At 36.2% G+C, this 72,089-nt stretch overlaps 2 protein-coding genes and 2 pseudogenes across 2 annotated transcripts; 1 reads left to right on the top strand and 3 right to left on the bottom strand.

Moving 5' to 3' along the window:
• Positions 1-22,506: 22,506 nt before the first annotated feature.
• LOC132296166 (protein FEZ-like) lies at positions 22,507-44,852 on the top strand (annotated as a pseudogene).
• LOC132297990 (small nucleolar RNA R71) lies at positions 37,591-37,689 on the bottom strand (annotated as a pseudogene).
• A 1,018-nt stretch (positions 44,853-45,870) lies between the features above and the next one.
• Positions 45,871-51,149, bottom strand: LOC132294857 (large ribosomal subunit protein eL34-like). The gene is made up of 4 exons (XM_059792862.1): positions 50,994-51,149; positions 50,593-50,672; positions 46,333-46,442; positions 45,871-46,222 (listed from the first exon to the last, which is right to left on the bottom strand). The coding sequence occupies exons 1-4, from the start codon at positions 51,070-51,072 to the stop codon at positions 46,129-46,131; spliced, it is 363 nt and encodes a 120-aa protein (XP_059648845.1). The 5' UTR covers positions 51,073-51,149; the 3' UTR covers positions 45,871-46,128.
• An 8,818-nt stretch (positions 51,150-59,967) lies between these two features.
• Positions 59,968-63,963, bottom strand: LOC132294856 (uncharacterized). Its single transcript, XM_059792861.1, has 5 exons — positions 63,515-63,963; positions 62,006-63,429; positions 60,777-61,190; positions 60,455-60,684; positions 59,968-60,365 (listed from the first exon to the last, which is right to left on the bottom strand). The coding sequence occupies exons 1-5, from the start codon at positions 63,661-63,663 to the stop codon at positions 60,114-60,116; spliced, it is 2,469 nt and encodes an 822-aa protein (XP_059648844.1). The 5' UTR covers positions 63,664-63,963; the 3' UTR covers positions 59,968-60,113.
• Between the last annotated feature and the right edge of the window lie 8,126 nt (positions 63,964-72,089).

Below are 72,089 nucleotides of genomic sequence, written 5' to 3'. Positions count from 1 at the left end.
TATGTTAGTAGTGTGATCTTTATGGACCCTAATGCCAAGGATATACTTTGCATACCCCATGTCCTTCATATAAAAAACTTTACATGAATTCTCAATATCATATATCACATGAATGTCATTGCTACCTACTAAAATATTATCAACATATAGAACAAGGAAAGCAAAATGACTCCCACTGAACTTGAGGTATATGCATTTATCCATAACATTCTCTGTGAACCTATAATTAGTAATCACTGTATCAAAGTTCAACTACCACTGCTGTAAAACTTGCTTAAGCCACAAATGAGCGATAATAAAATAATAACTCTTAAAGATTCCTTTAATGAATCTTGAGAAAAAATCTCAAAGAAATTATTACCCAAGTATTGACTCTAGAGGGAGGGTGAATAGAGTTTATGGCAAACAATGGCCAATTTTCAGTTTTAATTGTTTATCAAATTCTAATAAACACCTTATAACAATTATGCAATAATCAAGATATAAACTTTAACAATTAATAGCACAATTGTAAAAGAGATAAGGGAAGAGAAATGCAAACACTTGACACAACGATTTAGCGAGGTTCGGTAACTCCTACTCCTCTGCTCAAGATCTCTCTTGAAACTTTCTTAATCCCACTATGGCACCTCCTTAGGTCATCTCTAATGCAAAATGTCATTTTTGCATGCCAAATCTATATTTTGACTAGAGTTACAGTGTTAAAATGTTATATTTTAGCAACTCTGCTCCAATGATGCATTTCATCCAAAATACTATTTTTTTACACAACAACCATTTTTTTCCAACTACCATTCCCAACTACCATTTTCAATAACCATTTTTTTTTTTTTTTTTTTTTGAGTGTTTGTATTTTATTTAGCTTATTTGCCTCATTAAAATTTTTTTAAAAAAATTAATTAATTTTCAAATTCAATGTAAAAGATAAGAACGTAAATTATATAAAAATAAATGGGTAAACTTGTCATTTACATAACAAGCAAACCCTGTCAAAAATCATTTCAACCTCCCCAATCACCTCCATCTCTATTCTCGTTCTTGACTCTGAACTTGCCTTCTCTCTCTCTCTCAGTGCAACTGCAAACTACAAAGTCTGTAAGAATCAGAAGCTCTTTCTGCAACTGCTAACTTGTATGTATGGGTTTTGTTTTAATTTTTTTTCTAAATCAACTAATCAAGGTCAGTAATTCTTGTTTTGCAAACTATATCCTATTTGGTGAAATTTTTTATGATTTTTTTAATATATATATATATATATATATATATATATATTTACAATATAAAGTATATATATATATATCTGAACCCCCCCTCTCTGAACTTGCCCTCTCTTTGCAACTGCAAACTACAAAATCTATAAGAATCAGAAGTTTAAACCCACATCGGTATATCATTTCAGATTGTTCAAAAAATCAAAACCCATATCTTTCAGTTTTCATCGCCCGCTATTCCAGTTCGGGTTCGCCGTTTGCAAGCTTCAGCCGTTATCTTTTATGATCTTTTTTAATATACAATATATATATATATATCTGAAACCCCCCCCCCCCCTCTCTGTCGTTCTCTTTCTGAAATAGCAGTAGCTATTTGTTGTGCCACATTTGGCAACAAATTTAGCAAAGTTAAAAATTGGTAGCCCATGTAGCACACCATTAGAGAGCCCATTTTGAGTTCACTTGCTATATTTTGAAAATGGCAGCCAATATAGCACACCATTGGAGAGGCCTTTACGGGTGGAAAGCAAACCGGTACAGGAAGCACACCGCTTCTAATTCTTCTTGCTAAGAGAATAATCCTTTCTTAGACTTCTGCTGGGTCACACCAACCGTTATAATTGATTGTAGATAGAAAGTTGTTGCACAATAATATATCTCTCAAAGATTGATATGCAAATCAAATCTCACAACTAGAGTATGGATGAATACAAATGAAGCTCAATACTCTATGAATGATATGTATGAGAGGATGAAGAAGATGAAGAACAAAAGTTCTTTGATACTCAAGAAGGTTTCTCTATTTCTCTCCAAAATTTACACATAATGTCTGAATATTATGTATTTATAACCCCTTTGAAAAATATAACCGTTAGGGTTGAAATCAGTTTCTAGATCTGAAATTTCAGTCCATTTGATCGGTCACATGAACCATCTGTGTAATCACTTAGAGTCATCTGATCGGTTATATTGGTGAAGTGGTCGGTAAGATAAGATCTAAATGCCATCTGATCGGTTACATGAAGCATCTAATCGGTTAGTTGGAGTCATCTGATCGGTCACATTGGTGAACTGATCGATTACATGATAAACCAGAAAAGGATGTTCGTTCACTATTTTGGCATCCTATCGATAGTATAACTAATCTGATCAGTTAGATGAAAATAAATAATTTTTTTTTCTGTTTTGGTCATTTGATAGACAACATGGTCTGTTACTTCTACGGTCACTTATTTTTATTGAAAACATTTAAGTAAATGTCTTAACAGTATTTATATGTCCATTTACTTTAAGTTTATAATATAAATAAGAAAGTACCCCCATTTGGATTCAATAAAAAATATAGGAAAATTGAAATCTAACTAATTCAAAATGTAGGAAATTAGTTTTAGTACAAATTGGGATTCTCGACAGTTTTTGTAAAACTTGATCCTCCGTGTAGGCCAATGTGGAAATGATGAAAAAATCCCATAAAATCAGTTTAAGCTATTTGAAGTATAAGAAGTGATTACGGAAAAAATTATTTTCAAAAAATCTTTATTTCAAAAATTCATTTTTCACACAGCCAAAAACACAGTTTTTCATAAGGTGCATTAACGGGTCCTAATGTCCGTTACCAAGTCATGATAATAAACGCTTCATATGCTTTAACCTTTACATTCTAATGACCGATATGAATCATGTGATTGATGTGTATGATCAAGTGATGAGTTCTTTCAAAGCTTATGCAAGCTTGAACTAACTCATTCTTTAGTAATGACTTCATATCACAAATATATATAATGAAGTTCATAGTCTATTGCTAATAGATATAGGAACATATGAATGATGATATGATATGCATGGTCCTATAAGAGATGAGCTTCAAATGGATTCATAAATACTTTGACATTGAATCCTAAACACTCACTAAGTTATCCACCCATTTCTTTAAGCTTTATCCATGATCGTTTAGGCTTGGAGGTATTCTTACTTTCTTCCTTTCTTTGAGTTACTTGTTTGTTCATTGTAGTCCAAGCTATCTTTGAATGGACTTGCATTTGGTTTATTGCAACTTTACGTTTCTTTCCATCCATTATTTTCCATTGATGTGATCTTTATTGCTTCATTGAGGTCATTCTTTGAATATGAATCATCTATAACACTCAATGTAAACATTAGCCCATAAACACCATTAATGGTTTGTAATCATCAAAATCACTAGATTATCCGTAGTTAAAGGCTTTGTGCCAACAGAAATCAATACTTAAGTTTTGCTTATGAACTTAGCCATCAATTTTGTCTTATATCCATCATACACCTCAAAATCACCAACTACAACACACTTCTAAGCTCTAGAAGATCTCCTAAGCTAAACAGACTTAGGAACTAGATTGGAAACTGAAGGAAAAGTCTGCAAAGGAGAAATAACTAATTGGGAATAACTGAAAGAGTGGGAATATGAGCTTTAACTGAAACCACTAAAGAAAGTGAAATAAAGCCAGAAATAAATAGAATAGTTACTGAAAATGGTTTTCTGCAAAAGAAACCACAATATCTTAAACTCCCACTAGATTCACCACTCTTATTAAAAATATGCATGACATATTCCAATAATCTCCATAGGTCTATAAGACAGTAAAATCTCGAATCCTTTAATCTTTTAAGATACCCAATAAAAAAATCATTGATAGTGTGAGTATCAAGCTCCTTGATACATACATTATATAACTTTGTCTCTATAAGACATCCCCACACTTTCTCTTTTCTGTAACTTTATTTTGCGCAGGAGAACTAAAAATGGTGTACTGTGGCACAATGCCCCACTCTTTAAGTATGTACTGAAATTATTATGATTTACACCCTCTTTACCATTCTCCCAATAAAACTCACCACCTTAGTTCGATCTTAAAACCATAATCACTATACCCAACTACTTTCAACTTTAGTCTGGTATATTTTACACACATCAAGTGTTTCGGACTTCTGGTGGATTAAGTATACAATCATACCTTGAGAACCCATCAATTAAGATATTGAAATACCTTTACCATAGTTGAACTATAATAGAAAATGGACCATAAATTTCGATATAAATATAGTCTAAAAGACCAAATGACCGATTAGCCTCAAAATTGTGTTTCTTCTATATCTTCTCATCAACACAGTCAACACATTAATCATAATCTGAAAAATTTAGTGGTCCAATAATATCATCCTTGACCAAGCATTCAAGTTTCTTTCGAGAAACATTCCCCAATATCCTATGCATAGCATAGATGAATCCTTTTTAAATCAAGCACGTTTTAATTCAGAAGGCATTAAGTCTATTAAAAAACAAGAAGCAGGTAGGATCACACCCGAATCCATCTACCATGTCTATTCTTATACTTTTACCAAGTTAGGTTTAAATATTAATATGGCAATTTTCTTTCATGCTTTGTTTTTCTTTCTCACCACAATAACCTTTTTTCTTTTATGCCCTTTTATTTCTACAGAACCAACATTTATCATTTTATGATCAATGTCTTTTCATGTATTGTTCTGTCTTTCTTTATTCTGTTTAGCCTTGTACACTTTCTTGCCACCTAGTTTCTTCTTGAAACTAGTCTTGCTGTCATGGCAAGATAAGCTGACTCAGTTTTAACACCCTGGAGTCGTTCCCCTTCAATAACACAAAATGTTAATAGCTGGTTAATGCCACATTTAACTTCTTGTGAATTATAATTCACCTTGAAAAGCTGAAAAAACCTAAGTAGAGTATAGAATAGATCACCATGTGGACTAATAACTTATCATCAACTATGATTCCCTACTACCTCAAATCATTAACCAGCTTGCACATCTTATAGATGTACTCTTTCACTGAACCATTGCCACATATTTGACTAACATAAACCATGTCAAATAATAGTATTGTAGTTGCTTCTTAATTCTCATTAACTCTTTCTTGATCAAATCAAGAAGCTCATTAGCAGTATCAAAAACTAGAATACCACCCTGAATAGTATCAGCAATAGAAGCTTAGATTAACTTAATGGCATGGTAATACCTTTAGTCCACCTAAAAAATGCAACAACTTTTCTACCTAAAAAGACTCTGCACTGGGCATATTGGTTTCTTCCTAAAATAAAAATACAGACTCATAGTCCAAGAAACCTAATTTAATATCAAAACATGTCTTCTTGGCAATATAATTTTAATCATCCAATGGTTCAATCCAGATGAGCTATCTTTAAATTGCGGAAACATCTGTAACCTAAATAGATGTTATATTGAATAACACCACATAAACAACATATAAAATAATATGTCACAGCTTTAGAGATTATTACTTTAATTTATGCTTGGGGTTTTAAGCCGAATTTCTTAGGGTGCTTTACTATGTGCAAAAAATCATCCACCCTGTGAGAATAAATAAAATGCCATCAAAAAATTACCTTTTGGCAGAAATTTAGATTTTACTTTACCCCCCAAACCTGCAATAAAATCGCACATAGACTTTTTAGATTATACTTGAATTATTGTTAAACACTTCCACTACCTTTTGGTAAGAAGTTAATTTAGTTATAATTCAAGCACTCTCAAATATTCTACTTACTTATCCCACACTAAGACATTAATCACCTTTTGGCAGAACAAATGCCCTCGTATAGATAAGTACATTGTAAGACCTCAATAAGACCAATGCCTTAAAATTTCAAAAAATAATAACTTCAGTGCGTGTCTCACCTTTTGGTAGGCATCACCCACTTTGGCTACCACCTTTGAAACGGTCACTTTACCGGTCTTCCTAAACCCCAAGGAAGAACTTATGTCGCAGAAGTCCATTTATTTAAGTTCAGCAATTTCTTTATAATGCACATAAACTAAACCCAAATATTATGGAACATTTGATTTCACTGTAATATAAATAACTTTAACACAAATAAATTTAAGCTTCCTCATACATATCAAGAAATTACAATGAACAATATAATAAATCAATTAAGATTTAAAAAATCTTAGTTTTATCTATACTTTAATTAAAAGAAAATAATAAAAACTTGATGCATGTATATTACATATCCGATAAACAATTTAAAGTATTTCAATCTTTAAATCAATCAGATCAATAATACTTACTTATAGCACGCAAGCCCCCATAAATTTTCCAACTTAAAATTGAACAAGTATCATGAATTAAAAGTTTTAACCTGGCATCAAATGGTTTATATATACATGATATATGAAAAACATTTTAATCATGCACCAAAATTTACCCTTAAATTCTGCATTTTAGTTTCAAGAGAAACAATATATATAATAGCAACATCCTTAAACCAAATAACAAGACAACGTAATAAGTAATATATACACTTGTTATATTAAATAAATATTTAATCCAAATCATGTGTACAAACACATATATATCTACGCTATACAAAACAGTCCATCACCCCCATTAGACCATTCAACTCAAGCTATGTCATACCAATTTGGTAAAAACATGTTTCTCGTGACTCGTGTGCAAGATTAGTTCACAGAATGATATATATCATAATATATATATTAGACCCAAAAGATGAAATCATTAAACTGGATAAATTTATTTTTCTGGGCACAACTCACGAAGTCAACTGATTGATTACAACCCATATATTAAAACAATGAATTAAATGTTATATTAATTAAATATTCAATTCCTTCATAAAATTATTCGGTCATACATTATATGTTTATGTACTAAAAGACCTAGAATATATATATATATATATATATATATATGAACTGACAATCAGTGAAGATCACCATGTGTGTGCAACAAGTCAATATATCTCTTAATGCACACAATAGATACTTACATACAAAATCAATAGACACAGCTAATATGAAAACTGTGTCTGTGAACCAAAAATAAATAAATAAATAATATCGAAATCCAGAACCTCACTCCACACAGTGCTATACACATACAAAGAATTCACAATCGGGTTATTATTCCATTAAATAATATCTAGTCAAATTATCTCTAATGTGTATTCAATTCCAGCATTTTGATTTCTACAAGAAAAACCCTAACATCTAACATTGCTCTGATATCAATTGTTGGGTTTTAATCAAATAATTTACGTGCAGAAATAAAAAATACTACAATTAGTTAAAGAGATAATTTAGTCTCGTATCTAATTGATGATCAACGCACATATACTTTTAGAATATCCATGTAATCCTCTGTGAGTTCCTGCAAAACATTAGAGTGTTTTACCCCCTTCTGAGAATTATTCTTCGATAGGGCTAAATAAGGGTTTAAAACCTTTATATATAACAACAACAGGGGGACAGCTTTTCTACAAATAAACATACCTAAGTCTCCCTTCCTATCATGGAAACTTAGATATAAATGGTTAGAATATAAATCATACCAAATAGGTTAGAAAACAACAATCCAACTATCAAAAATCATATTCACAATTAGACCACCAAATTAGAAAGTACAACCCAATCTTAAGTATCAATAGAAAATGTAGTGCATATGATCATAAATAATTTTTATTATTTATATATATAAAAATTTCCAACAAGTACTATTTGTAGGCCTAGTTGTTTTCCAGGCTAGGGTCTTGTGAATATAATGCTGTTTTGGGGTTGAGGCTTGGTTGATTTTTTTTTTTTTTTTTGACATCTTTTAGCACTGCTGCTCTTTTGGGGTTTAATCCCCTCTGATGTACATTTCTTACATTTATTTACAATTATTACCTAACCCAAAAAGAAATAGATAATAATAATAAATAAATAAAAGTAAATAAATAAATGAATAGGATCATTCTTTCCTTGCTTTATGGATTGTTTTCTAATCTCTCGTGGGTTATTGTGGAGGGAAAATCTCCCTCCAATGAGAACTGTACACGTCGTCACAACATAAATACCCATCACAAATGTCAGAGGCCCATCCTGCACAAAGCCTAGTCCAAGCTCGTCGGAAGCCCAGAATCATAAGACACTAGCCCAAGGTTACAGCTAATTGATCTTTGTAGCATTGCTCAAGCCCGAACAAGAGATCTAGCCCATTGGCAATGTCACATGGATCAGGTTACTTATAGCCCAACTCCATTGAAAGGAATTAGTCCTATTAGAAGAAGAATACAGCAAAGAAAGAAACTACTACACAAGGAGAATTATACAAAGGAATGAGCTCTATTTGTAAAGAATTTATGTAAGGAAAGAATTGGAGGACAAGCAATGCGGGTCTTACCATAATTCAACTAATCTTTTGTGTATAAATAGAGGCCCAAACCTCCAACAAAAGGATCAAGCAATTCTACGCTTCTCTATACACTGTTCTTATTTATTCTTACTGTTTTTGAGTGTGTTGTTTTATTTTTCTCAATTATTATTGGTTGAGCGAAATTTTGCACCTACACTTTGGCGCCGTCTTTGGGAAACGTGTGCAAATATATTCCCACTCTTGTTTCAAGTGAATTCTGTAATTACCATCAGGAATGTCGAACGGAGGATCTTCAATAGATCGATAGACGGAGTTGATGCAGAAGATGCGTGAAGAGTTTCTACACCAATTTGACGTACTTCGTCAAGCAAACGAAGCTAGCGTGGCTCAGATTGCCTTGCTTCAATAGCAGAATAACACTCTGCAAACGACGATGGCTCAGTTGGCACCACCACCACCACCACCAGGTGATACGGCGGCACCCCCTAATCAAAATATTCCTCCAGTTAACGGGCTTCCACCTAATGGGGCACGACATAATGAGGCTCAGCCAAACGAGGTTCAGCAATAGCAGAGGGCAAGGTCCGAGGCCGTCGCTTCAGACAAAATCCCTCATCGCACGCAGGACGAGCAAGCCGAGTCTAGCCAAAAGCTCACGGTGTGGTCCAATGGAATTCCAGATGGTACAGGTGTTCAGGATGCCTTTGATGAGAAAAGACTCCTGAAGATTCAGACACCCGCTGAGATGGCCAGAGAGCACAAAAACTCCCTGGTGAAAACTCCTTTCACTAACGATGTGTATATGGTTGAGAGGCCCAAGAAATTTACCATGCTTTCTTTTACTCAGTTTGAAGGTACGGGAGATCCTTCTCGGCACCTGGATCATTACGCCCAAAAGATGGCTTTGGACGACCGAAATGACCCTTGGATATGTAGAGTTTTTCCTACCAGTTTGACAGGAGCAGCACTAGAGTGGTTCAGGAATAGGCCACACAAGTCCATCCCGTATTACGTAACTCTGTGCACCATGTTCCTAGCACAATACTACAGAAATAAGAAGCAAAAAAAGAGTATTGTTAGCTTCTTCACCGTAAGGCAAAAGAAAGGAGAAACACTGTAGGATTTCTTATCTAGATTCAACATGGAAGCCTCGGAAATAGTAGACTGTCATCCCGCGACTGCTATAGAAACATTTAAACTTGCAATGATTCAGGGGATGAAGTTTCATACTTTCTTGGTCAAATATTCTCCTCCCGACATGCAGACTCTCAATGCAAGGCCCAGATCTATACCAGGCTCGAGGAAAATGTAGCCCACTGAGCACAGCACGCCACCCTCATGACAGTAGAGAACAAGCCTCGAGAGAGAATTCCAAATTCAAAAATTCAAAAAAGCCAACGCGCCTCAACGCTGATCACCCATGCACCCGAGAAGAGGCAAAGGATAGAGGAAGGGTTTACACCTCTCCAAACTACCTTGGCTCGGCTCTTCCAAAAGAATAAGATGAGGTTTACAGCCTCGCAGCCAATGAAGTAACCCTTGGAGCAGAGGGACAAAAGCAAGCATTGTATTTATCATCGAAATTATGGGTATTCAACAAATGATTGCAGATCCCTTAGGTGACAAGTGGAAAATATGATAGCTAGAGGTGAGTTGGCAGATTACCTCTTAACGAAAGAGTATGTGAAGCCCCGCGAGGTCTATCCTCGCAAGGTAGAAGGTACTTAAGTAAAGGTCATTCATGCAATACATGGTAGATCTGAAAGATATCCTCGGTCAATGCTATCACTTCAGGCAGCATCAAGTATTGGATTCGGCAACGGCGACCTATCTAGAGTTCAACTCCCCCACGAGGATCCATTAGTCATCAGTCTTTTAGTGGCAAATTGCATGATCAATAGGGTTTTGATAGACCGAGGGAGTAGCGCCAACATCATCACAAATGCGGTCTTTGAGCAGCTAGAGATCCTATCATCATCTATTTGACCTACCTCCAGCCCATTGATGGGGTTCGATGACACAAGAGTCGATCCCCTTGGGGTAATAGACTTATCCGTAACTGCGGCAAAAAGGACTCTGAAGGAGAACTTTGTCTTAACCGAGATCCACCCTTCCTATAATCTCATCATGGGAAGAGGCTGGATACACCGAATGAAAAGAGTTCCGTCCACCCTTCATCAAGTGATGCGGTGCTTTTCTCCGGACGGAAAAGAGGTTATTAACGTATGGGCGATCAAGTCGTTGCGAAGGAATACGATATGCTGACACAGGCTGAAGCAAAGAAGGTGTCTAGACAACCTCAACCAGGCGTGACTCCCATAAATATACCCAAATAGCAATTACAGAGCCCTCTGCCCAAGTATCTTAAGGTAGAGGAGGAAGAAGAAGCTGCGAAGCCTACCGAGCTTATCCTCGAAACCATAGAAGTTATCCTCGGTGACCCCCAGAAGGTCACTTATTTAGGCTCTTCTTCCACATCCGAAGAAAAAGAAGCATTAATTGTTGTCATTCGTAGTAATGCAGATGCTTTTGATCATTCGGACATGGTAGGGATTGACCCTTTAGTCTCCTGCCATAGCCTGAAGGTGGATCCGGAGTTTAAACTAATTAAGCAAAAACACCGAAGGTTCGCCCCTGAATGCACTCACATTATAGCTGAAGAAGTAAACAAGATGTTGCAAGCAGGTGTCATCTGAGATGTGCAATATCCACAATGGTTATCAAATGTGATGGTCGTACAAAAGAAGAATGGAAAGTGGAGGGTTTGTATAGACTATACCAACCTTAACAAAGCCTGCCCTAAAGATAACTTCCCTCTGCCAAAGATAGATCAGATGGTTGATGCTACTACTGGCTACGCGAGGTTGACATTCCTCGATGCGTACTCGGGATACAATCAGATTCCTATGAATCCAAAAGATGAAGAGAAAACTGCTTTCATTACAGAAAATGGGACTTATTGTTACAGGGTCATGCCCTTCGGGCTGAAGAACGTCAGGGCCACTTATTAACACCCTGTTAACAAGATCTTCGACAATTTGTTAGGGAAGACGGTTGAAGTATACATAGATGACATAGTGGTCAAAAGTGTGAAGAAGGAAGACCATTCGAAGTACCTCCAGGAAGTTTTTAATACTCTAAAGCAGTACAACATGAAGCTGAATCCTTCCAAGTGCTCCTTTTGTGATACCCCTGGATTCTAGAGCCACAGGTGATTAAGTCCAAGCACAGATCCGAGGGATACTAGACAATCAATATGTAAACGAGCAGAAATAAAAACTGAATTAAGAATAAAATAATAATACGCTAAAAGAAATCTAAAATAAAAATCCTCAAACTTTAAATAATAAATTAATATCATTTAAATCCTTCAAATCTGTATAACTCGGGAATCCATCTAGCAGACCCCTAATAATTCCAACTGGTAAAACGTTTACAAAATTAAAACCCAAAACTAAAGTAAGAAAGAAAATCCTATGTAGTCAGAAGAGTGAGTGTCTGTATCTGCATCAACACGATCAAGCTTTAAGCTTGGTACTGACGAACACCTGAAAAATAAGAGTGGGTCAGGCCCACATGCAAGTTCCAATCTACTACAATCCGTATATAAACCCGATACGTAGATACATCCTAGATAGCTCGGCAATATCTAAACATAGTCCATATATATATACACACACAATAGGATACTCACTAACCTATAGTCATCACACCTGAGTAGAAGGTAACACGCAAAAACGCCGTCGCGTCGTCATGCACACCCAGACCTACCAGGGAACGTCTCTAGGTCCAATTATCCCTCAATCCGATATACGCACCCTAACCGTGATCAGGTTAGTCAAGCTCGTACCACGGTACCATAAATATATATATAAATTCCTTCCTAGTGCAGAAAGATAAAATAAATATCCATTATGTCGTTCAACTATTTTAGTTGACAGGACATGCATCCATGTAGGATTTAACTATTTTAGTTAATCTATTCCTTATGTATGAAGGGGTAGGACTTAGCTTTTTGATCTAATCCATCCCTGATATGTCACTGTCCTATACCGGTACATATAATGCAAATTATCCTTGAATGATGCAACATTTAAAGCAGTTCATCAAATCATATCCACATAAACCAAATAGTTGATATATAGAATTTAAACAGTTCATCAACTAGCAATCCAGAATCCATCTACGTAACTAACGGGACAAGGTTTAATAGTTCACCTAGTTAAAATCCAGCATCCATCTATGTAATTGACAAAGAATATATATAGTTATTTCTTCAATTAATTCCAGGCCAACATCCAATTAAATTAACAGAACCTCAATATTAGTTCAGTAATTTAAGTCCAAACTATAACCCAAGTAATTGTAGAATAGTGTTTAATATCACAGCAATTACTATCCAAGCTTAAATCCATATATCGCAGAACAAAATTTGTCTTTCATCAATTAATATCCAAGGTATGCATAGATCAAACATGATATATAAATGATCATAGCATGCTACCATAATAAAATTTATAAAGATATATATACTCCGCTAAACTGCTAAAATTAAACTGGGAAATTAAACCTGCACCGTTGAACTTTCCTACGGTTAAATTCATCAATATAAAGACATTAATTTATCAAATGTGGCTCTAAATTAGCATAATATCATGTTTAAAGTCCATGCTACAATCCGTTAAATTTTTAAAACAAGATTTAGCAATTTAGTCCGTCCTATCCTTTAGTGGCATACAAAGTTGCTTATTCTTACCCTTTTTATTCCAATTTCCTTATGGACCAAATTATACAATTAGAGGGATTAAAATCCACTGTAATTAGTTTTAGAATTCTCATTCCAGTTCTTAAAACCATTTAAAATCTCAAATAGTGCCCAAACAGAGCCCAAACTGTGTCCAAACCACGTCCAAACATCACCCAACCAAGGGAGCCTGCTCTAAAATTAAAGAGCAGGCTCTTTGCCACTTAGAACTGGCTCCCTAACCCCTTGGAGCCCACTCTTTGAAGGGGGGAGCCGGCTCCCACATTCTGGAGCCGGCTCTCTCCTCTTTGAGCCCTCTCCTCTGCTCCTCTGTTCGTCTTCTACTTCCACGGCAAACTTCAACCTTCTGTCCCCAGTTTTTCTAAAGTTTTTAGAGTTCAAACAAGGTCTAAAAAGCCCTAGAAATTCTTTGAATTCCATTATAAATTGATTTACAGAGGTTTAAATCCGAATCGAAGCAGTTTATACAAGAAAGCAAACACAGTTATACCCAAAACGTAGAACAGATTTCAATTTGATTCATTATGCATAAACACTTGTTTTAAAGTTTTATTACATCCCTAGAGTCTATTTAGAATGCACAGAACACAAGTTTATAAGAAAGGAATAGACTGAAACTTGCCTTTAGGTTTTGGGCCGAAACCTTTCAATGTCGTTGCTAAATTCTCCAAGACTGTTCCCTCCTCTGATCACTGTTCTCTACCTCTGTTGCGTCTTGGTTCACTCCACAAGCAGTTCCCTTACTTAATCTCTTTTAGCCTCACAGATTATCACTCAAGACTCTCTATGTTTTCCTCTCACCTTTCTCTCTATTTTACCTCTCCAAACTAGTGTGTGAATGAGGTGTCTCCCAAAACCCTTGCAGACATAATGTCCTATATATATAGTCTCTTGCATAACCCTAATCCTAAATTAATACGTCGGCTACCCTATTTACATAACTTGAAACCCTAAATTTACAATTACGCAACTATTGTAGTACAAATAAGTGACAAAACAATTACGTTCATTCAAACTATATTTGTATTACAATTAACTAACTAATTAATTAATTACACTCAAACAAATTAAGGAAAACAAATAAATAAATATGACTAAATAAAACACTCAAAATACATAAACAATTTCAAGTTAGGTAAATAATAAAATACAATTAGACAATACTAATTTAAACACACAATTAATCAATTAAACAATTAGGCAAACAACAGAAATTTACCAAGTAAAACAATTAATTTCAACAAATAAATCATATAATTAAATTAAAAATCAAAATTAAAAATTAAATTCCTATTTTATACTTTTGAAAACTAGGGTTATTACACCTTTGCAGTATTATCAGGTCAATTCCTAGGCCATATAGTGAATAAAAGAGGGATAGAGGTAAGCCCAACTCAGGCTAAGGCCCTCATGCAGAACCAGGAACCAAAAAATCGTAGGGAGGTGCAAGTTCTTACCGGTCGGATCGCAGCTCTCAACCGGTTTATATCCCGATTATCAGATAAGTGCAAACCATTCTTCGATGCCATAAGATCTAAGAATAAGGATATATGGGGACCTCAGCAGCATGTGGCCCTCAATCAGTTGAAACGCTATATGGCCAAACCTCCAATTCTATCCGCTCCAAAACCCAGAGAAGTTTTTATCATGTACTTAGCAATTTCTAGCATAGCGACAAGTGCAGCGTTAATTAGAGAGGAAGGAAAGAATCAACACCCAGTCTTTTACACAAGTAAGACAATGACAGATGCGGAGACACGGTATAGCAAAGTGGAGAAAATCATCCTAGCCTTGGTTTATGCCAAGAGGAAGCTTCGGCATTATTTTAAATCTCACAGCATTGTAGTACTCACCAACTATCCTATACGGGGTATACTCTCTAAGCCAGATATATCTGGAAGAATTACCAAATGGGCCATCGAGCTCAGTTCCTTCGATATAACCTATGAGCTGAAGGTGTCGCACAAGGGACAAGCCTTAGCAGACTTTCCTAGAATACGAGGACACTCCCGAAGAACCAGAACTCTTTGAACCACAGTGGGAGCTTCGAGTCGATGGCTCCTCGAACCAAACAAGTGCAGGAGTTGGGGTTGTTATATCAACACCCGAAGGCACCATATTGCAGCAGTCCATTTACTTGAATTTCCCTGCTACTAACAATGAGGCTGAATATGAGGTGTTACTTGCTGGTCTTTGATTGGCCAGCAGCCTTCAGGTACGGTGTTTAAAAGTTTTTAGTGACTCACAGCTAGTTATAAATCAAGTGATAGGTCAGTATCATCCCAAAGAGGAAAGGATGAAAGCATACAAAGAAGCTATAGAGAATGTTACACGACGATTCGATCAAGTCGAATTCCACCAGGTACCTCGTGTTGAGAATGCTGAAGCAGATCAATTGGCTACAGCAGCGTCATCCTCAAATGAAGATTTGACTCGGATTGTACCAATTGACATCCTGGATTGATCCATTGGAAGCCTACCTCAAGCATGGGACTCTTCCAAACCAGAAAACTGAGGCGCGAAAGCTCAGACTCACCGCAGTTAAATATGCCATCATCAACAACCAGTTATACCGGAAGTCATTTTCAAGTCCTTACCTAAAATGTTTAAGCCAAACTGAGGCTCTTGTGGTATTAAAACAGATTTATGATGGAGAATGCGGCAACCACTCTAGGGGCAGATCCCTCGCACATAAGGTTCTAACTCAAGGCTACTTCTGGCCGTACTTGGCTTGGAATACTGAAGAGTACGCTCGGAGATGTGATAAGTGTCAGCGCCGCGGTCCAATAAAGCATCAACCTGCCAAAGATTTGCACGTAATGGAAAATCCATGGCCGTTCCCACAATGGGGGATTGATATGGTGGGCCCTTTACCCAAGACCGTGGAACAAAGGGAATACGTGCTGCTAGCTATAGACTACTTCACAAAATGGGTGGAAGCCGAAGCTTACTCAAGTGTGACCCATAAGAAGGTAAAAAGTTTCCTTTGGAACAACATCATTTGCCGGTTTGGGGTACCAAAAGTCATTATGATGGACAATGGTAAGAACCTCGACAATAAGAATACAAGAAAATTCTTCGCCGAACATGGAATTGTTCAAAAGCTAGCTGCAGTCAGTCATCCACAAGGGAATGGACAGGCCAAAATAACTAAATGAACCATTTTCAGTTATTTAAAGAAGAAGTTGGAGAAACTCAAAACAAAATGGTACGAGAATCTCCCTTAGGTGCTTTGGGCGTACCGAACCACTCCACGGCGGCCCATGGGGGAAAGTCCATTTACCATGGCTTATGAATCCGAAGCTGTGATCCCAACCGAGGCTGCAGTTCCAACCTTTCGGACATTCTTGTTACTTAACAGAAACAATGAGCAGCAGCTTGAACATAACCTCGATCTCCTGGACGAGAAGAGGGATGCTGCAGCAATTAGGCTTGTTTTATATCAGCAAAAGTTGTGCAGCAGTTATAACAAGCGGGTCAGATTCAGGAGCTTTGTGGTAGGTGATTGGGTTTTGAAGCAAGAGACAGCTCATGTAAAGAAACTGGAACCTAATTGGATCGGACCCTATAGGGTTACCGAAGTAGTGGGGAGGAGAGCATACCATTTAGCCGAAGCTGACGGGCATCCCATTGCGCGTCCTTGGAATGCAATACACCTTAAAAGGTACTACCATTAGATAAGTTTGTCAATTTTACAAGAATTTCTTCATAAATAAGGCCACTTCCGCCCACAATTAGACAATTTATTTCTCTATGTTGCTTCTGTCATATTCGATGTGGGAAGCCATTCTGCGTCATTTCTTTCTTTCCATAAAAATGGGGGCCATACTAGTACCCTACAATTATGCGATTTTTATGCGTACACATTATGAAATTTTTATATGCCAAGACGCATTTTGCAATTTTTATGCCAAGAAGCAATGCGTAAACCAAGGTGTCAAAAATCTTTTTATTTTAAAGCTTTCTATCCCACATCGGTAAGAAAGTACATTTTGCATTCTGTTATATATGGGAATATTCAAATAATTGACTGCAGTGTAAGGAGGGCCCACTGGTATTGAAGGCGGCCAAGCCCAATACCAGAGGCATTCCTTACACTGACCTTTTTGAAAATATGGAGTTGTTTACCTATATTTGACGAAATTTAATCTGTGTCCCACATCGGATAGAAGTAGAAAAGGGATACAGTTGATATATGCGCAATCCACTACATTTGGTTGCCAAGAAGGGAGTCTCAGTGGAAGAAAGTCTCCAAAATAAACGAATAGGAAACTTCCCAGTCACTGTTACTCGCTTTCTTGGCCTCCTATCATTTTTGAATCTTCGGCTTCCTACAAAAAAAAAAAAAAAAAAAAAAAAAAAAAAAAACAAAGTTGGGGGAAAAAAAAAACCACAACAGTTATACACATGAATAGCTCAGCAAGCCTCCCCTCAGGCTCAGCGCCGGGGAGTAAGTCATTTGCTTCGGACCCTAAGTGTCCGGCTCAATAAACCTCTCCTCAGGCTCAGCGCCGGGGAGTAAGTCATTCGCTTCGGACCTTAAGTATCTGGCTCAGTAAACCTCCCCTCAGGCTCAGCACCGGGGAGTAAGTCATTCGCTTCGGACCCTAAGTGTCCGGCTCAATAAACCTCCCCTCAGGCTCAGCGTCGGGGAGTAAGTCATTCGCTTGGGGAGTAAGTCATTCGCTTCGGACCCTAAGTGTCCAGCTCAGTAAACCACCAAGGCTCAGCACCGGGTAGTAAGTCATTCGCTTCAGACCCTAAGTGTCCAGCTCAGTAAACCTCTCCTTAAGCTCAGTGCTGGGGAGTAAGTCATTCGCTTCGGACCCTAAGTGTCCAGCTCAGTAAACCTCTCCTCAAGCTCAGTGCCGAGGAGTAAGTCATTCACTTCGGACCCTAAGTGTCCGGCTCAGTAAACCTCCCCTCAAGCTCAGCGCCGGGGAGTAAGTTATTTGCTTCGGACCCTAAGTGTCCGGCTCAGCATACCTCCCCTCAGGCTCAGTGTCGGGGAGTAATTCATTCGCTACGGACCCTAAGTGTCCAGTCCAGCAAACTACTTCTTAGGCTTATTGCCGAGGAGTCATTCGCTTCGGACCCTAAGTGTCCGACTCAGCACAATTCCCCTCAGGCTTAGCGCCGGGGAGTAATCCATTCGTTTCGGACCCTAAGTGTCTGGTTCAGCAAAACTTACTCTTAGGCTCAATGCCGAGGTCTTATGGAGGTCATACTCACTGACTCTAAGCTCAATAATATGAGCCACAAGACTGTCCCACATTGAAAAAATACAAGAAGAAATAAGTGTATACATATCTACTCCACACAAATCTATTTCAAGAAGGTTTCCCTTGACGGTTAAATCACCGAAGGGAAAAACAACCCTCCGATATCAGGTATACTGTCAAGGGAGATCCCTTCTTCACATCTTATTTATTTTTGATTCGGACTATACTATATCCAATGTGGAACCCTCAGGCATGGTACTTTCCTTAAAGTATTCACATTCAACAAAGTATGTGCAATATTAAAGGCATTCAAGAATATTCCATCGAAGCAAAATTAAGGCATCTCAACCTAAGAAACATAGTTATATCATTCATAATTATATCATTCCACAACTACCATTCCAAAATTCCAAAAATGTTTCATTACAAAAAAATGAGATTATATGATCCTACTTCCTCTTCGGATCAAACAGATCAGATTCAAAAGCGTCCACCACAGCTGGACTTGAAGTTGGAGGAATTGAAGGGCCAGGAGTAGCTGTAGGAGTTGATACACTTGGAGCTGGAGGGACTTCAGGATGAGCCTTCACCATCTCGGCAAAGAGCACTTCAGCTTCCTGAGCCTTCGGACCCTCATCATAAGGGAAAGACACCCCCATATGAGTATCAAAAGCCTCAGAATCTATTGTTTTCTCACCTGAACCTTGATTGAAGCCATACATGTAAGCCTTGGCGCTAGACAAGCGCACTAAACTAGAGTAACGCCCCTGCATCTGCCTCCTTGTAATGATGCAAATGTTCAAACGCTGGACCTCAGCCTCCAGCAACTCCACTTTCGCGTCAGAAGTAGCCAAACGCTTCTTATAAACATCCCTAGCTTTATATGCAATTTATGCATTCACAACGGCATGAGATGCCTTCTTCTCAGAATTGCTAAGGTCTTTCTCCAACTTTTGAATGGAGAGAGACTGAGCCGCAGCAGTGGCACAAAGAGCCATGGTGTGATACAGGCCCTGCATCATCAGATAGAAATAATAACGATATAAGAAAATTGACGAGATGATTACGAAAATGAAAGAAGAGGGGAGGAGCAAACCTCTATGGCTCGAACGAGGGCAGAAGGGAGTAGTTGCTCCAATCCCATACTACTAATAATCTCTTCATCTTTTGGGAGCCATATTCCCTAAGCAACAGCCAGTGCCGCAGATGGATCAGTGATCATAGAATCACTGGTATGGAGGACTGATTTGTCAGCCCTTGAGAAAGAAGGAGTCCAAGGTGCTCCAGCCTCAGCCAGGACATAAGCTCTGACCTCCTCTTCAGGATTAGTCTCCTCAGCCTTCTTTCCTTTACTTTTTGGGTTGGAAGCACTCTTGGATTTCATGGTTGAAGAAGAAGTCAACCTCGCCTTCTTGTGCAAAGGAATTTCATCAATCTCCTTCTCCTGTTCATTTGAGCGCAGTATAGTCAATGGGGCACTCTATGCAGCCTTTCTCTTTAAGGCTTTAGCCCTTTGTTTTTCTTCCTCAGTCATGGGGAAGCTATCAAAATATGGAAGTGAGAAGTCCATGAGATCTGCAGCTATGGCTCTGGAAGCAATTGCTTTAAGGTTTACGGAGGTAAGCAAGTCCTCAACAGAATGAGGCTCTTTCCAAACCTGCTTTTTAAGGAAGGAAAACCTCTTCTTGGCAGCAGAGGAGGGGAATGTCACTGAAAAAACACCAAGAAACTCATAAATATACCGAAAGAATAAGACTTGACATGGGAAATAGCCAGAATAATCTTCATGAAGAGAGGGGGGACGTTCTATACCTAACTTCCCGAACTTGTGTGGGATTGGGAGTTTGCTCGATTGAGGTATGGCCCATCTCCCTTTAATAATTATCATCCTTTCTTTCCACTTCTTTTCAGAAGTAGGAAGGTCTGTACATATCCTCTGGTGCAAGGGAGAGGTGAAATAGAAACAACCAGGTTCGGTTCTATGCTTAGAAATAGTCTAAGTGATCAGCAAGTCAACCAGAGTCAGGTCAAGACTCTCTAGCCATCGGCGAATGAAGAGTGCTGAGATTATTCGAAGGAAGTTAGGGTTTACTTGTAGGGGTGCAATCCCTAATTTGTTAAAGATAAATGGTAAAAAGGGTGAAGGGGGAATCTAAGAGCATTGAGATACCCAACAGAGAGGAGCAACTCATCTTCTCCGACGCCGTCGCCAGTACAAAAATCGACACCCTTGGGGTATTCTACAATTTCTACCCCCTCGGGAATCTCAAAATCTTCCATTACGGATTCAATGGAAAACTTAATACGACGAACAGATAAATTTGCGTTTCTTTCTTCCTTAGTAAAAATACTGTCCGACCTAGAGATGGATGTCTCAGCCTGGATTGGGGAAACATCCGGCTGATTAACCGAGTCATTTGCAGACTTAAAAAAGTTTGAAACCCTATGAGGAGGAACCCTAATGAGATTAGGGGAAGACGAGGGCGTGGACTCAGAATCCGTGATTTCTATATGTTCAGGAGTAGTCGAAGTACTCATAATGCAAGATTGAAAGAAGGAAAAGAAGAACTTACCTGGAGATATGAGAATGTGAAGAACGCGAGGGACAGAACGAGCACATTGAGAACAAAAACAAGTCTTGAAGAAGTCCTTGAGTCAGAATAACAATAGACACAAATGGAAACGCCTCGTGCGTAAGTGGCAACTGCACAACTTCAATTCCACTTTAATTAGGAGCCGTAATCCAATTAAAGAGGAATTGGGGGCAAAGTGTGGAGGGAAAAATCTCCCTCCAATAAGAACTGTACACGTCATCGCAACATAAATACCCATCACAAATGTTAGAGGCCCATCCTGCACAAAGCCCAGTCCAAGCTCGTCGGCAGCCCAGAATCATAAGACACTAGCCCAAGGTTACAACTAATTGATCTTTGTAGCACTTCTCAAGCCCGAAACAAGAGATCCAGCCCATTGGCAATGTCACATGGATCAGGTTACTTATGGCCCAACTCCATTGAAAGGAAATTAGTCCTATTAGAAGAAGAATACAACAAAGAAAGAAGCTACTACACAAGGAGAATTATACAAAGGAATGAGCTCTATTTATAAAGAATTTATGTAAGGAAAGAATTGGAGGACAAGCATTGCGAGTCTTACCATAATTCAAATCTTTTGTGTATAAATAGAGCCCCAGACCTCCAATAAAAGGATCAAGCAATTCTACGCTTCTCTATACACTGTTCTTATTTATTCTTACTGTTTTTTAGTGTGTTTTTTTATTTTTCTCAATCATTATTGGTTGAGTGAAATTTTGCACCTACAGTTATGTTTTGGTCCTTTCTATACTTCAGTTTTATATTTTGAAAATTGTATTATTGTCGTAATCTTATGATTGATCGAAGTTAATTCTGTTTTCACTTTTGCTGCTGGAGTAGGAAACTAATTGATTCTTATATATTATGTTGTTCTTGAGCATAATTCATAAATTAGTGGGACGAATTAGAGCAGTTGCCAATTTCACATAGAGGCATCTCGATAATATATAAGATATGTGTATGTGTGTGTATATATATATATATATATATATATATATATATATATATATATTACTCCTCTTTCCTTCAATTTTATATACTACTTTTTGTCTAAGCCCAACCTATTTGCCTCATTTCCTTTCAGACTCTTGAGTTTGCTATGTTACCACTTACCACTGCAAACTCAGAAATTGGATTGCGCAGGAGATACGAATTAACTTTCTTAATAACCCTCATTTTAAAAGAATGCAAGGTAAGGGTCAAGGTCTAAGATGTCAAAACGTTTCCAATTGAGTTACAATTTTTTATTTATTTTTGAGTCTCGACATCAGAAGCGGACCAACACGTTCAATTTTAATTCTATTAAGAATATAATTTTAGAGAAGGTATGTTGATAAGTACATGCTATTTTTACTATTAGTGAGTTTTGACGTGTAAGCACTTAGGAAATATTAGGGGGAACCTAAGTTTTAGTCCATATATATTGTTTCTCTAATATCTTTTTTCATTGATTCTTAATTAGTGAGAGAAGATGTGAGGTTATATATATATGTAGAGAGAGAGAGAGAAAGAAAGGAAAGAAAGGTATATGGATGAGAAAAGTGATACATATTAAATGGATGAGGTCCTGCTACCTGGGTTTAGGATAGGTTTCTTCCCACTGATGAAGAACTAGGTGGTTTTTATCTGAAGAGGAAGATTCAGTAGAGGCCTCTTTCCTTATAGAACTTATCAAACAACTTGACATCTATAAATTCGATCCATGGGACCTTCCAAGTAAGAGAAAGTTCATGTTTTTTCCCTTTATATACATCAACTTCTTAGTCCCATGTTTTACTGTAATAGAAATATCATCTTTCTTTTGCTAAAACTCATGCATAGTCAACATTTTAAAAATGTTTAGCCTATATTAGAATTTCTCCTGCCACCTATGTATATATATATAATATAGTTTTCAGTAATTTTTATTATAAAAGAGAGGGTGGGTATTGGCACAATGGTAAGGTTGTTTCATTTTAACCAGAAAGTTACGGGTTCAACACCGAAAACAACTTCTTTATACAGAGTTAAGGCTGCATACATCTGCTCCTTCCCATCATGCACTAGACTAGCCCTAATTTTCATTATAGAAGAAGTGCAACTGAGCGAATCCTTTAAGAATACGAAAAGTCTATTCCGAGGGCAATATCTTATAGTGAGAGTGCTGTCATAATATGTAATGTTTCCAATTTTTCCTATTTTTCATGATATGATGACGTCATTGGGGTCTTTGTTTCTAGAGTCATAGGACGATGAGTTAGGATTGACTCGAGTCCTTCCCTGGGGAGTTGGGAGGTTGCTTTGTGAACCTCAACGACAAGGTTCTCATGACCTGTCTCCTTAGAGTTATGATTTTAGGATTTAATAAGTGTGTTGACCTAGGATCCTTCTTGTGTTGCCTTAGACAGCTCTTACGAGCTACGGTTGGAATGTGAGTAGTTTCACGTGATTAATTGCATTGGTGCAGTTAATTACTCTCCCTTGTCTTTAGAGACTTGGGACATTGTGTTAGGGTTCCGGTAGAATCCTGTCGAGTTCCCATCGGACTCACTGGCACCTTGAGGGGTATCATTCTTGTTGATGTCTCGTAACGGTTAGTATTGGGGCTATCCATTATATTTTTGTCTTGTTTCGTGTCGTGTTGGGATTCCATCTTGGGTATGAGCTAGTCTTGGGAGGGACTTACTGGCTCTATGTTTCGGATACCTTAATGGTCACTTGGGAGATGATTTTTTTCCTCGTAGTGAGAGATTAGACTCATCCGGGTTTTGTGGTACGCTTTCTGTGAGGTTGTCCTTTTGAAAGGCATTCCATTCTTTTCTTTTGATTTTGTGAAATTGCCCATTTGTATAATCATTTTTACATGTTTATGTGCCATGTCATTTTAAGCTTGCCTTAGAAACATGTTTAGAATTTGTGGACTATGTGTTGAATGAGCTACGTGATAAACTTGCGTTTTGTTTCCTGTGTGTAGCCTTAAAATAGGTCTGCTTCAAGACAGTGTCTTCTGATTTTATGGGATTCGATCTATTGGCTTGAGGGCACAGACTTGTCAGGCTTTGGATTCAGTATCGGAGTTATTAGTTTTCTCGTATGGGGGATTTATGGCCTTAAACATGATGGTGCCTATAACATTATTGTTAGAGTTTTAGGATTAGCCAAATAGTTCTGCAGAAAGACCTTGGACCATATCCCAACTCTCACAAATGTCTGATTTCCACTATGTTTTTGGCAGTGTCTGTTGTGACATTGATGCCATTGGTATTGAGAGGTTTCACGAGTAGACCTATTGGGGACGTGTTATGAACTAGTGTCTTATACGGTCATGCTACTGTACAAGTTGTGTGTTATGGGCGAGTACTAGTTGTCGTTGACGCTACCTTACTGACGAGTAAGTGTGGGCAGGCACTAGACGCTGTCATTGCTACCACACATTTGAGTGCGTTATAAGCGGGTTTTGGTCACTATTCGTACTGCCATGTCATTCTTAGTCAATTGTCTTGATTCGACGTGTCATTGTCTTGGGATTCTTTCGGTATTGTCATTAGGTTAATATGTCGATTCGTTCAGGGAGTTGTCTCTCGGTTCATGATTTCACGATCCTTCATTTGATCTTGAGGCTTTTGGAGTTGTCCTTTAGCACTTTAGAATCTATTCTTTGGTGTGACCTTAAGTTCAGTCCTAGTTCGGTTCTTCTCGGTATGTTCCTGATTTCAGGGAAAAAATCTCTTTAAGAAGGGTAGGTTATAATGACCCTATCATTTTCCTTCCTTTCTTTTTTCCCCTTTTTTTACGGATTTTCTTTTTGCGTTGATGTTTTCTTTTTTGAGTTCAAGCTTTGTCCCTTTGTGTTGTCTTGAGTGCTCAGAAATAGCCTCCGATACTCTTCTCTTTTAAGATTTTGCTTTGTTTTGTGAGGACCGTATCATTTCCTCACTTTTTTGACATTTTTCTTTTTTGTCTTTTTCCCGTTTATCTTTTCCTTTCACGTAACCTCATTTTTTGTGCTCGGATTTGATTTCCAACTTCGCGTACCTTCATTCTATTTGGTTTCCATGAAATGTGTGTCTTTACTTTTGTGGAAAAACACACTGGTTGTTCACTATGTCCATAAGGATATGGATGCAGAGTTTCTTCGGAAATATTTTCTTTTCTTGGGGTGTTTTTCATAAATATATTTTGAATATATTTTAATTTGGGAGTTTTTAAGAAAGTATCTTTTAGAAGATATTTTCATTTTGGGTCATTTGTGCAGTTCCTTTTGTGGAGAGGCCTTTGTGCAATTAACGAAAGTTAATGCCAAGTGTCCTGTTTTGGGCTTAGATCCTCGTACGGGATTCATTTTTACTTTTCGTCAAGTCGTGTACTCTTAGAATTACCTTCCGGTCATTTTTCCCAGTTTTAGGGTTTTTGACCCCAATTACTACCGAACTTGCTCGGGACATATCTTTTTGCTCAGGATTCAGTTTTCGACACTATTTCTTCCGTTGTTTATTTTTTCTCATATTAGGTCTTTTTTGTTCACAGTTTTTTCCCATTTGAGCGCGTAGCGCAGTTTTCACTTTTCGGGGCCGCGCAAGGCCCGTTCGGGGGACTTTTTTGAAAATTTTATAAATAGGGAGAGGAGAGAGAAAATTTCAAACATTTTTTCACTCTCCCCCACTGCTAGCGGCCACCCCTCTCTTTCTTCTTCTTCCTTTCACATTCTCTCCTCCATTTAACCTCTTTAGCCTTTGATTCTTCCCTCGCTGATGAAGGCTTTATCGTCGGCCTTGACAAGGCCTTCATTTCCATCCAACTAGAATCTGGTTTTGACCATTTTTTAGTTCGGTTTAGATTTTGGTGTTGTTGTAAGAGGGCTTGTTGTTCCCCCCCCCCCCCCCCCCCCCCCCCCCGTTGTCCCCGTCGTAACCCCGAAGTATCGTCGCATTCGGAAGGGTTTCGTTTTGATGTCATTTAAGATTTTATCTCAAATTGGGGTAGGGGGTGTTTATATGTTTATAATCTTAATGTATTAATTGTTTTGGGGTTTATATAAGTTGTATGCATGTTCTATATAAATTTTAGAAATTGTATATAGTTGTATCTTGCATAAAGTTCACTTTAGACTTGATATATGTAATAATCATGACTTGATCTTTGACATATATTAATTTGGAATCATTTAGATGAGTTTTGAAATATAGAGATTTTAATTAAATGAAGTAAGTAATTTTTATTTACTGGTTCAATTGATTTAATTAGGTATTTGACTTGATATATGTAATGACCAAGATATGATTTTTGACATATATTAAATTGAGAATATTTAGATGAGTTTTGAAATCTAGATAAATTAATTATTTTATTTAATTAATTTTTATTTAAGTGTCCCAATGATTTAATCATGTATTTAATGTAGGTTGTATGCTTAAATAACGAATTTGGACTTATAATATATTCATGTGAATATGTTTTTAATCTCGAGAATTTAATTATTTTTATTTAATTAAATTCTATTTAATTGTCCTATTGATTTAATCATGTATTTAGAGTTGTTTATATGCTTAAATCATAAAATTGGACTCGTTGTATATTCATAAGAATATGTTTTCAATATTAGATAATATTGTTGTTAAGTGTAACGAATCGTACATTGAAAATTCGACATTCAAATGTTTTGTGTGTGTAACGAATCGCATATTGAAGATTCGACATTTATATGCTTTGTACGTGTAACGAATCGCACATTGAAGATTCGACATTTCATATGCCATTATAGCTTGAGGACTTAAGGCATATATTGTGTGTTTCCAAATTTTGTTTGTGCATGATAAGTGGCTAAGTACTTTCGATATATATATGTATATACACATGTTGCATAATTTGTCGATTTTGAAAACTTGGGATGTCATTTCTATGACTACGGCTAGTTAGCTCTAGTACGGGGGATAAGAGTTCCCCCTATAGTCACGTGCGCACTTGGTTAGTAATCGGCAGGATAGCAACCCGAAAATCACTGCGTGTCGGTTTGATCCGATTTGATGTCCAAGTATTTTCACCCTTAGTTGATTTCGCATTTTAAATTTCAAGTTAATAACTTTGAGAATTTATAACTTGTTGCAATGTTTTGGATGTTCCAATTTTATTAAATTGCATCACCTAGTTGATTTCGCATTTTTAAATTTCAAGTTGATAACTTAGAGAATTTATAACTTGTTACGATGTCTTGGAAGTTCCAATTTTGTTAAATTGCATCACCTAGTTGATTTCGCATTTTTAAATTTCAAGTTGATAACTTAGAGAATTTATAACGTGTTGCAATGTCTTGGACATACCAATTTTGTTAAATTGCATCACCTAGTTGATTTCGCATTTTTAAATTTCATTTTGATAACTTAGAGAATTTATAACTTGTTGCAATGTCTTGGAAGTTCCAATTTTGTTAAATTGCATCACTTAGTTGATTTCTCATTTTAAGTTTCAAGTTGATAAGTTTGAGAACTTATAACTTGTTGTGATGTATTAGATGTTCCTATGTTGTTAAATTGTATAATATTGTGGTTTATGCTGGAAATTCTCTAAGGTAGCTTAGGATGCTCTATTAGTCTCACCTTGGATATAGGCGTTAGGTACCATGAACCACATGAATAGACTTATACTAAACTTGCAAAACTATTAAAACTTTAGGTTATACGAATGTTCATTTCCTAAGAATAACTTGTTTACTCACCCTAATTGTTTGGGATATTTTTCAGGTGTGGAGATATCCCTAGAATGGCTTAGTTCCATTAATATGTTTTTGTGTAATTTTAAGTACATGTAAGTGTTAACATGTTTACTTTTTGCCTTTGAAGTTGTAATGCTTGTTTTGGTTTCATATGTCGTTTTTACTTTGAAACATGTAAAGTGCACTTAGATACACTCTTTGGAACTTTTTTAATATGTATAAGGTGTGGCCAAGGGCCAAACACCATTTTATTCACATTTATATACCTTGGTATTGTAATTTGTTTTTTGAGGCAATATTACGAAATTCGAGATTTTAGCATGTCATTTTAAATTCGGAATATGTAAAGTGTGCATAAGTATACTCTTTATGACTCTTTATATATGTATGACGTGTGGCCAAAGGCCAAAACGTCTTTTGCTTATACTTATATTCTTTTGGTTTCATGTTTAACTTATTAAACAATCTTATGCAAATTTGAGGTTTGATAGGTCGTATTTTGCATTGAGTATATTTTAGGGCCATAGGCTATTGTTGCACGCTTAAAAATACCTTTTACGTTTGCGTGCATTTTCATTTTGCACAAACTCACAATTTCATGAAATGAGTACCCTTTGGACTCAACTTTGGCACTCTTTTGTAAAATCTAGTTTAAGGGTATTTTGGGAATTTCTTTTGAAAAATAAGCTTCAGCCTTGACATGGTCACTTAGAAAACATGATTTTACGAAAGGTTTCTTCACAACATATTTCCAAAAAAATGTTGTCTCGGTCTCGAAAACCCCGCGTCAAATCTGATTTTCTAGTGCGTGCATTTTTTCAAAAAAAAAAGAGTCTGATCTAAGGGGCATTTTGGGTATTTATCTTGAAAATTAAAAACTTTTTTTGACATGGTCGTATAAAAAACATAATTTTGGGAGGGGTCGCTTCACAACTTTTTTTTTCCAAAAAAAGGTCATTTAAGCCTTCAAAACAGCCTTTCAAGTTGGAAAATTGGTGCAGGCCCTTGGTTGCTGTCAATGGTGCTTTGGCCATCACTCCTTCGTCCGGACTCCGAATAAAGTGATTCTTGAGTCTAAATTCATTAATTTTTTGTTGTCTATCCAATGGTGTACTCGGTAGCACCCATATCTTTTTTTAGAAATGAACTTTTTGCCCCTAGGGTTAAACATTGTCGTTTTCAACCCTAGTTTTTCGTATCTTGTCTCTTTGAGTTCCATGACTTCATAGGGATTCATGTCTGTGTTTTAAGGATGACGCACATCTCTAGAGACTTTGTTTTATGTGTGACAGGACCATTTTGCTCTTGGGGCCATACTTGGTCTATTTTTAACCATTGCTTCAGTTTACGTTCTTGTTAAGTTCTGTGGCCTCATGAAAGGTCGCCTAGGTGTCTTAGGGACGATGTACATCGCTAGAGACCTTGCTTATGTTTTTTCTTTGTCATTTCGGATCCGTTTCGGGTCATTACAGGACACACTGGTTTGTAAAACTAGGCCATCACAGGGGTTGTATTTCACATTGCTTCTGGAGTATCGGGAGGTGGTACTTGTTGTTTGAGGATCCAAAGAGATAGACTGATGATTAGAATATTTGGGATAAGGGTGACTTAATAGGTTTAGCTAGTAGCCCCATTTGACTTTTGTCGGGGCCAAGGGTGTTCTGAGGAACGGTGAAGAGAAGATATATTGATGTTGAACCTAGAGTGTGAAGTTATTTTAACTGGGCGCGTAGATTGCCTTGGGAGGAGTAGTTCGAGTAACAGGTTAAGTGTTAGTGACCAATTGTGTTGTAGATAATTTTAAGGAGACAGTTGGGTGTTGAGCATTCTGGTTTTAATGCTCATTTTTTCTTTTCGGATTTGTCGGCATGGTATTGCCGTATAAAGATTATTTTTTAGTGGCAAGTAGTGGTTGTTATGGGGAGTATCGAGAATAAGGCATACTCTCTTATTGTGATGGTGTTATCCTGGGGATGCTTGAGGGGGATCGATTGGCGGTAGTCTATTGAGTCAGTGGGACGTGAGTTCAAGTTGTTATTCAAGGACAATGGTAGTAGAGGCGTTATGGCGTGATGTTTAGTACTGATCAGTAAAACGGTTTAAGGTGTGATCTGAATGTGGTTTAGAGCATATGAGTTGTTTATCGAATGTTTTCAAGTAGGTGATAGGGTTATGCATCAGTCGAGGCGGTTGTGGACGGCTTAGTTTTTAGAGCCAGTGCACATTTTTTTTTTAACGAGTAGTGGGTTGTTGTGACTGAGGTCATGAGTCTTGCACATGGTGTTCGAGGGAGTATCACCTCGAAAAGTAGAGATAGAATGGGTGATCAAATGTCATCGTATAACATAGAGGTTGTCATTTAGGAATAAATGGTTCCAGATGGAACCGGACACAGTGTCCGAAGGGCTGTAATTGTTTCTAGTGTTAGTATGCTGTAAGCATTGATGCTTTTGTCTGATGGTCGTATTATGGGATATACCCTAATACTCGATGAATGGGTAGTATAGATCTGACTTATTTTGGTTAGCATGGGTATCGCGGTGTAGCTTATGCGAGGTTCCAGTGTTCATGGTGTATGACGGTCCTTTAGTGGCAAGATTGCCTAGGTTCAAGTTCATAGTTCTGTACAGGTATCTGGTTGGTTCTCCTCCTTATGTGTAATGAGTTCATTTCATCTCAAGTGAGAATGGGTGTCCACGGTTGGACGATTGGAGAGTAGCATAACAGGGTGTCGGGTGCATTTGGGCACGAGTTGTTAGTCTCTGGTGAGTACAGGGTTCATTACCCTTCCATTTGTTCTGGTACTGACAAGGACTTTGTCATATGTCTTATCCTCCATTTAGGAATTGTGCGCGTCCGCGGATGGGCTGACCCGTGTGTAGTTTGTTATACTATTAGAGTTCACCGGTAAATGTTTGGTTGTATGGCTTGGTTGTTATGCTGTTAGAGTTCACCGGTAAAGGTTTGGTTATGTGAGGCATGAGTTGCCGAATAGGGATTGTGTATTTCAAGTGTCTGGTACTGGCGGTGATGGCTAGGGGATGTGTCATCAACTGGAAGTTCGAGGATGATTAGGTGATGTGATGTGAGTCAAATACTTGGATTTTTTTATAGACGTTTGATTCGAGCAGTGTCTTAAGGATAAATGTTGGTGTTATTTGAGTGCTAAGCAACTAGAGATGTGAATATGGGATTCTGTGAGGATTAAGGGGAATGATTGATTTTGGTTTTGAGATTTTCGGTATGAGATAGCTGTATTGTGTATTTTGATGAGGTAAGAATTGAATCGAATGATGTTTTGGAGTTGTCCACCTGGTATAGGTGTTGTAAGGAAATCGGAGAGCTTTTATGCTGGTCAATGATTGTGGTATTTGGTACCGTGTTGCTTTTACCTTGTTATAGTTGTTTAACTGAGGCATGATTAGGATTTTTAGCACAGGTTTATAACTGTATAGTTGTTTAGGTTACGTAGAGTGATGAATTAATAGTGAGTGGATCTCATTGTTGTTTTGTGAACTGTGTGAAATTGTGTTTGAGGTTTGGACTTGAGGACATGAACGAAGTTTGCGTTGAGACCGAATTGATGATGAGAATGGCCTGGCCAACCATTTCTCCTGAATCAGTTCCTCTTTAGCATGATGTCGAGTCAAAGGTCAATGATTGTTTCGATTTATCAGAGACAGCGAGAGCATGGAATTGTACGGTGTGACAGTGTGGATCTAGTCTGGGAAGGACTTTCGTTGGAATGATAGTGTTTTATGGATTCAGATGATTTATCTCGGTGATGAGGTATGTCAGGTACGACCAAGTGTCCGATAAAGGTTTGTGGTACGACCATTGATGATTGAAGATCTTGTTTTAAGGATTTGGGTCCGGAATATTTGATAGTACTATTTGTGATCGAGTAACTTATGATTATGTAGTCATTGAAAGAATCATTATTTAGTCATCTTAAAGTTGTTAAGTATAATGATTGCTGAATAGTGCGGTTGGTAGTCATTTGTACCGATATATGATGGTGTAGCTATGCCTTAGATAGCAAATGCTTAGTCAATGTGTAGATTAGAGTTTGAGCTTAATTATGAGATGGACAGGGTTCCTTGTCTGGGGTTTTGTGTATCCCTTAAAGGATAAGTCGTGATTGGATGTCGTCATGTTCGGTGGTCTAGTAACCGTTCTTCTTTTAAGCTTTGAAGCCTTGTGTAGCGATATAGAGTGGACCGATGTCCTTTTTGAGTCAAGTATATAATCCAGCTGGTTTTGTGTTATGATCTGATGAGTAATGAGTACCTTCATAGGGTGGTGAGCATTGTGTTTCAGTGGTAGTGGTGTGTGATTGCCTGTTGATTTCCCATGTCAAATGCAATATGGTTGGTGAGTTCTTAGTCTTGCAATTTTGAGAGATGCCTCTTGGAAAGGTCTATAACCGTGGGACTCTTTCTTTAAGGAAGGTAGATTTCGAGGATTAAATCTCTTTAAGAAGGGTAGAATGTAAAGTTTTCGATTTTTCCTATTTTCCATTTTCAAGGATTTTTTAATTTTTTGGGGTTATTTTTTATTTCATCTCGTTTTACGTGCCGAACACCTTGGGGTGTGCCAGGTATGTTCTGAGAGTTTGTTGGAGGATTTCCTTGAGTTTAGGACTCTTAGAAATGCATTGGCTGCCATTTCAGCATTTTTCCTTTTTCGGGCCAAGAGGTCCCAAGTGAGACCCGTTACCAGGGTTACTGAGCACAGGGACTGTGTTTTGGGTTTGTTACATTTCATGCATTATTATGTGATGTACAATTATGTGGGTACATGTTTAATCATGTGGTTGTATTATGTTAATGTATATATCTATACATATATATAATAATAATGTTAAAGGAAATTTTTTCTTCTGTTGGGCCCCACTATACATTTTAGTTGATATAATGGCCATAAGACCATTACCTGACTCCATCCTATTTTCTCTTTTCACACCAGTTCCTCCTTCTCTCTATATACATTTTTCTTTTTTCATTTCTTTACCATTAAAAGCTTAGATCTACATCAAACCCTTGGGATTTGGACTTTGCCATTGAAGGTAAGGTTGACGAGCACGACGAGGGCTTCATATTGATCGAAGCAAAGTCCCATTTGGAGCACTTTAGAATTTCAAATTCTTGGGCTGATTTGGGGCTTTTTCTCTATATTGAGGTAAGGGTTCCCCTAATGCCTCAAGCTTTGTCTTTTATTTGAGCAAATTCTATATTTTTTTTAATATATTTTGAGATTTTCAAATTATGAGATGAAATTGATGCCTTGTGAATATGCCTGGGTGTTAAAGCATGACTTGTTTTAAATTTTATTGTCAAAGGCATGCATGATTTTGTTATATGGAAGTTGTGTTAATGTATAAGTGATAACATGTCATTGGTGTGTATATGATTCTATGTTGAGCATGCCTATAGATAAATCTTGTAAATGTTTTGAAATAATGATGTGAAGAATGTCCCTGTCGTATTTAATTTTCAAAGTATGCCATGATTTTGTTTGATTGTTATAAAATGCCTCGTTTAAATTCATTGAATTATGAATGCCATGTAAATGATATTATTGCCATATTATTGAGTTGATGTTAAGAGAATGAAAAGTGGTGCATTTCATGACATGGCAAGAAGGGGGATTTGAAAAAAGGTTTGGAAAAGATAGTTTTTATAAAGGAAAATTTTTATTTGAAATAGGGGATTTTTATAAAATGAACCGGATTTGGCGAGTCCGGGGCAAACTCGACCTAAAAGAAGCGTGTACCAAATTTGGACGTGAAAAGGTTGATACTAGGCCCGAAATGGTTGCCGAATTTGGAACTAGGGATAGCTATCAATCTCTCCTTATTAAAGTCAGTTAACAATTTTCGAAAAGTGAAAGTTAGGTCGATAGACACCAAGCATGGGATAGGGTACATTACATTTCATATCATGCATGGCATTTTGCTAAAATGTAGTGTGTGGTTGATGAGATGCTTATTTGTGTTATAATTATTGTATGGACTCCTAATGCATGACCCCTATTTCTTTTCCATCCCTATTATGTGTTACGTGGCTCAAAGGAGTCAAAAGTTGACTCCTTAGGCGACTTTTACTTAGCCAATGTGCTCACCCCTTCTTTTCTATTTTCAGGTCACGGGAAGGAAGTGGCGGCCGACGTAACCTTATTTGTGAGTTTTCTGTGATGTTAGAGATATGATATGCTATGAGTCTTGCAATGATGTATATATATTATGTATTGATATTGGATAGAACTTTAATGCCCTTACACGACCTCGGGTTCGGGTCGTTATATAATAGACTTATTATTCTTAAGATATTTTATTTTTTAAAAAAAAAAAATCATCTTCTTGTCAAGAGTAGAGAACTTATTTTCTTTATCCTCATTGTTGCAAGAAGAGTTGGCAACTACTGGTGAGAAATAATACTATTTCTACTGACCGAGGGACCGGAAGTATAGGAACAGCACACGACCTAACCGAGTAACTGGAGTAGGGTTCTGGAAACAGGGGAGGAACTGGTAATGAGCTAACCTAGGCTATAGCTGAGGTCGAATTGACAAAAAAATAAAATAAAATAAAATTAGTACTATTGTTCCTATAAACCTATGTATTATTCTTCCTTTTCCAACCCAATCCAAAGTATTTCTATAAATAAAAGGAGTTATAAAATTTATAAAGGCCAAGCCTTAAATATGAGCAAGTCCATGAACAATGGACAGGCCCAATCACAAAAGAAACTGATGAGCGCTGAAAAGTGCGTATTTAAACCCTTTAAGCTTAGGCATTCTAGTACCTTTATCTATCTTACTTTACCGTTTTAGATTGATTTCATATTATTTTCATTTTCAGGTACTTATCCTAAAAATAAGCTAACTCAGCCAAATAAGAGCTTAATTGAAGCAATTCTGGGATTAAACAAAGAAAGGAGCAACGTGGAGAAAGAAGGAAGCAAATGAAGCCAAAGGTGGGAAGCAGCAAAGTTCGATCGATCCAAGTTCAAGGTTCGATCGATCGAACAATGATCGATCTCAGCACTTCAAGATAGATCCAAGCCTTGGCCCAAAAGCATAAAGTCCCAAAAGTTCGATCGATCCAACACCATCCTTCGATCGATCGAACACTTTTGTCCTTATTCAAATGATTGATCCTACCCATAGCTGTACCACCCACTAACCACTTTTGTCCTTTTCCCATAAATATCTCTCCAAAATATCTCGGATTTGTCTTTTCCCAAAAAGCTCAACCAGTTGGATCGATCCAGCCTAAGTTCGATAGATCTTAGCCAGTTCGATCGATCCAAGTCTAAGGTTCGATTGATCGAACTTCCTCCAGTGCGAAAAGGTTAAAATTCCATCTCATTGAAAGTTATCATTTATCCAATCATTAGGGAATATTGTGTGCACGACCCCAACTCATTTTGGGTGTCATTTTGACCTACCTATATAAGGATAAGGATTGCTTTTTAGAAAAGGAGCCAACATTATTTTCATATCATCTCTTGGAGAGCAAGCTTAGAGGAGGAGGAGGCTAGAGACACCATTGGAGTTCTTCATCAACAAGGAGCAGATTTCAACCATGGAGTTAGCCCTTGAGGGTTGGAGCAACATCACCATGAGTAGCTAGACATCCTCTTGGGGCTAAAGTTAGCCCCAAACATGTTTTATATATCTTAATCTTGTGTATTATTGAGGGATTAGTGTTGTAATTGATGTTTTGACACTTTAATATATATAGATCTTGTTTATTCAATGATTTATGTGGTTTAATGCCTCCAATTGATCATTTCATTCTATCTATATGTCTATATATGCTAGAATAGATGTTCATGTGCTTGTCTCTAGATTTTATGTTATTGATGCATGTCTATATGTATTGATGCTATAGATTTGAAGATTATCAAAACATAGTGCTTAAAGGAATGCTTTTGTGATTCTCTTGATGGTTCATACTGATCTATTGATGGATTGTGCCTCTCCCCTAGTTTATTTTCATGTTAGTAGTGTAGATGTAGTGTAGTTGTAATGTAGTGTTAAATGGGAGGACAATCTATGCTTATTGTTTGATGATCTAAGCTTTTGAATGCAAGTAGCATATGTCTCTATCCTTGTGTTGTATTTGGATTGTGAGCTTAATGAAAGGATTAATGACTTGTTTTGATCTATTGTGCCTTTCACATGTTGTTTAGACAATATATGCTTCATTGCTTAGATATATTGTGCCTTTCACATGATGTTTAAGCAATACATGCTTAACTAGTCATCCTTGCTTGTTGAATCAACCAAACACACACACACCAATATTGCAACACACCATTTACCCTCATTAATCACTTGTCAATGATATAGAAATGCATTGCTTGGTGGTGAGCTCTAAACCCCAAGATCTCTCTCTCTCTCTTACTTACTCTTAATTGCATTCTTTTGCTATCACTTAGTTTAATTTAGTTGCGCTTTAATCAACTAACTAACCAATTGTTTGATCACTCGACATACTAGCCCTAATAACAATTCCATGACATTGTTCGATCCTCATAATCCCTTGGGATGATCCCTACTCACCCTAGCTATATTTAGTAGTAGTGTTGGTAGTGGTTTTTATAAATTTAAACTTGACCCAAAAGGCTTTTCTTGAACCGCACATTCACTACATCAATTTGGCGTGAAGGAACAGCCATGATCACCATCAAATTTTGGCGCCGTTGTCGGGGATTTGTTGATTAGATTTGGCAACGTCGGATTTGTGGAATTGATTAGGATTAGTACTCTTTTGGTCGTGTCTTTACTATATTTTTTTTTATTTTTCTTGTTGGTTACTTATTGTGTTGATTACTGGACTAGGTACGTTGTTGGAAAGGAAGCAAGTAAAGGAGCCATCAAGCATTCAAGCAAGCAAAGAAAGCAAAAAGCTAAAAAAAAAAATAAAAACCAAATTCTAAAAATTTGCTAAGCTAAGCTTTAAATTTGGAGTTGAAGTGCTAAAGGACCTTTGTGAGACTTTCTTTACTCAATCCCTTAGTTAAATCATTGGCCCGCGTGAAGGCTTATTTTTAATTGTCTTGCATCATTGTTATTAAAGCATGAGAGTATGAATTAAGTGTTTGTGGAAGAAGTCTAATTGCATTGTTGTGAAGACATAGTGTTTGTCATTCTTTGTGTTTCTTTGTGTTTTGCATTTTGCATACATGGACGTCGTTCGTTGAGACCAACTCTTGTCCCTCTTGATTTGCATCTTGAATCTATCATTAGAAATCCTAGGGGAAGAGGAAGTTCAAATAGAGCCAATCTTTCAATGGATGACCATAATGATAATCATGTTGAGGACCTTGGTCACATAGACCAATAAGGTATCCTTCATCCCAATGTGCACAATGAGAACATACAAGTACCATTAGGCATGCCTAGGCCATTCATTCACCAACCACTACAACAACAAGGCCAAGTTCCATATGGAATGCCAAGGCCAATGTATGCTCCACAACCTCCCATCAACAATCAAGGAATTCAAAACCAAGGTGTTCATGTTGCACCTCAAGTAGCTAATTCACCTCTTGCTTTAAAAGACCATTACGTGCCTAATGAGTATAATGCACCTACATGCATACAATTGCCTCCATTTAGAGCACATCATTATGAAATTAAGCTACAAACCATTCAAATGCTTCCTAACCATCATGGACTTCCAAGTGAAGAACCTTACAAGCATTTGGATGAGTTTCTTGAAGTATGTTCCACCGTAAAATATATGGACATGCATGAAGAGGTTTTAAGACTCAAACTTTTTTCATTCACCTTAAAAGACAAGGCAAAGTATTGGTTTAACAATCTTAGGCCTTTTTCAATCACTTCTTGGGCAGAAATGCAACAAGAGTTCTTGAAGAAGTACTATCCGGTTTCAAAGACCAATGCCATAAGAACCTCAATTCGAGAATTTTCACATGGGGATGGAGAAACGTTTCATGAGGCATGGGAACGCATCAATGAATTGCTTAGGAAGTGTCCACATCATGACATGCCCAAATGGCAATTAGTTCAATACTTCTCTAAGAGCTTATCGGACAATTATAAGGGTATGGTTGATGCTTCCATGGGTGGCTCATACATTGATAGTCATGAGGATGACGTGTGGCGTCTCTATGAGAGCATGAGTGAAAATTCTTTACATAGAACACTATCATCTAAGAATGGTAGAAATTCACAAGGTAGGAAGAGTGTTGGCTTACATCAAGTCGACCATTCAAATGAAATAGCCGCCGAAATGAAGTTTTTATCTCAAAGGTTTGATCAATTTTTTATTAACCAAAACTCGGCGAACTAAGTATCTTCCTTCCCTAACCATTCTCATCGTGCATCAAACGAAACATGTATGACTTGTTCTAGTGTTCTTCATTCTACTTCTCATTGTCCTCACGGACAAGTGCAAAGTGAACCTAATGAATAAGTCAATACGGCTTTTGTGAACCAAGGGAACAATCCTTATGGTACTCATTATAATCCAAGTTGGAGGAATCATCCGAATTTCTCTTGGAAAAACCAAGGAGAGAGCTCAAACCCTTCCCAAGGCAGTTTTCAAGGGAAGTACATGCCACCCCCACTTCAAAACCAACGATCCCAAGGTTATAGACCTTATCAACCACAAAGGAATCAATTTGCTAATTCTCATTTTCCCAACCAATCTTATTCCCAAGGTAATACTAGAAGTCCCGCCTTTGAAGAGAAAGTTTTGAATGCTTTGGGCACTTTAGAAGCTAATACTCAATTGCTTCATTCTCACTCTCAATCTATTGCAAAGCTAGAAACCCAAGTAGGGCAAATAGCAAACACTCTCAATGCAAGAGATAAGGGAAAGATGCCTATAAATGCCCCACCTAAGCAACAATGTGTTATGGAAACCCATTCCTCATCGAAAGGCCACACCATTGAACATCTTAATGCGGTGACTACCTTATGGAGTGGTAGGATTGTGGACAATCAAGTTGGAATGTCCAATGAAGAAAGTGAACTGGTGCAACCTCAAGTTGTCACCCATCCCGTTTCACATCCCATTCCTCCTTCATTGCATATACATGATCTTGTAAATGAGAAAGTTTTGAAAGATGTGTTTGAAAAAGAAATTTTGAAGGATGAAGTTGAAAAGGTTTTGTTGAAAAATGATTTGAAAACTTTTTGTGTTGAAGAGAGTTCAAAAGAAAATTTTGAAAAAGTGTTTGAATCAAAGATTCCATTTCCGGATGCCTTAAAATGATCCATTTTAAAAGACAAGCAAAAGGCAAAAACCAATGAAATCATGGAAATGTTTAGGCAAGTGAAAGTTAATCTTCCACTATTAGATGCAATCAAGCAAATTCCGGCTTATGCCAAATTCTTGAAAGACTTGTGCACCCAAAAGCAGAAGAACAAGAGCCAAGCACCAAGAAAAGTGGTTTTGATCGAGCAAGTAAGCTCAATTTTGCAACATAACACTCTTCCAAAGTTTAAGGACCCCGGTTCACCCACTACATCATACATTATTGGTGATCATATCATTAATCGGGTGCTTCTTGACTTAGGAGCAAGTGTTAACCTTCTACCATACTCGGTTTATGTCAAATTGGGCCTAGGTGAATTGAAACCGACGTCGGTAGTTTTGCAACTTGCCGACCGATCCATTAAGAAGCCTAGGGGTATACTTGAGGATGTTTTGATAAAGATTGATAAATTCTTCTTTCCCGTTGATTTCGTTGTCATAGACACGGAACCGGTTCCCAATCCTAAGAGCCAAATTCTCGTTATCCTCGGCCGTCCTTTCTTGGCAACTGCTAATGCTAACATCAATTGTAGGACGGGGATAATAAAGATCTCATTTGGCCACATGAAGGTGAAGTTGAATATCTTTAATCCCACACCCAATTCATTTGACAAATATGAAAGAGAAGTTAATGTTGTAGATAAATGTCATGATCTTCAATATCAAGGAAATGAGCTTTTGTGTAAAGCCAAAACTTCCAAAGGATCATCTTCAACCTTGCATTCTAAAAGTCTTGTTTCAAATTCTTGCTTTGAAAGGGCATGGAAGCCCAAAGGTTGTAATTGCATAGACAAGGGACCAAAGATTTCTTTTGAGCTTAATCCAACAAGTTATTCAAATAACCATTTGTTGGGAGGAGTTCAAAACATTTATCACCCCAACAAGGAGGGGATGCATTATAAGATCTTTGATCCGGGCTAAAAGAGCCCAATGTCTTGTTAGAGACATTAAAGACTAGTAAAAGCATTCGTAGGGTGTCAAAACCCTATTCCTCCCCCATTTCTATCTTTCATTTCATTTCTTGCGAAGTCTAGATACTTGTTTTTGGTTCATATGCACTTCAAGGAACTTTGGTGAGGATTGCATAAGCTTTCATGTCATTATTGAGCATTCTGCATAGTTCTATCGATCTCAAACCTGAGTTCGATCGATCGAACTCCTCTCTGCATCCAACACTTAGAAAAAAAATTGACCTGCAAAAACTTGCATCCAAATCACCTCTATGTCCCATTGTTCGAACTAACTTTTAGATCGATCAAGAGACCTTCGATTGATCCAACTTCCAAGTTCGATCGATCTCATGATTCAACACTTAGAAAAAATTTGAGCTTGCATCAACCTGCATATTTTTGCTCTCTGTCTGATCGATCGAAACATTCCAAGATCGATCAAGAAATTCTTCGATCGATCCAACTTCCAAGTTCGATCGATCTCATGTTCCAACATTTAGCCAATTTTCTGAGCCAAAAACCTAGATATTTTTGCTCTCTGTCTGATCGATCGAACTCTTGTTTCGATCGATCTCAATCTTCATTTTATTATTTTGACTTTGTTTTGACTTTTCAAATTTCCAAAAATCCAAAAATATTTGCATTTATATTTCATTTTATTTCATTTTGTTTTATTTTATTTTTCAAAAAGTTTTCAAAAATTCAAAAATATTCTATTTTAATTAATTTTTAATTATTAGTGTTTATTCAAAAAAAAAAAGTTGTAAAAGTAATAAAAAAGTGAGGACTTCTCCCAAAAGGTGAGAAGTAGGAAATGATTAGATGGTTGTTGTCTTGATTTGTAGCCTAGTTGATTTGAGCTTGTAAGTCCGTAGGGGTATTTGAATGCCTAATACCCTAAAGCCGTCTAGTTTGGGAGTCATTGACCTAACACTCGACCTCATGAATCGCTAGAAAGCTTAATAGATCAACACATTGCACTATACTTCCATCTTTGATCCAAAAAAAAAAAATCTTTAATAAAAGGTCCACTTTTTGTCTTGATGATTAGTATTAGATTTGTGTGCTAGTTTGAGGGTAAGGATGTGATTAATTCTTTAGTTGGCTTAGATAGCAACACATTTGATACCAGTCCACTCAAAAAGGATTCTAGAATTATTTTGATTTGCATGATCATTTTCTTGATGTGTGGGGGACCATATTTGTTTATTTGATGTTGAGATTTTGGGAGATTGCTTAGAAAGGGTTGAAAAATTGCATACTTGAGGTAATTTTCTCCCAATGCTTATTTGCAATATTGGTGCCTCTTTTGAAAGAATGAGCTTAATGTTTGTGGATACCATTTCTGGAAACTCTCACAAGACTTTACTCATCCACTAGGGCTAACCTAGGGGTTTAAAAGGCTTGTTGCATATACTAAGTGCAATCGTGTTCCCTACGAAAGTGGCGTTATCCATTTATTATTTTCTAGTTCGTAGTTGTATAGTTGTTCATTTCATTCTTTTACTTTCTAGTTCATTGCTAACGACTAGCAATATTTAAGTTTGGGGGTGTGATGAGCACTAAAAAGTGCGTATTTAAACCCCTTAAGCTTAGGCATTCTAGTACCTTTATCTATCTTACTTTACCGTTTTAGATTGATTTCGTATTATTTCTATTTTCAGGCACTTATCCCGAAAATAAGCTAATTCAGCCAAATAAGAGCTTAATTGAAACAATTCTGGGATTAAACAAAGAAATGAGCAAAGTGGAGAAAGAAGGAAGCAAATGAAGCCAAAGGTGGGAAGCAGCAAAGTTCGATCGATCCAAGTTCAAGGTTCAATCGATCGAACAATGATCGATCTCAGCACTTCAAGATAGATCCAAGCCTTGGCCCAAAAGCATAAAGTCCCAAAAGTTCGATCGATCCAACACCATCTTTCGATCGATCGAACACTTTTGTCCTTATTCAAATGATTGATCATATCCACAGCTGTACCACCCACTAACCACTTTTGTCCTTTTCCCATAAATATTTCTCCAAAATATCTCGAAGTTGTCTTTTCCCAAAAAGCTCAACCAGTTGGATCGATCCAACCTAAGTTCGATAGATATCAGCCAGTTCGATTGATCCAAGTCTAAGGTTCGATCGATCGAACTTCCTCCAGTGCAAAAAAGTTAAAATTCCATCTCATTGAAAGTTGTCCTTTATCCAATCATTAAGGAATATTATGTGCACGACCCCAGCTCATTTTGGGTGTCATTTTGACCTACCTATATAAGGATAAGGATTGCTCTTTAGAAAGGGAGCCAACATTATTTTCATATCATCTCTTGGAGAGCAAGCTTAGAGGAGGAGGAGGCTAGAGACACCATTGGAGTTCTTCATCAACAAGGAGCAGATTTCAACCATGGAGTTAGCCCTTGAGGGTTGGAGCAACATCACCATGAGTGGCTAGACATCCTCTTGGGGCTAGAGTTAGCCACAAGCATGCTTTCTATATCATAATCTTGTGTATTATTGAGGGATTAGTGTTGTAATTGATGTTTTGACACTTTGATATATATAGATCTTGTTTATTTAATGATTTATGTGATTTAATGCCTCCAATTGATCATTTTATTATATCTATATGTCTATATATGCTAGAATAGATGTTCATGTGCTTGTCTCTAGATTTTGTGTTATTGATGCATGTCTATGTGTATTGATGCTATAGATTTAGAGATTGTCAAAACATAGTGCTTAAAGGAATCTTTTTGTGATTCTCTTGATGGTTCATACTTATTTCTTAATGGATTGTGCCTCTCCCCTAGTTTATTTTCATGCTAGTAGTGTAGATGTAGTGTAGTTGTAGTGTAGTGTTAAATGGGAGGACAATCTATGCTTATTGTTTGATGATCCAAACTTTTGAATGCAAGTAGCATATGTCTCTATCCTTGTATTGTATTTGAATTGTGAGCTTAATGAAAGGATTAATGACTTGTTTTGATCTATTGTGCCTTTCACATATTATTTAGACAATATATGCTTCATTGCTTAGATATATTGTGCCTTTCACATGATGTTTAGACAATACATGCTTAACTAGTCATCCTTACTTGTTGAATCAACCAAACACACACACCAATATTGCAACACACCATTTGTCCTCATTAATCACTTGTCAATGATATAGAAATGCATTGTTTGGTGGTGAGCTCTAAACCCCAAGGTCTCTCTCTCTCTCTTACTTACTCTTAATTGCATTCTTTTGCTATCACTTAGTTTAATTTAGTTACTCTTTAATCAACCAACCAACCAATTGTTTGATCACTCGACCTACTAGCCCTAATAACAATTCCACGACATTGCTCGATCCTCATAATCCCTTGGGACGATCCTTACTCACCCTAGCTATATTTAGTAGTAGTGTTGGTAGTGGTTTTTATAAGTTTAAACTTGACCCAAAAGGCTTTTCTTGAACCGCACATTCACTACATCAATTTGGCGTGAAGGAACGGCCATGATCACCGTCAGAAACCATAATAAAACATAACAGCTCCAGTTAAGCAAACCAAACACATTGTTAGTCTGTAGAAAAAGACTTATACTCAATATTAATCCAGTGAAATATTGATTTTTATTTTTGTAAAAAAAAAAAAAAAAAAAAAAAGTTTTGTTGATGACTTGATGGTTTCTTGTTAAATTAGGTAATTTCTATATAATAGATTAATAACTAGTCAGGGGCGAAACACATAGGTGTTACTTTCTAATGTGAATTTATTGATAAGGAACATATATATCTTGCATTCTTGCAGGCGTTTGTTTAATACTTGTATGAAACATATTTTAGTGGATTTCTGACTGTGAAAACACATTAGAGTTTGGAAGTGTAAATGTGTTCAAAGGTTGTAGATTATTAGGTTTAATTGAATGACCGACGCATGAGAATTCTGTATTTAGGGCATGGATCAATGACACACTAAGCAATTATGTGTTTAATTATTTTTAGTCCTCCCTACTTTGCAATCCTGGCTCCGCCCCTATCTAGAAAGCAACCGGAACAGACCGGCCCATCTATTCCTCTGACGGTTCCAAGTGCATCGGCTTAAAGAAGTCCCTTGTTTTCTACAAAGGTAGGGCTGCCAAAGGGACAAAAACTGACTGGATGATGCACGAGTTCCGGTTACCTTCTCTCACTGATAACTCAGCGCCACAAAAGCGATTCGTGGACAAAAACATTCCCACCACTGTAAGCCATTAGAAGAGTTCAATTTACATATTATTTGCAGAAACACTAGGACACAGAGGACTAAGATACTATGTGTTGTGGACTTGCAGGACTCATCATGGGCAATTTGCAGGATCTTCAAGAAAACCGACTCCACTGCACAAAGAGCAATATCTCACTCTTGGGTGTCCCCACTATTACCTGAAATCAGATGTACTCACCCAAGGTGTGTACACAACACTCAGTACATCAGTTCAGAGAACATGTCATTGATATCAAAAACAAGTTCACTCATCAACTATGGTAGTTGTTACTTTAATGATATACAACAATCATCTTTTACTAGCTTCTCTCCTTCGGACTTCCCCTCCAACAATGGAGATCTTCCCCTAAGCTACACATTTCCGTCCCTCGACATGTCAGGACCTACCAAACTCACAGTTGATGCATCTTCTATGCCACTGAACATGTCATATTCCATCTTGGGAGATTTTGGTCAGTATGACAACTTAGAAATGGAAAGGAATGGGAGTCATGGAGAAGAAACAGACTCGATAAAGGATCCGAATGTAGCACATTTTTTCGATCAATGGGGGAGTACGACATCTGTTGGATTTAGGGTTATGAACTTATAATCATGGAAACCCTCTGTCGGATGCATGGAGGGCAGATTTTCTTTGGGATTCTTCCCCTTGTCCTAGTGATCAGATGTCCACTAGTTATTCAACTAACAAGTGCTATAATTAATTTATGAAGTTGAAACATTGTCAAACCATTGTTTGTTTTCCAGTTTTGTGCACTCAAGTTCATGTCAGAACAATATAGGATAGTAGTTTATAATCGTTTTTGTAGAGCCTTGAATTTCTTTTTTGACTGCGAAATGAAAAAATTACTAATCCAAGTATTATATAATATGGAAATTTTAGTCTCTACTCTTTATGAATAAGATCAGAGATTAATTTCAATGGCTATAATATATAGCAGCAGAAAAGTATTCATCAAGCTGTGAAGCCTTTGTATCAAATGGTAGCCTTAATTACCATGTACACCTGTGGAAATCTTGTTTGGTGGGTCACAACATTCTACAGAGGTAGCTCCCATATAGTCTAGCCAGTTCGTTTGCAAACAGAATTTGAGCTACTAGAGGATTGGAGGAAATCCTAGCTGACTGGTGGTTTCTATTTATTCAAATTCGAAAATAAGGACTCTCCTAAATAGACTTGCCATTGCAAATAAGCTTAACATAACAGTAGAATTCAGGGAAGGTTATAACTTCCATCTAAAAAGAGGACCACTTTCAATCCTTCTCAACAGATCACCGCTCTTTTTCTACTTACACAGCTGTCCATTAGATACTAAATGTACAGACCTAATGTTTGTTCATGCAATTCACAAAGGTGCTGCTTCACAGGGTTACAAAGTTTGAATTTATTGCCAAGAATTCTTACATAATGGGACTGTTCCAATGCTAATTGAAATTATTAAAAGGATTAATAAAAGTTTATAATCATATCCTAATACAAAAGCAAATAAACTCACCTCCTTTGTCTTCACCCTGCAATGGTAAGTAGAAGTATTTACCCATTGAACGATAGAATAAGCCCACCGCAATTGTCATTTACCATGCTTCAACGCATTGACAGAAACTAGAATTAAATTCCACAGAATAATACAACATAAAGGATCAATACTACTACAATAAAGCAAAACTTTTAGCTATATCTCCAGCTATAGAAGTGAACAAAGCAAAATCGGAAATTCAAAATTCCAATTGAACTTTTAGAAGTATATATATAAAAGAAACCATTTTAATATTACAAAGAACATTCCAAACTTAATGAAGTTTCGGACACCACCAACAATTAAATAGCGAAAACAAAACCATATCACAATACTTGTCGACAAAGTGATGCTAAATAATCATAGTTCAAAACAAACCTAGGAAATAAAAACCCAAATTGAACTCTCACATTACATGTCCATGATTCCTTGTCATTCGCTGGATCCAAAATTACTTCTCAGCTTAGCTCTTACCAGCTTGCTTTTCCTTGGTCTTCTGAATCTTCAAAACCTTCTTCACAATCTTTTGCTCTTCCACCAAAAAGGCTCTAATGATCCTACACAACCAAAAAAATCCAAGTCCAGAAACTTGTCTTAAGCTATCCAGATAACAGCATATAAAAACCAACCAGTACTACCAACAGTTCAGGTCCCTAAAAGAACAAACCTTTCCCTCACGGCACCTCCAGACAATACTCCACCATAAGCACGGTTCACAGTTCTCCTGTTTCTAGGTAATCTAGATCTTTTATATTCAGCAGGTCTCAAGTGAGGAATCTGGAGTGCAGACATAGAAAACATTGTGTCATGGGTTTAAAACAACTAACATGATGCTTGGAACTCCCCAAACAACACTATATATGATGCTCGAAACTCAATTTTAATGGAAGATAAATGGGGATTTTAGGAGTCCCCTGGTAAGAGACAATGTCCACTGGGTAATATAATAATATTTGAGATTAACACTTTGGGCAGCATGAAGTTCTTAAACTTCTCAAATAAAAAAGCAGTACATCCATTTCCAGAAAATGATAAAAAAAAATGCATAGGACACCAAAATAAAGTGGTAGATACATTATTAAGGCACAACACTATGCCCCTCTTAAGATGAAAAAAAATAAAATGAATTACATTTTAATACAGTTGAACAATCAGCAACACTAACACTCACACTGTATTGACTTCAATAGAATCAGCCAATGTGTAACGATAATTAATTATTGAATCTGTGAATTTTTTTTCTTTTTATTAGTGACCCCAAACAAACTGATAAAATTGCCACGACCTCAGTCTGCTATAATTTATATGTTTACAACAATATTTTACTGAATTTGACCTTTCTACAAATTCTCAAAACCAAAATCACAACTAAAATTGGAAAATCAGAAATAAGAAAGCGAGTAATGGTTGATGATGCAGTTGAATATGATTCATTCCTCATTTTTGTACAAAGCAAAGTGATTTTTCTACTTGTCTAATCTAGAAACTACTTTTTATATTGCTACATTGAGCTCTAATAGCCTAAATACTTTTCTTGATTTCTTCCTTTACATCAATCTCAAAAAAACCTGAATAATTTAAAATGGAGTTGGCTATTTTTGAATGAGAAAAAAAGTGAAAAATATGAATGAAGCTTCGAGGTGTCATGGTACCAGTCAAATTCACATGTTGTAATGGCCATGTAACAGCATGAGTTGTGACATAATGCCACTGACTTGGCTACAACGACATGTTCCAATCCTAGAATCTCATAAATTTGAGTTTTTAACTATTTTCTGTTGGAAAAAAAGGCAATAAACTATTTAGAAAATGAATTTATACGGTAAATAAATTATAGGTCGAATTTAAATTCTCTATAAATGATTAAAGGTTATAATTTTTTACTTTTCACTACTTTTGAACAGAAGGTGCACTTAAAAAAAAAAAAAAAAAAAGGAAAAAAGATATTGAAAAGAGCGAATTCAACTTAGCAAATGCACTGTTCACGATGTTAAATGAATATAAGTCAAATAATCATGTGAGGACGTTTTCTACAAGTCCCACACTAATCAAATACATAGCATATACATCTTGAAAGGAAAAAAAAAAAAAAATCTAGTCCATGCCTCAAAGCAAACTCAAATCCATGACAAGCACATGAAAAACTAGCTAATGCAAGTTCCAAAGCTCTCTTACAATTATAAACCAGTAAAATTCACAAGACCGCATCTCTTTTTTTTTTTTCTTTTTCCAAAGACCACAGATCACTCTTGCAATACTTCATGTATAATTTTCTGCATGAAAAACTTACAAAGATTGGACACTTGAACACACCAGGACCTAGCGACCAGCTAACGTCTATCCAATCATAAATATTGAAACAAGATCCACTAAAAAACTTTGAAGATCTAAAAATGGAACACTAAAGCTATGTGACATAAAAAATAAACAAGGTGAAACAACAACAACCAAGCCATTTTCTAATCCCCCCAAAGAAAAAGCCAAAAAAAAAAAAAGAAAAAAAGAAAAAAAAAAAGAAAAGGAATTATTACCCAATTAAATGATACATTCCAAACTCATGATTCAAGATCAAAAATAAATTTGGAAAGAAAATTTAGTACTAGAATGTATATTCGATGAATTTAGAAACATAATTTGTGAAAAACAAATTAGAAACAAGTGGAAATGAGATTTATAGACCTTCCTAGCTAAAAATACAGTAATAGTTCCCACAATGGCCTTTACAGCATTGATATTTAATAAACCCAATATATCAGATAAAAGGTTCATTGACAATTGTGTCACATAACCTAACAGCCAATATTTAAAACAATATTAGGCAATAAAAGTGTGCATGGGCCACTACAACACCATTGCACCATAACGGATGATATCAGTCAATGCATCTGTTTACTTCCCTCCAAACACCACTTTGTCACAGCAATGAAACTTAACAATACTGGTATTCAATGTCATAATGGAATCTAATGATTTTAAAAACAACCAACTTTCGTAGAGAGGTGGTACCATTTGACAGAATGGGAACACACATAAAACGATCCACATTTGTTTTTGGCATGGCTTGGGTGTTCCCGAGTCCACGGTTGACATGATACAGACTTGGACATGGTGTATAGCGGAGAGCCGAGCCAGGGATGCGTGGAAGGCTACACCCCTTTGTTTATGATGGGGTTTGGGGTGTGAGAAAAATAGAAGATCCTTTGATGGAGAGGAGTCCCCTATTTGGTCTCTCAAATACAATATTATTTCTACTTTATTTTTTTGGGTCAATGGGGCAAATTGTAAATCTTTGGGGCATCTTATGGAATTTGTGGATAACTTGAAATTATAGTGCCGTCTTAGGCCTCTTTGTATTCCTTTGGGAGCGCTACCCTCTTGGGGCCTCTAATGAAATCTTACTTATTAAAAAAAAGCCGCCGCACCCCCCCCCCCCCCCCCCTCTCTCTGTGTTATGATTGCACTAGCATCTAAGCTTGTCCGACACCCCCCCCCCCCCCCCCCTTTCTCTGTGTGTTATGATTGCACTAGCATCTGTCTGACCATTTTTTGGATTATTTATTTCCTTTTTAGTATTAAAGGGGTCTAAGATCTTCAACCCCATAGGAAAACTGCTTCTTCATGACATCTAAGCTTGATAATAATTAGATATAAATGGGATATATGGGGCAGGAGGATGGGGGCTCCTACATTTCAAGGTTCTGAAAGAAATAGGAGGTTGAGCTCATACCCAAAAAGGCATTCATCCCTCCAAAAAGATCTCTATTTTTTTTTTTTTGGTAATGAATAATCAACTCACCTGCTAACCAAAAAGATCTTATTACTAGCTAGTTTGAGTAGCCACCTTTTTTAAAAAATTCTCTACCAAGTACATCACTCATTTCGAAAAAACTTTCCTCATAAGTTCAGATGCATTCAGCAAGAATGTGTCCTTCGAATCATTTGCTAACCCAACTTTTAACTCCTAGAAGTCCCCACAAGGAATCTCTTGTGGCACTCTTCAAAAATATATTACAAACACATCCCCCTTTCAGCCTTTCCACCTAACAGTCAAATAAATATCTTAATATAAATATCAATCACATCATAATTTTTGGAATCAGTAAATACTTTGTAGTACAGCTAGAGACAATCCTTTCGAAGACTAACTCCAAAAGTCCAAACCAATTCATGCCACGTTTGAAGCATTGAACCAGCCATCAGAAACAATCTTTAGACAACCAATTCCTGCTATGTTTTCAGCTATTGAACCAGCCCTCCTTACCTTCGCAAGTTTCTCAAAAAAACTGGTAGACATTAGTCAGGGACTCGGGTGGCATAATTACAATAACTGGAGATTTCCACTTGCTATATTCAACTCTAGTATGCAGTCTAATAAAAACTTTTTTAACCACTTCCCTGCTTCAAGAGAGAATGTTTTCCATATAGAAGAAAGAAAAAGACAAATATTAACCAAAGTTATTAGTTATGTTAGTGATAACAATAACCGTCAATAGCTTATTCTTCGAAGTGAGCTAAAAGTACTCTGAAAACAATGACTTATTATTGTTGAATTCAACAACAGCTAGCTCAAGTTCACAAATTATTAAAATCTTACAAATATAATCGTGAACCATATAAACACCACAAACTTGAAAATTCCATTTTGCAAAAGATTGTCACTAAATTTTCAAACATGAGTAAATATTTTTCTGATTTGTTTTTGACAGGATGACATGTCTTTTTACTGCAATTCGCAATGCACAAATAAATAAGCATAAAATTTTCAAACATGGTGCAAGCAAACAACTTCCTAAGAAATGAAATTTGATGGATTTATGCTCTAGATTAATCCACAATCATACCCTTTACAATCATAATGCACATGCTCATATATTGTTAACTAATGTGTTTTAAGTAAAAGTTCTCAGCAATTATAGAAAATGCATACCCCTTGGATTCTCTTCCCAGTAACGGGACACTTAGGCCCACTTGCCCTCTTCTTAGTGCTCTGATACACCAGCCTTCCACCTAATATTGCAGCACCACACAAAGTCCCATTAATATAATTACAAAATGAATTTGCAAAATACAAAATCTAAATCCATCAAATGCATCAACATCAGAATACCCCAATGCTTGTAGTCTATAAGTAGATATATAAATATGATGACAGCGCAAGGATCAATGGGTGAACTGATAAGCAAGATTGCAGTAACTGTTACCAAAACCTGTATACATTGTTGATATATATGTGTGTGTGTGAGATTGCAGTGACTGTTACACATACCTATACATATTATTGATATGTGTGAGAGAGAAACGGTGCATATATAGAGAGAGAAGATGTACCAGGGGTTTTGACGACCCGATGCTGGTTAGATTTGGTGGCATAGCTATGCCGTTTGCGGTATGTGAGCCGTTGCACCATCTTCGAGTATCTCGTTACTCCCTCTCTCAATTATTTCTTTGTGGGCTGAGGCAGAAAGGAATTCGCCGTAGAGAGAGAAGATGTATATAAAAGGGTTCCCAGCTTAGGTTGCCCTAGATCGTACGTCTGATATGAATTCAACATTGGCGTGTAACGGAGGATGTTTCTCACTATTCAATGGGTCCCACAGCTGTTAGAACCGTTAGATTCTCTTACTGAGACATTTTCGATGGCTAGAGGGGGGCTTGGGCGGGCTACCCGAATCCAACCCGTGCTAGACGAATTTTTTGCAGCTTTGGCGATTGTTTGTATAAAATTAGAGTTCGCTTTAGGTTGAAAAAACCAACCTAAATTTAATTAGTATTGGGCTTGACTTGAACTCCAACACAAATTTTAATATTTTTTATTTTAATTATATTATATGTAATATTCAAATTATAATCACTTCCTTTGAACTTTCTTTATTTTAATCTTAATTTATTGCATATTAACATTTGGAGAACTAATTGCATAAGAATTTGTTTGTAATTTCTTAGAAATTTATATAAAGTTTTAAAACCATTTGTGTTTAGAAGTATTGTAATATGAATCTAACTCAATTTTTTTTTTTGTGTGAAGATTAGTCATATAAATTGATAGGGAAAAATAACCTACCTTGACCAGCTGCCAAACCTCTTCGACATATTTCGTTATCAGAGATAAAGATTTTCCTCGGATAAGAATGATAACATTTCTTATCCAGGATAATGAATGACGACGTGGTTCAACAGGGTGAGGATAACCTTGGCACAATTTGAGAAAGTCAAAGGAGTAAATCTTATCCCCGACAAATCTGGCAACAATCGATCTCCTCTGATCTCGCACAAGCCGATCTCCCGCGGGATCAATTTGATTCCAATCGACAGCCATAATAGGGCACCAAGCCGTTAAAGAAGGTATAAGAAAAAACCCTAGAGAGAATATACATAGTTATTATATGATATGATTACAAGTACTAACTTGATCGTCGGAGGGTCCTCGGCTGGCACTCCACCGGTGCCATTAGAGGTGACGTTCTTTTGTTTTGCAAGTAAACGCCGTCGTTTCGAGTCGTAATCAACAGCTGGCACCGGTTGTGGGAACGATTAGTTCTCTGAAGAAATAACAATCCTAACGCGACTTGGCTCGGACGGTGAGGCAAAAGTTTCTGATCATGGAAACCATCCCAAAGTCATCAGTTGACAACGGATTTCCATGTTCTTATATAAGGACGGGTTTCTACATCATGATTACCAATCCATCATATTGGGGGTAAAACGGTGGGTTGCGTGATGCCACCCAGTGTACGCTGATAATAATCAAAATTTGGCACGTTGGCCCTGGCAGTCCAATTTGGTGTTTTCCATCTAGCGATGCTTAGTCCCCTCACTACTAAGGTTTGGTCATCTAAGACCAAACTCTATCTCATATTTGGCAAGAGCCAACTACCAAGGCCTGATCGTTAAAGACTAAGGCCTGGTCCTTCTGCCTCTACATAAGTGAATTGGTTTCCGCCCATCAAAAAGATCACTGCCAACAAGGCCACCTACCAGACGACAGTCGTCACCTCTCTTCCTTTACAGGAATTGTCTATCGACTTCAGATTATGCAGAATTTTGGATTGATAATCCATGGCAGGTTAATTTTCAGTAATCATTTCTAACACAATCTAATATTTTTAGACAACTGTAAATTATTACAGCACCAGGCACCCCATCCGCTGTATAAACGTCTATAGAATGGGTCATCACCCAAAATCCCACCATCGGGGGTAGAATAGTGGATCACACGATATCAATCGTCGATCTACATATGATGACAAGGTTTAGAAGATCGACGTACCAACCTTGGTACATCGAGCTAGTCGGGTTTCTTGCTTCTCTCCTTCAGTGAACCCTTGGGGAAACTAGTTGTCCAATACCAATGCCCGATCCTCTGAAAAAGTCTCTACACACCAGGAAGGACTCAAAGTCCAGTAAAGTTTCTACAATCAATGAGTCCACCATGTCCAAGGTGGTTCCATAAGGTTTTTAACCATCAAGCACGAATGATGGTTTTTTCAACCTGGAACCAAGCTTAGTCACATGAACTTCAAATTTGACGGGTCACTACCACCATAGTCACAAAGCAAGGCAAGCATAAATGATAAGTCCACGAAAGTGAAAAACTTTGACTCCCTTATTATAGGGCAAGCATATAAAGCTTGGGCAAAATATCCCCTTATTAAAGGGGCAAGCTGGGTAAGGCTCGTAAAAAGTAACCCTTTATTAAAGTTGCAATATTCCCGTATTATAAGGGATGATAATGAGTGTCCTGTATTATAAGGATCCAGGCTGAAAGAATCTTATAATCAATATCCTCGTATTACAAGGGATGATAACAAGTGTCCTGTATTATTATTTCCTTTATCAATATGGCATGCTGAGTGAAACTTGAACATGTTACAAACTCCTTACCAAAGGAGTAACAAAAAAACCTAATTCCCTTACTAAAGGGACGAGCTGAGTGAAGCTCGTAAAACACGATTCTCTTACTAAAGGGACGAGCTGAGTGAAGCTCGTAAAACATGATTCCCTTACTAAAGGGACGGGCTAAGTGAAGCTCGAAAAATTTAATTCCTTTGTTAAAGGAGTGACGAGCTGAGTGAAGCTTGTACAATTTATTCCCTTACCAAGGGAAGATTACCCAGGGGTACTAAGAATAGTACTCAGGGGCAGAGCACCCAAGGGGAAGATATCCCAAGGGTACTAAAAATAATACCCAGGGGCAGAGTACCCAAGGGTACTAAAAATAATACTCAGGGGAAGATTACCCAAGGGTACCAAAAATAGTACCCAGGGGCAGAGTACCCAAGGATACTAAAAATAGTACCTAGGGGCAAAGTACCCAAGGGTACCAAAAATAGTACCCCAAGGGACCATTACTTAATGGAAGAATACCCAGGAGAGAGAAAGAGAAAAATAAATAAATAACTAAAAATTGTTACTATTCATATGAACAGTACCCGCGGGGTACCGTTCCGAGGGCAAGAAAAAAAAAAAAAGTTACTGTTCACTTGAACAGTAACCGCTGGAATAGTACCCGCGGGTACGGTACACCGGGCAAATTAAAATAAAATAAAATTTGACATTCCCAAAGCTAGACGAGTAAGCTTAGGAATGGGGGGCAGCTGATAGGGAAAAACAACCTACCTTGACCAGCCGCCAGACCTCTTCGACATATTTCGTTATCAGAGATAAAGATTTTTCTCAGATAAGAATGATAACATTTCTTATCCAGGATAATGAATGACGACGTGGTTCAACAGGGTGAGGATAACCTTGGCATAATTTGAGGAAGTCAAATGAGTAAATCTTATCCCCGACAAATCTGGCAACAATCGATCTCCTCTGATCTTGCACAAGCCGATCTCCCGCGGGATCAATTTGATTCCAATCGACAGTCATAAATAGGGCACCAAGCCGTTAAAGAAGGTATGAGAAAAAAAACCCTAGAGAGAATATACATAATTATTATGTGATACGATTACAAGTACTAACTTAATCGTCGGAGGGTTCTCGGCCGGCATCCCATCGGTGCCATTCGAGGTTACGTCCCTTTATTTTGCAGCTAAACGCTGTCGTTTCAAGTCGTGAGGATTTCCGTATCAACATAAATAACTAAAATTAATCCGAATTTTTAGTTCAAGTTACAAACCTGAATTTTAAAATTCAAGGATGAGTTGATTAGTTAGGGTTGGAGGTTGGGTTAGGGAATTATACGTAGAGTTGGACCTAAGTTGTATTTTCAACCCACTCAAGTTCCAGCCCTATCTAGAGCTCTAATCCTAAGCTCTATTTGATTTGATGGAAATAGCAAGAAAGAAAATATATATATATAGATATAATTTCTTCACTTTAAAAGTTTGGTTAGCTAAATAAAAATTTTTAAAAAAATTACTTTCCACAACCACCAAAATTTATAATTAAAAATTCCAATGAAGAAATATAGAGAAAATTTGATTTTTTTTTAGAATTTCTTATGAACTAACAATAATGCTATTTTTTTTTTTTTTTTATAGTAAATTTCATACTATTCAAACTATAAAATAATTAACAAGTGTCGTGTTGTCCGAGTGGTTGGGTTGCTATCCGTGTTCAAGCCTTGCACCATCTCCCTCCCCTCTAACCACTAATCCCTAACATTCTTGCCATGTAAATAAATAAATAAACTATAAAATAATTATTTTCATATTTTTTTATTTTAAAAAAAAAAAAAAAAAACCATGTTAATCAAATACATGATTAAAATTTTATTTTATTTTCATTCACTTTCCACTGTTAAAATATCTCAGTGTTGGAGTAGTTAAATATGGATTTCCTTGAAAAAAAAGCTCAACTAGCTATGATACACAAGCTCGGATGCTTTTGGAGTATTTAGTTATCTACCACTAAGTGTCTGTTTGGGATTGCTTTAGTACCATCGCTAATGGGGTATTTAGTTATCTACCACTAAATGTCTGTTTGGAATTGCTTCTATACCGTTAAAAAGGGTGTTGGTTTTAAAAAAATGTGGTATGGTGTGGTTAGTTGTATTTGGTGACTAAAAAAAAGTACGTCTAAGCAATAGAGATTTTCTAAAACAAAATGTGTTTAAGTGAAGGCAGAAATAATAGTTTTTGGAATTACGTTATAGACAAAGGTAGTTAACTATTTTTTTGACAATTTAATCCCTCACTTTTCTTTATAAATACAATTTTATCCCTTACTGTTCTACATCACTGTCACTGTTCTCATTGTCTACAATAAGCCACACAGACACTATAACAACTCTTCATTTCACCTAACTTTTATAAGTTTCAAAACGTGTTTCATAATGAGATAGTAGAAGGTTCTGAAGCTGGTGTTCACGCAAGAGAAACGAAGTGAAGAAGAAGATCGGCCGCCTAAAGCACAAATTTTTTACTTCTGTCATCATCTATCCTTTCTTTTCTTTCTTCCTTTTTTTTTCTTCTCTATCAAAACCTATGAGTCTTAATTTGTACTATTTTTCCCATTTCACAACATATTTTACTCTTGTATTTGTTTTTTTCCCTCTTATTGTTCCTTATGGAGTAAGGAGTAATAACAAAATAATATTTTGTTTGTCATTGTATATTTTATTGGCACATATTATGTAAATATAGACAAAATAATGAAGGTCACATGTTTATTTTGTTTTAATTTCTCTAATTGTTTGTTGATTTGATAGTTTTGGATCGAATATCCGATAAATTAAAATATCGGATATAAATTCTTTAAGTAAAAATTTATCAGATCGGATTGCTTATTATGCTTATCGAATTTAGATCAAATAAGCCATGATCCAGACCCCACATTCGAGCCAACACTTTGGTCGAGGTGTTGGGCCTTGTAAAGCATTTTTCAAGTTCAAATGTATGTGATTGCCCCCTCAAATTTGCATGACCTTTTCAAAACATTTTTGGAGTTTTGCACATTTGTATAGAGATTTGTAAGGTGTGGGAAAAGTTGAAAGATTTGAGAATGTTGGATAGCTCATAGACATATGTGGAGTCTAAATATGTTTAGAAGATTAGGCAGTTTGTAGATTGGTAGAGGGTAAATGTTAATCATCAATCGTAATGCATCATAAGGAGATGATGCCAATAAATAGAAGAGGGAGTCATAGTAGAAATCAAGCTACAATTTCTTCTAAAACTCAGAAAGTGAGTCAAAAGTTAAAGTAGTGAAAGATTTGTGTGATGTTTATCTTTTCGAATTTGAATTCAATGAATAAGACCAAGATAAACACATCTGAAGAGCATTGGAAATTTGTTTGCTTACCTTCACATTGTGGAGTTTCGTGACTCGTTGTTAGAATAGTAATGCTCAATTTATTTTTTCACAAAAGCACTTATTAAAGTGTAATGCAACACATTAGGCACATAAGATATATTAGAATGCAAAGAATCAACCAAAATAGGATCAGACACATTTTGATTAAAAAGGTTTCACAAAAACTGTATTACCCTAATTACTCGATGAGCCCTTAACAAGTCCTAAGCTTGTTTTATCATTAACACTCCTACCAATATTTATCATCTTATTCAATTTGACTTGTTCACGAGCGAAAGCAATCAAATTTTCTTGAGATTTAGCCAATTTAAATTCGAGAGCATCAACCTTAGATTCCAAGTTTTTTTTTCTTTCAAAATTGATATTTACTTACCTCATCTTAAAGAAAACGTATTCCTTTATTGAGATTAGAGATGATTGAATTGCTTTCCACATTCTTCCTTTTCTCTTCATCAATCTGTTTTCTCAACTCATCATTCTCTTCTTTGGCTTGAATAAGTTCATTTGCTAATTTTTTAATTGCCAATTTAACTTCAACAATTTCTGCAAACAACTTATTCAATTTTTCTTCATCCATCTTATCATCTTGAACCTATTCATCATGAACTTCATTGTTTTCATCATCTAAAATGTCAAAATTAGACAAAGTAACAATATGAGGACATTTATCAAGAAGAGCAACAAAAGAAAAATCATTGGAATTATCATGAGAGGATTCATTATCACTAGAAGTAGAATTCTCAAAAACTGAAACTTTCATTGCTTTTCCTTTATTCCTATCATTTTGCTCTTTCTTAGGACTAGGACAAACATTTGAAGTGTGACCTTTGCCACCATAATTCCAGCAAGTAAATTCAGTTTTTTTAGATTCTTCTCCTTTCTTTTCATTAATCTTAAAATTTGGACCCTTATCAAAAATTTTAGGATTGGCCCCATAGCCGTTACTTCTCCTTTGTAAATCTTTGCAAAAACTAATTAAATTGTCTAGATATGAGAGCCACATCTTCATCAGAATATCATCAACTATGCTATCAACCTGAGTTGACTTTAAACCAAGATTGGTTTTTTTTTTTTTTTTTTTTTTTTTAATTAAAATTTTGCATCTCAAAATTTTTCAAAGAACCCACAACCTCATCTACTTTAGCACTAGACAAATCACAATGTTCAGTGATAGTTTCTACCCTTATTTAAAATCCCTTAGGAAAAGATCTCAAGATTTTCTCACAAATTTTCTTATCACTAACTCTTTTACCTAAGTGACGGAGTTCAGAAATAATTTCAAGAAGACTAGAATAAAACTTAGAAAAAGTTTCATCTTCTTTCATCACAATGTTCCCAAACTTATGAGAAAGTATTTGAATTTTGGACAACTTTACTTTCGAAGTCCCTTCATGAGTAACCTGCAAAATATCCCCAGCATCTTTAGCAATTTTACAATCAGAAATTGTAACATATTCAGATGAAACAGCAGAAATAATAATTGCATACAAAGCTTTTCCATTAGCATCATTACGCTCAATTTCAAGTGCAATAAAGGTGAAAATATCTTTTAAAACTTGAACAACCTTACCATCCACAGTCTTTTCTTCAGTACGAGGTGTATAACTTGACTCAACAATAGCCCAGACTATACCTGCTGGATTTTACAAATATGCTCCAATATTTGATTTCCAAAAATTACAATTGTCTCCTTCGAATAAAGGACCACGTTGATCAGATCCATCATCTTTCAAAACATAAGACATGATAAAAGAATTTTTGAAAAATATTCAAAAACTTCCCACTAGGATCAACTCAATATACCAATTGTGAGTTGTGTAGTGGAATAAATTGTGGAAAGTTTAAGTTTTTGTCTAGAGAGGATTTAATCGTGTATCCTTTTATTCAATTAGCTTTACTTAAATTAGCAAGTAATTAAACAATCATATGCAAAATAAAAGCAAGTAAAACAAATAAAGTTTGAGAGATGACACCAGGATTTTTAGTGAGAAAATCCCGATTGGCAGAATAGACCTATCGTTGTGGGAAAAACCTCGTGGACTGTGCAGTCCAGAGCAAAACAATCCACTATATTTGAAACAAAGTACAATGGACTTTGACTCAAGCCCACACCCTATCGTTCTACCAAAAACAAATTGTTGACAATCTTCGGCTTTGTGACGTTCCGTCCAACAGCTCTTGACTCCAGACTTACTCTTGATATCTGTAGAAGGATTGCTGAGAGATCAAACCATAGACTTTGAACAAAATTGAATAGCACCCTAAAATCACTCTTGTGTTTATGTGTGTGTCCAAAAATAAAATCAGAAAAATCAAATTGATTTTCTGAATAAAAATCTCTCAACAAGGCTTTTAAACAAATAAGAAATTTTAATGCAAAAAGCCACACAAACCTAGATGAGAAAATATGTTTATATGGACTTTCAAAAACCTAGATATGCCTTGAAAAGTAGTTAATTTCGTGTATAAGTCTTTTGGAAAGAAATATATGTCAAATAGGAAGTTTAAACAGAACAGAAAATAAAGTTACCTAAATCTGCAGAAGACCTTGAACCGGTTCAAATTGGCCAGTGAATTAATATTTCGCTGCATGGAACCGGTTCAAGTTGGCCAAACTTGAACAAAAGGATTAAACACTTAGAAATTTTTTGAAAAACATACCAGGTATGTAAGTGTCCTAACCTTCTAATACAGTTGTTCATACTTTTTCGTAGACCTCAAGCTACTTCAATTCCATAACCCATATTGATATTGAATTTTAAACTTGAAAATACAATTCGATTGAACTTGTTTTAACACCAAAATTAGTCAATTACAAAATATATATCTCACATAGTATGCGTAGAAGGTTTTTTTTTTTTTTTTCGACTCTTGCCTCCTCCTAAATCCCTCTCTGAGGATATGTTTCAAAGTCCACAAGTACATAATATTCATACATTCTCTACAAGAACCATAGAAACATTTAATGTCTAACTCTGTGTGTGTGTGTGTGTGAGAGAGAGAGAGAGAGAGAGAGAGAGAGGGGCAGAAAGGCATTTAAGAGTTCTTGGCAATGAGAGACAATTTTAATATATACATATCCGCAAAACAGCAGTAACAAGCTAGTCCGTTTGGTGACAATTCTAATATTCTAACCTTCTTTTCTATGGGAAGGGATATACAGGAAACACAGTGGTATAGTGGCAACATTCAAAATGGAAAAAGCAAAAAAGAGGATTCTACATGAATCTTTCTGTTTACAAAGTTAATTCTGTTTAATTTCCTTTGACACCATACTAATTGATCTGTCGTTAATCTTGACATATTCAGAACTCTTGCCACCAATCTCAATTCTACCTGAGCAAAGAACTGAGCACCAATTAATTTATCTTTTTGTTGTTTTTGGAACTTCTTTACTATGCAATTTCCACTTCTCACTATCTCTTTAAACCTCCTTTCCTTCTGCATGACATGATAATCAAAAAATGAATATCAGAATATGTTACACACACACACACACAATAACACAGAGAAGTTTTGAAAAAACAAACCTTCTGAAGACTTGCTTTAACATCCACTAGAAGCTCCAAATCTGAAGGGTTTTGCAGTTCAACATGAGTTTTCTGAGTACCCGTTAACATCACATTAGCCTGATCTTTATCAGTACGAAGAAATTCCCAGAAAATGCGCATTGATTCCTCAACGATATCTTCCAGCATTGCAATTAAAATCGCATATTTTTCCTCTGCTCTACTTTCCTTCCTATCTTTCAAACTATCATCTGCAATACAATTGAGCTTAATTCAATACTCTGCAGTGTGCCTAATTTTGTTACATCATTACCTGTTATTTAACCTAAACCAATTTACTTACCTTTGACGGCAGGAACTTGGAGAAGGGTACGAAGCATGCATCGGTTTTTGACATAGTTTTCAACCCTGGGCCCTTGAAATTTCTCATCCTCTATAAATCTTTGCACATGAACTTGGAACTGTTGAAATTCATCGGCCACTTGATTATACGGCCGATACCCTTCAGAATCATGTTCTACCAACTTGTTTGCTTTTCCATATTGCCAATGGAGGATTTCCCAAGAAAGGCAAACTTGTCCAACATACACCAATTCCAAGTTTCTATGCATTTCATTAATGGACTTAAGTGTTGGATCAGCATAGATTCTTCGCAATTTGCCAGGCCAAATGTTTGGAAAAAGAAGGGATTTGATTGTTGAAGCTGAAGATTTTTGGCTGAATGTTAGTTGGCTTGAGTCCTTTAGCTGGAGAAAACCTACAGATGATCACAGAACACATGAAAATAGTTCTTCCAAAAATAGAAAAAATATTAATAAATGATAGTATTTATATATATTTATTACAATTTGATAGATATTGATTCAGCAATCCACCATAAGAGAGGTATAATTAAATGAGTAAAGCAATTCCTGAATATAGTAATGATTTAATTTATTGAAGGAACTAAGTGGAGAGAAGAAAAGGTGACATTAATGAGTATTAATATAGACTTTAAACTAATTCTCAGCTTAATAACATATTTCAGGAGCAGACAAATCAACTTTATATGAAGAATTGAAGATTGATAGTGGGACACTGGTGGTTTAAAGATGATGGAGACCCACCAAACAATATGATTCTCCTCAATGATCTCTTTGATTAAAAAATCTTCAACATGACCTTATGGGCCAAACATTCCCTATTCATAATAAAAATTTTCAACAACTTAAAAATTTTCAACAACTTAAATCCCGGGAAATTATTACATGATTCCCGCCAATCATATAATAAAGCTAACACAGGTGTGTCAAGTCGTGATTCGCCAAAGAACAATTTAATAATTTCTCATCCCCTCCGAAACCAGTATCATGCATAAAAATTCTAACAGTAGCACATATGGAATTATGTAATCTCTATAACTAGTATGTTTTATTATGTACACAAATTGAACAATTCTAAGTGTGTTTTTCAATCATGTATAGAAATAACTGCATTCAAAAATTAAAAATATATTAAAAAAATGTTATATATACTAATGTTTTGTCAAGAAATTTGAGAATCATGAGAGAAAAAGGTGGTTTGGTAACTTACTGATTGCATGAATGGTTTGGTAATTCAAGATGTCTAATTTTCGCATTCTTTCTGCATAGCTCTTGTAGACCTTCTGAATCTCTTCCATATAGTCTTTGTGCTCCAACTTTTCATCAATTTTTAGTGGCTTCAAATCATCCATCATCTTTGGAGTCTCTGATTCTTCTAAGATTGTAAAAAGCCCTCTACTACTTCTTGCATGCTTCATTTCCATTTTCATCTGCTCTATCAAATCCTTGTGCTCCCACAATATCTCCTGTCCATCTTCCTCTTCATCAGAATCCGAGTCCCACCCTTTCCTCCCCGAGCTGGGGTGTCCGGGTTTTTCTTCACTTTCCATTGATTTCAACCCTATACAACATGTATTTTCCACTTCATTTTTATCCTCAACCATGTCTAAGTCTTTACCTTTAATAAAGTCAATAGAATTGTGCAAATTGGGTTCCAATTCTATGTACTCATCATCACTATCCTCTGCTTTCTCTCTGATAACAACTGCTTCATCATCTGAAATGCCGCTATCACTTACCACATCAATATTTTCCAAACCCTGAAAATTTTCAATAAATTCTGATTTCTCCTCATCGGTGGGCATAGGAGTGTCCGGTTCGGATCCTTCATTCCTATCCTTCAAAAATTCATCACCAATTGAATCAGTTTTGGTGTTGCTAATTGAGGATTCATCGCTTGAACTATTTAAATCAGGATTTTCATCGAATAGCAAGATGTGATTACCGGAAAGCAATTCAACTTCATTAGAGAAATCATGCTTTCCCAAAGAATAATTTTCCAAGTCATCCAGGTCTTTATTCTCATAAAGATCATCTTCAGTGGAATTTACTTTTTCTTGCTTTTCTAAAACCTCTTTTCTACACAGGGTTTGAACAGAGTCCCCTGCTTTTCCCTCATCAACCTCCTCTGCCCCCAAATCAAATCCCTGAAAACCCTTTACCTCCGAGAATCCAATACTCATAATTTGGGTATTTCCAATGGAATCTCCACTTGATCCCACTATCAATTCTTCGAATTTTCCTTCGAAATCAGATTCTCGAAAACCCTTTTTCGCAGGAACTGCAGTGTCATGATTTTGATTCTTGACAGTAGAAGAAGCATCATTTGAACCCACAAACAGCTCTTGAATTGTAAAGCTCATAGTTTCTGGCTCCTCCACGAATCCACTGAAATTTTTATTGGAAATACACTGATATTTGCTTGTGCTCGGAATATATGCATTTTCCATGAAAGCAGAGCTCTCTGTTTCATCACTAATTTTCCCGGAATCTTCGCTATTTGAAGACGGAAACACAAAAGAGAACTCACCATTTTCTTTGCCCCCAAACAATTCAGACTCCGATTCCGTAGAAATATTGGAATCAATCTGCTGATCATCATCATTCTTCTGAGAACTATGATCGGCCTGAAATCTGCAAAATGAAAACTACCCATTTAGCTCTAAACAACTAAAAACTACTTTCAGAGGCAAAAAAATCAAACACAACACAAACATACCTGATAATGAATTTGACTACGAATCCAAAGAGATTGAACAAGAAGTTGCAGAAAAAAACCCAGAAAGAATTAGCAAAACTAAACATTGTTGTGAACACAGACTCCCTCAAAAACCCTTTATCTACTAGAATTGGCTTTTGGGTACCCATCAAAACAATCAACCTTTATGGGTTTTTTCTAATTTCTAAGCAAAGATGAAAAGAAGAGTGAGTTTTAGGCACATCACTTAGGTTTGTGGGTATGTATTAGATTTCAATGGAGAAAGTGGACCCTCCACTTGTAGACAGCGAAGTCTGTGGAGAAAAATTTAGCCATGTATGAAGATTGAAGGAGAGTTTGGTCTGTCGTCCGACCGTAATGGCGAAGATTAAGGGAGGGACGCTTTCACAGAGATTATGAGAGTTAGAGAGAGAAAGTGAGAGAGAGAAAGTGAGTGAGAGAGAGGGGAACGTTCTTGGAATGAAATGGGTAAATGGGTGCGTGTAAAATACTATATAGGAGTCTCTTTAGATTACTTTGGGCTGTCGGTCGGATTGTGATTTGTGGGTCATTTTTCGTCCGAATTCTCTCACACACCGTTTAACACGTTTGAAAGTGACGCTACAGTGGAAGTTAAGTTAGGTAACTTAGCTAAAAAAAAATTAAAATTAATCACATTTAGAAAATTTAGATAACCAAAAAAATGTTCCAATCTCCCAATACTTTCAAACTTTCTTCATGTAACACAGTATAACCCGGGTAATTTGTTCTCTATCGGATCCGGATAAAAAAATATTTAGGTATAAATAGGTGGATATATAGCACTATTTAACAGTTTGAATTCTTGAGTAAATGGGAAGCTTGAATTTTTGGGTAAATGGGTAATTCCCAACCCGTTACCATTAGTATGAGAACCAAACTAAATCTTTGATCTGGTGCCACACCAAGCGTCCGGGTGAGCCACTCAGGGCTGGCAAAATGACCCGACCTCAACGAGAGCATTGTGAGTTTGAGTGAGGAAGAATGTAACAAGGGTCATTTGTCCCCTATCGAATCCGAATGAGAAAGTGATTGGATATAAATAAGTGGATATGCAGCACTACCCAACAGTTTCAATTTTTGATAACTTAAGTTTTTTAGTAAATGGACAGACACTTACGTTAAGAGATAAGTTATAATTATAAAAAAAAAAAATTGTGACTCTTCATCACAATTTATTTAGATTTATCTTTTCCTCACATAAAAAAAACCTAGTTACTCCTTCAACTTTTAAAAATAACAAAAAAAAAAAAAAAAATCAAATCAAATGTTTATTTTAATCACTAATTCTCACGCTAAGTTATGTAGCCAATAAAATAGAGTCAATAATTATATTAATTTTTTTATTAGTTGTTTATAATTTTGAAAGACATGCTTACTTGTCAAATGTTAAATATCTCAAACAATCACGGCACAACATTTCATATTATCAAAGTAAAGGGCAGGTTTTAATTGAATAACTCTACTCTGAATAGTTTATATTTTTTCCTTCTAGCAGCTTATTTAGATTTTATAAAGAGAGTCGATATAGAAGCGACTAAATAAGTTGATTATTAAAAAAAATTTGGTTACTTTCTTATGATATATTCATTTGAGATTTACATAATAATGATTGATTATATTGTTTCCTTTATTTTTCTTATCCTATTCAATTGTTACATAATTGAAATAAAATAAAATATATTTTTTCCTTTTATAAAAAAGTTGAGATTGAAGTGAATTAAATAGTATTGTCTAATCCAGGTCAATTCTAATTGTATAAAAATGTTTTGGATTTATTTACTTTTACTAGTTAATTAACTTACCTAAAGAGTAAAAACATAGTATATATGTTACTAGTTAATTTACTTACCTAAATATAATAATTATGTTTTTGCTAAAATCAAATTTTATCCACGCAATTAAAAAAAATCGATTTAGGACGATATGAATCAATTTGGTTTTACCTAAAATTTAAGTAAGATAATTCAAATTATCTTATTTAGCTCAAAGTTTGTTCAACATCCTAATGTAGGACTAACAAATCTCCAATTTTCACATATAACACTCAAAAATAATTTTCCTTCTCTTTTTCAGACACAATACTGTCCGCTTTTAGCTCACCTGGATCAGAAACTCCATAAGGGTCACCAATCCTTATACTAACTCCTGTATTGTCCGTTTTTGGCTCACTCGGATCATAAACTTCCAATTCCGAAGTTTTGGTAGGTTCATGGCCATCACAGCTTTAAAACACGTTATATCATAAGAGAGTGTTGAATTTACATATAACACATGTTCCATCCACACTTAGGCGATGTGGCATTGTGCACCTGTATCTCTCGTTCAGTATGATAGCTTATTGGTACCACTTGCATATCTCACACGCACCGGCCCAAGAGATCACCACAATTTCATTCAAATCTAAATCAACACATGCACAAAAATCATTCCTTGAAATTATAATTTTAGGTTTTTTTTGTACAAGTTTAACTAAATGTAATAAACCAATTAAATAAAAAATTATTGTAAATATACATACATCGAACCATTGTTAGAATTGGTTTGATGTTTCAACGTCCACCTAGAACTTTTCTAAACTACCTTTTGAAATTGAAAAAAAAAAAAAAAGTCCACCTAAAACTTGTTTGACATTAAAAAAAGAATAAAATAAATGTTCACCTAAAACTTGTTTAACATTAAAAAAATAAAATGTCCACCTAAAACATGTACCCATTTTGATATTTTCACTCTTTTCAAAACCACAAGTAAATAGTTGACGCTCTAGAACTTAAATAAATTGCAAGTTCAATTTGATTTGGTTTTAAATCAAAGTTTAGTTGGGATTACTGTGCACCCTTGCTGCAAAGTCCCTCAGTGCTTGCTATATTGAAAAATTATTACATGGTTTTGTCAATCACAATGCCAATAATTAGACTAAAATATTTATGTACATGTCAAATTATTATCGGTCAAAATCACATAAATATGTGTAGGTTTAGCAATTCATTGCAACTATTCGATGCAAGAATCATTTTTCATTGTCAAAAAGCAATACAAAATTTCCTTTTTCGTTTTTCTTGTTTATGTCATTATCACTCCTTCCGTCCTAGAAATGTAAGTCACAATTTTTAAAGGCGATACTTAATTTGAGATAGAATGAGCATTATTTTAGGACTCTGAATGAATAATTTGACTTCACTAGTTAAGAATTCGACTAGTTGACTAATCGAGTTTAGTTTGAACTCATTTTTTATGCTGCTAATCACTCATTAACTCCATTGTTAGAGTTAATGATTTAATTAGGTGTTGTGACAAAAGTACATCCTCAAAAAGATACCACAAACCCCACTAGTATGTCCTCTGAACACTCAGGTCTTGCCAGATTAGTGAGAGAAGGGACTTTGTGATTGACCCCTCTCAACTGGATCAATACAGACCACAATTATGATACTGCTTTTGCAGTCACTGCCAATGCAGGAGTCAAATTTGTACCCAATGAATTAAATTCTACCATCTAAACCTCACACATGCTTCAAGTTTCATTCAAATGCATGCATGATGAGTTGAGCTGGTAGCCCCGTCGATAGAGAGACTTTCCTGAGTCGCATAGGTGTTCAGCTGTACAGACTCGGCTCAGTCCATCCTCCTCCCCTCGTCGGATTAAAAAAAAAAAAAAAAAAAAAAATTTGAAGCATTATCCATTGAAATTGATCAATCTAGCTATGGAATTGGGATAATTTGTAAAATTCTTAGATAAGCAATCGTTTAGAGACTACGTGCATTATTTAAATTCACGTGTTACTTTTTGCAAGTAATCACGTGCATTATGTAAACTCATACTCCTTTTAACATATCCGTTAATCATTTTGAATACTCCAATTATTAGTGAACTCCAGTTGCAAGTTATTTTGAATACTTGGATAATTGGCGACCTGGAAATGCAAGCAATGATCTGCGAATCAGTGCATCATTTAAACTATGTCTCGTCTCTCAATGAAAAAAATTCAAACTAGATAGGCCTAGTTAAAAAAGACTTGAGTTCTAGTACCTCATAAAGTATCAGATCTTAAAATCAATTCTTGTTAGATTTTACGTATCGAACGATGCGGCAAGCCACGAATAAAGCATAACATTTATGAAATGTTAATATAAATTAGTCGATACGAATCTCATATCGAGCGATATATCGCGTATCGAACGATGCGACGAACCATGACTAAAACATAACATTCATGAAATCTTCATCACCATTGTTCAACCATGAAGATTTCATGAATGCTGTTTTAGTCATGAATCACCGCATCGTTCAACCATGAAGATTTCATGAATGTTATGTTTTAGTTATGGCTCACCGTATCGTTCGATACGTAATATAACGCTCGACAAGCGATTTGTATAGACCAATTTATATTAATTTTGTCAGAATACATTATATCTTGATCAATACCATTTGCTTAAAATTTCATTTATACAATTTGCTTTAAATTTCAAAAAAAAATCTTGATCAATATCACAATCGCGACCGAGCCAATCATTATACCAAAAAAGATTTCATGAATCTATTTGGAAGGGTCCATCAATGGGACCATTTGTCTGTTTAATTTGGGTAGTTGACAAGAGTCACTGTAATGGCAGTAATAAGAGAAATGACATAGCAGTATATGGCACTTAAAAAAGGAAGGAAGCTAATGAATGAAAGGTTTGAAATTTTGTTCAGTGGTGTTAGGAAACCATATATGTACCCCATGGCCTGTAGTGTAAAAGACTAAAAGTACTGCAAACAATTATTATATCTACCCGCCAAATATGTGCCATTTTCTACAAAAATACAAATTGAAAAAGACTTATCAGTAGTACTAGCTCTAAATATGTTTTTCATGTCTCTTTAAACATTAAGTTGCAAATTGATTGTGTTGTTGATTTGGATTTGGATTGGTTTTGTTCACATGGATTGTCTTTGCAAATCCACGAGACTGCATTCATGGACGACATTTGACCTCGAATGGTTGTATTGTGCGTGTATACCAAACAACTCCAATGTAGAATTGGCCCTAACTAAAACAAAAGGTAAATTAAAATAAAATAAGTAAATAACCCTTAAAAAGTTTAATTATTTATTTATTAATTTTTTTTTCGAAGCATTTTAACAGGCTACATTCATCTTCAGCCTTCAGTCATTGCCAAATTATGAACAGTAGTGTTAGCATCTCCGGAAATGAAATTAACGAGAACCCTTCTGAAAGCTTCAACCACAGCTTTCAACCAACATTGAACATGATTGAAAATTGGACAAATTACACTTGCCCATGGTTCATAGTTACGGTACCTATTAGGATTGCGGTGTAACTGATTCGGACGAATATTGATATAAATCAATCAAAAAATAATTACAAATCAACTAATATGTCGCGTATCAACCGATACAACGAACTATACACTGACTTCCTTTGAGATTTGAGTAAATTACATCACGTTAGAATGTTTAAGATCTATTATTTTAACTTCCCGTGAGTGTAAGTATTTGTGTTGAACAACACGCATAACTTTTTTTTTCCAGCAAACATGTTGACCAAATTTTATAAAATAACAATTGGCTTTTCCCTGTACCAAAAGATAATAGGTTATATCGACTTTTCTTGAAATTTGGACAAATTACACACTAATTAAGTGAATTTTAAGATTAATAAATACTAGTATTTGTAATATAATGTATCATTCTAATATATTCAAAGTCACTTTTCACTAATTGACGGATTAAAACGGTCTATTTATATGTATTTTGTCCCAACATTAAAAAATGTCAATGTAACTTACCTAAAATTTTGTTGAAACCATCGAAAGAAGACGTGAGTACATGGTATTATTATATGAGGGGGACACATGCAGGCTGTTAAATTTTAAAATGAATTAGTTTTCTTTGTGATTCAAACTCAAATAGATCTTAGGAACATCGAAAGTCAATTTTCATTTGAATACGTTAGCCTTTGTTTTTAGACCTTTAGTCAAATGCGTAAAAAAGCCGGCTTACTTCATCTACAAAAAGCGTGGAAGGGCCGGTGGTTCATGCCTCTTTCACTCACTTTTAAATAAGTGTATACATATATATATTGCCAGGCCTGGCTCCTGCCGTACGCTAAGAAGCAATGGTGAAAGTTTGATACTTCAAATTTTCTTTAGAATTTGACCATTATCAAACTCTTGTTCCTTTCTCTTGGAAAAAATTGGTAAATTGAGTTGGATTGAGATTCTCTCTCTCTCTCTCATACTATCTTAAGCTTTTTTTTTTGGAGGAAAAGTGTTGGCACCAAAACTTGGCAGCCATCTCAGCGATAACGTGGACCAATAAGAGCGAATAGGTATTTCTAATATGGAGTCAAGGGGATATGCCAATTTAAAAATATTAGGAGCAAATATAGAAAGATATATTTCAGCCATCTAAGGATATGGTAGTTGCTGAAATATAGCGACTCACATTTGACTTTTTTCAAAATGGGCTGTTAACAAAAAAGGAAAAAGGTTAGAGTTTGGATGAAACTCAATAACTAAATTCCTATAAAATAGGAAGTTTAGTTTGATGAAAGAAGGAAAACTTTGAAGACATGTATAGAAGGTTGGCAACATGAAGTGAACAAATCTAATTGTGACAAGTGGCCTTGACATGGATCTAAAGGATGGGCCACTTGGGATAGAACACGGTTGCCAAGTTTATAAAAGGAAGTTGCTAGAACTTAGCAACTTTTCTGCAACATTCTAGCAACTTAAATTTGACTAGATCCAAGAGAGTTTTCAACAAGGATTTTCCTATTGAAGCGAGGAGCAAGACGAGATAAGAAGCAAAAGAATACTGGGTTTTGACCTAGTTTGAATAACAAAGTGAAGAAAATCAAGGGAGGAAAATAAGTTGAGAAAAAAAACTTCTATAAATAGGAAAGATGTAATCCTATTCCAATTGTCCAACACCAACCACAAATCAGCGTGAATCAAAAATTCATCAAATGACTCAATGTCATCTTTATCTTTAATTCATTTGTCCAAATGGCAAATTTCATTCGAAGAAACTAAGTTCCAATAACTTATTCTTCTTTTGCAATGCTTAATTATGCTATTTACAAATTAAATCTTTGTTTTATGCAACGGATTCAATGACAAATCTTTGATCAGATTTATGTCATTTTAATTCAGCCTGTTTTCTCATTCCAAAGTGTCATTATTTTTCGTGTTATTTCAATTTAACCAATTTATTTTAAAGTCCATTTCAATTCAGCCAGTTCATTTTCATTTACTTTAAATCGCATTTTATTTTCTTTTAAGCACCTTAGATAAAAAGTCCTTACTACAAACAAGGCATAAAAAGAACCTTACTGGGAGTTCTTACTAGTCTCTCTCCCACACAATCGCCTGACAGTCAGCCATCGGAAAAAGGGATAGGTTGGTATTCGAATCAACATTTTGAATGTTTTGTACAAATACTCTGGCACGCCCGCAAAGAGTCCATCGACCGGCGTAAAACCACGCGAACATATTTTGGCACGCCCGGTGGGACCACTAATAAGTGTTAGAAGAAGCAAAAATGCCACAGCTTACGAAAAATTCAAAGGCCGTAGCCACTGAAGAAGATCTGAAAAAAGAACATCAGCCAGCTCAGGTTGGTAGCTTTACCTTGGGCCCTGTGGATGAACTAGCTATACCATCAAAAGTATCAATGGTTCAAACATAGTTGTCTTCTTTGTTAGAGGCGATGGGAAGAATGAGTGCAAGTCAAAACGACCTGCACGAAATAATGTCTCAGCTTTCAGCTGCCATTATGAATAGGCCGGCTTAAGCTGGAAGCTCCAGCAATCAAGAATCAACCATTCAACCGATTTCGTCACAGGTTGTTCAGCCGGTAGTGAATGATCAGCCATCATAGCCGTGGCCGTCGATGGTTCTGCTTCAACCAAATATGATGGCTAATCAGCCAAAAGGCTGGCCGAATTATTATCAGCCGCCAATGGTACATCAGCCGGGACTCGGGGGGTAACCGATGGCTAATCAGCCACAAGGTTGGCCTAATTATTATCAGCCGCCAGTGGTAAATCAATCACAGCAAGGTTAGTCGATTTACAATCAGCCACCTGCGGTAAATCAGCCGGAAGTGGTATATCAACTAAAACCTTTCAATCGAGAAAGCAACAAGGTAAGGTGGAGAGCTTCAAGTTTACTTTATGCTCAAGAACCACTATAGCCAGGACTCGGGGGGTAACTGATGGCTAATCAGCCAGAAGGCTGGCCAAATTATTTTTAGCCACCAGCGGAAAATCAGCCACCAGTGGTAAATCAATCGCAACAAGAATGGCCAGAATATCAGCTTGTTGCTTTTATACCATAACCTTCGATATTTGGGGGGCAGCCGATGGCTAATCAACCACAAGGCTGGCCGATTTACAATCAACCATTAGCAAAAAATCAGTCGCCAGTAGTATATCGGCCAAAACCTTTAGTACTTGGGGGCAGTTGATACCAAACCAGCCGCTAGTGGTAAATCAGGATCGACTAATCATTGATCAACCCAATCAGCCAACGACGGTCGATAAGG

Source organism: Cornus florida, unplaced genomic scaffold, assembly GCF_030987335.1.
Source record: "Cornus florida cultivar Cherokee Brave unplaced genomic scaffold, ASM3098733v1 CherokeeBrave_3.0.0_Hap2_Chr02, whole genome shotgun sequence".
Classification (NCBI taxonomy): Eukaryota; Viridiplantae; Streptophyta; class Magnoliopsida; order Cornales; family Cornaceae; genus Cornus; species Cornus florida.
Note: the sequence above shows the minus strand (reverse complement) of the source record. Positions and strands in the feature narration are given on the sequence as shown.

What these genes read in the sequence shown, in the direction of transcription:
- LOC132294857 (XM_059792862.1), bottom strand. Translation starts at nt 51,072, where the DNA reads ATGGTGCAACGGCTCACATACCGCAAACGGCATAGCTATGCCACCAAA. An exon ending in CTGGGAAGAGAATCCAAGGG is followed by an intron (nt 46,443 to 50,592) that starts GTATGCATTTTC and finishes TCTGCACTCCAG; the next exon opens with ATTCCTCACTTGAGACCTGC. An exon ending in GGAGGTGCCGTGAGGGAAAG is followed by an intron (nt 46,223 to 46,332) that starts GTTTGTTCTTTT and finishes TTGGTTGTGTAG; the next exon opens with GATCATTAGAGCCTTTTTGG.
- LOC132294856 (XM_059792861.1), bottom strand. Translation starts at nt 63,663, where the DNA reads ATGGGTACCCAAAAGCCAATTCTAGTAGATAAAGGGTTTTTGAGGGAG. An exon ending in GTAGTCAAATTCATTATCAG is followed by an intron (nt 63,430 to 63,514) that starts GTATGTTTGTGT and finishes TTCATTTTGCAG; the next exon opens with ATTTCAGGCCGATCATAGTT. An exon ending in TTAAAGCAAGTCTTCAGAAG is followed by an intron (nt 60,366 to 60,454) that starts GTTTGTTTTTTC and finishes CATGTCATGCAG; the next exon opens with AAGGAAAGGAGGTTTAAAGA.